At 45.6% G+C, this 72,089-nt stretch overlaps 1 protein-coding gene across 3 annotated transcripts; it reads left to right on the forward strand.

The window, feature by feature from the left end:
• The first annotated feature begins 3,345 nt into the window (after window positions 1-3,345).
• Window positions 3,346-44,388, forward strand: LOC136577702 (regulator of nonsense transcripts 3A-like). 3 transcript variants are annotated; one of them, XM_066577619.1, is made up of 4 exons: window positions 3,346-3,883; window positions 9,578-9,704; window positions 13,731-13,798; window positions 43,802-44,388. In XM_066577619.1, exons 1-4 carry the CDS (start codon window positions 3,508-3,510, stop codon window positions 44,221-44,223), a joined length of 993 nt encoding a protein of 330 aa, XP_066433716.1. In that variant the 5' UTR covers window positions 3,346-3,507; the 3' UTR covers window positions 44,224-44,388. The 3 variants fall into 3 exon arrangements, with proteins under 3 accessions (XP_066433716.1, XP_066433717.1, XP_066433718.1); XM_066577620.1 differs by having other exon boundaries at window positions 3,346-3,568; XM_066577621.1 differs by lacking the exon at window positions 3,346-3,883 and adding an exon at window positions 4,780-5,000.
• Window positions 44,389-72,089: the final 27,701 nt, after the last annotated feature.

Raw genomic sequence — 72,089 nt, forward strand, 5'->3', positions numbered from 1 at the left:
CTAATGTCATAGAAACTTGAAATTTGGCACCAGCATTGAATATGTCGTAAATAGGAAAAACTAATTGGTCCCAACCCGATTATTCAATTCTAAGCGCAAAAGAATTAGCATCCAAATTTTACGTACGGAATCTAATTTTCTCACTTCCCAATGTCATAGAACTTGAAATTTAGCATGAGCATTGATTATGTCATAAATAGGAAAAGCTAATGGGTCCCAACTCGATTATTCAATTCTAAGCGCAAAAGAATTAACGCCCAAATTTTACGTACGGAATCTAATTTTCTCGCTTCCCAATGTCATAGAAACTTGAAATTTGGCACGAGCATTGATTATGTCATAAATAGGAAAAGCTAATGGGTCCCAACTCGATTATTCAATTCTATGCGCAAAAGAATTAGCGTCCAAATTTTACGTACGGAATCTAATTCTCTCTCTTCCGGATGTAATTTGGCACGAGCATTGAGTATGTCATAAATAGGAAAAGTTAATAGGTCCCAACTAGTTTATTCAATTCTAAGCGCAAAAGAATTAGTGTCCAAATTTTACATATGGAATCTAATTCTCTCACTTCCCATCGTCATAGTAACTTGAAATTTGGCACGAGCATTGACTATGTCATAAATAGGAAAGGTTAATGGGTCTCAACTCGATTATTCAATTCTAAGCGCAAAAGAAGTAGCATCCAAATTTTACGTACGGAATCTAATTCTCTCTCTTCCCGATGTAATTTGGCACAAGCATTGAGTATGTCATAAATAGGAAAAGTTAATAGGTCCCAACTAGTTTATTAAATTCTAAGCGCAAAAGAATTAGTGTCCAAATTTTACATACGGATTCTAATTCTCTCACTTCCCATCATCATAGAAACTTGAAATTTGGCACGAGCATTGACTATGTCATAAATAGGAAAAGTTAATGGGTCTCAACTCAATTATTCAATTCTAAGCGCAAAAGAAGTAGCGTCCACATTTTACGTACGGAATCTAATTCTCTCACTTCCTGATGTCATCTATATATTTAAAAACGAATGTATGTCTGTCTGTCTATCCTTTATGCATTACTACACCATTGATCCAATCACAATGAAACTTTGGGAAGTTGTTGAGTACACTCCTGGGAAGATTACTGGCATAGTACAACTATCCTACGATAGGTGGCGCGCGTGCGAGCATCGTCGACAGTTATGCCCCCAGACAAAGATCATTTGATTTCCATCACAAAAGCAAAAGGCATTACGAGCAACGGGATGCGCTTTCAACCAGAAAATGATGCATCCGCCGAACGTTTCGCAAGACAATTGCTGCATATTGAGAATGCTGAGGTAAAATGAAAGCTGTGCTGTAATTGGTTGCTATTTCTTATACTGCTGAGGCAACATGAAAGCTGTGCTGTGATTGGATGCTACTTCTTATATTACTGAGGTTACATGAAAGCTGTGCTGTGATTGGTTGCTATATATTGTACTGCTGAGGTAAAATGAATGTTGCGCTGTGATTGGTTGCTATTTTTTATATTGCTCAGGCAGAATAAAAGTTACGCTGTGATTGGTTGTTATTTCTCTTACTGCTGAGGTAAAATGAAAGCTGCGCTGTGATTGGTTGTTATATTTTAAACTGCTGAGGTAACATGAAAGCTGCGCTGTGATTGGGTGTTATCTATTATAAAGCTGAGGTAACATGTAAGCTACGCTGCGATTGGTTGTTATATATTATACCACTGAGGTAACATGAAAGCTGCACTGTGATTGGTTGTTATCTAGATACATAAAAATGAATGAATGTCTGTCTTCGCAGCAATGCGCGACGGGTAAGCTAGTAACATATATTTTTTTCTCCTTCTCCTCCCCTCCCTCCCACATTTAGGTATTAACTTTAAACATATATTGTACCATTTCACTATTTTTTTTCTCTCCGCCCCACCCTCCACTCCTACATTTAGGTATTTACTTTTAACACAGATTGTACCATACCAGTCTAAGAGATGGCATAAGTATGCAGATTGAATATGTCTTTTAATGTATGATATTCCAGTAATTAATGTCAATAACGATAAGTGCTTTTAAGCCCCTTTTCAAAATTTCTCTTTTTTTTCCTTTCTCCCACCATCTTTTTAGTTTTAGTACATATTTCAAATCCTACATGTATATTTTTAATGAAATATTTGCAGCTATTTTTTAATTTTCAATGGTTACACAGCTATAAAGTTTCATTTTTCAAGATGTGGTGAGAGAGAGTCATGTGATGCCAATTGGAACACATGCTTGCATTCCAAGCCTCCCTTTAGTAACTGGCAGCAGGCACGTTATCACGTGTACCGCAGACGGTCATGTGATTCTCCCCCTCCCTCCTACATCAGCTCAATGGCAGTGGCCATCGGAGGGTGTTCCACACCTCCTTGAGGATTCAGCAGTGGTCACACTGTCACGTGCACCATGGATGATCATGTGACCCCTTCCCCCTCCTCCTTTCATGTCAGCACAATGGCGCCCACCACTGGAGGGCTATTGATGGGAGTGTACAATATGGTATGTGTATTTGTTTTTTTTAATTTAAATTCTGCTTGTATGTGTAAAAACTTGTACTTGAAAAAGGCTCTATTTGCCGAAACGCGTTGTATATATGTCTTGCTGACTCTCCAGTGGGAGAGTCCCTTTGTTTGTGCAATAAATCTGTTTCTATACCAATTGGATCTTCTACGGACCTGATTTGATCCTGGAGGAAGTTGGATTTACAGCACCATTATTTAAGGTTATCCTAGATTTCGAGGGGGGAGTTTTGTTGCTCAGTTTCCATGGGTACCAGCTCCCCTCTCAGAAGTGAGTACATTTCTATTCTATATGTTTGGGGCGCAGCTTGTTCTATATTTTCTGGTCACTTAATCTTCCTTTAATTTTATTTCTTGTATTAGCAAACTCCTCCCATTAGGGTATATGAGGGATTATTGGGTCAAATCAGCAACTTCTTGCAGTTTCGATTTCTTTCAGTGAAAATGAATTTTAAAAAAAGCTGATTTCATCCATTCTATCCCCAACTGCTTAATCACCATTACCTCGGTCTTCCCCATTCTTTAACTCTCCGGTTCAGCACCAATGCCTTGGTCATCCCCAATCTATCCCCCACTGGTTCAGCACCATTGCCTTGGTAACTCCGACTGGTCTTTGCTTACATGACAGCTGTGGTTATTTGCCTGTATACACCCAAATCCTTCAGCCAATGAATGGCCATATGAACACAGCCAAAAAGGGAGGACTTCAAAGGGATCAAACCGGTGAGTAAAGCTTTTTTTATACATTTGCTTTCTTTAGCAAAAACCTCAGTGGTAGGTGTAGCATTGACATTCAGGTTCAAAGTAATTTCTTAGAAACCAAAGCTCAGCTTCCAGGAAGTTATCTGATGCCCAAAATTAAACTGATAATATCCATCAATGTAAGACTAAAAAAGAGGATCAAACGGTGGTATCTCATACAGATAGAAGACACAGAGAAGAAGGAACAGTCTATGAGAGATGGAGCCCAACCAGATCAGAAAGAAGATCCTCAGATTTAGCCTGGATGATGGGCCTCGTGGTAATCACTGTTTCTTCCATATTATTCAGCAGCATTCAAGTTTCACAGGTCGTGTTAATCAAGGATACTCCAGGGTTCTCTTACAGCTCTTTGGTTATACCGGTCATGGGAAATCTGCCTTCATAAACTCCTGTAAGTACGTGCTGGAAGACAGTGATATACTTATACCATATGCTGAAGCTGAAGAAAGAGCAAGCGGAGGCAGGACCTTGGTGAGGGAAGCCTACAACCTCACTGAGAACATCACTATTGTGGACAACAGAGGGTATAACACCATGAACAGCTTTCAGAGAGCGGAAATTTATGCCCAATTGGGTAAGTGAGAGCAACAAACATTAGATTTATAAGGTAGAACAGTTCATCTATTCCCATGTAACATCCTGTTGTATGCTGTCTTGTATGACCAATCTGCACAGTAGGGAGGGTTTACATGGAACAACAATCGTTCAGATAGTCGTTCAGAAAAGTAATTGAAGTGTGCAAATGCAAGTCGTTTATTTGCTTTTACACTGAATGTTTGTTTTGCTTGTTTTTTTGTCAACATATTGTTTTTAGAGGGGATCTCCAAGCAAAATTATTTACAAGTCACTCAAATACGAATGACTGTGACTTTACACCAGATGACTTTTGATCAACCAATAACTATTTTTTAGTTGAGCTAAAGTGAAATGGCTAGTGACTAGTCAGCAAGTTATCTCTCGTCAACCTGTTGACGGCCAAGTTAACATAAAACAACTATCGTTTGCATTTCCTGCTTTGAGGGATTATTTATTTTATGGTCATCCTGTATAAAGGTATCTTTAGTTGTTTATCTACAAAGATTGCCAGGGGACACAAGGTAAATGTAGCAAACAATGAGATATGTGTATGCATTGTGGTAATGCAGTAGCAGGAGTGGAGTGTGCGGGGCCTCTGAGCGCAGTCTGGTTTAGTTACCCTGCACCTGTAAGGGTACGACTACTCAGGTTAAATTTCAACTCCCTCACAAGCTCAGTGTCCTTTGAAGCCTGTGGAACTTTGGTCCATTGAGGATTGTAGGGCGTGAGGCTCTGAGTTCTATGTAGACCTGGCTCAGGTCTGTGAGGGACCTGGAAGCACAGAACGGACTGTTGGGGTGAAGTCACCTTCCTAGAAGATACGCTGAGAGAAGCGGTAGGCGTTGCTGTGTGCACTGTGACAGACAACAGTGGGAAGTTGTCTGTGATATGCTGGACTGTATTTGTATGCTGAATACCTTTGCTGTGCTGATGTGAAATAAACGCTGGACGAACCAGCATTGGGACTTTACTTTGGTGTTTCTGGACATCATTGCGGTGCTGCCATCCCTGGTCAGGGGGAAGTAAGCAGGAGATCCCAGGCAAGTAATCCCCAATTGCCATAGCATCTAGAGAAATACTGCAGATGTGGGTGATGCAGGACTCTGACCTAGAAGGTGGGTGAGAAGTGAGCTGTAAATAACTAATAGGCACTTTGCTGAATATCACTTCTGTGGTTCATGTGCTACTTCAATGTTTTTCCTCTGTGAAACTAAAAGGCAAACAGTTTCATAAATTACAGTTAGCCATTTTGTGGAAAGAAAAATATCAGCCGGCTGGCCCTTTGTTATTGTGTTAGGCTTCACAAATGTGATTCTCAGGGGAGTAGGGTCAGACATATTTTTTTTTCTATTATGCATGATGCTTACAGTGTCTGTATGCTATGATTTTGTAGATCTGAATGATCCTGTTTTGTAACTTGAGGCCAGTGGCAGATTATGTAGACCACAGGACCCGAGCTGTTCGCACAAAGTGCCCCTACCGCTGCACACACAGTAACTATACTCAGTGGCATACCTTTCCTGCACCTACACCGCTGTTTTGGTCTTCTCTACTTGTATCTGCACTCTCCCATCTCACTTCTATGCCAATACTCCACTTGTGCCTTCCCATAGTAATAGTGCCCACCAAACATGAATAATTCCCTTAAAGTACAAATGACAGGCAATAATATCTCCTTTGTGCTTCACAGTAATAGTGTCTTACTTTGTGACCTCGCACAGTAATAATTCCCCTAACCTGAGTATATCAGAATCATTCCCAGCTGTAGCCTTGTGAGCTCATTCCACACTCCACACCCACAATGTCCTGAATAATGACAAACAGGTATTACTTTTGGATAATTTGGCCACAGCAGCCATTTTATTTCAAACAAATTTACATAAATTAACTTAATTTAACCATTAATATTCACCATTCACCGAAAGAGGGGAGGTCCTTGAAGCCCCAAAATCTGTCACCTTACTATTTACAGGGCAATATCCCAATTGCCTCCAGCTGCACTGCAACTGATTTGGAGACACCGCTAGCCTTTATAAGGTTAGACGGTTCACCATCTCTGCAAGGACTCCCCCCTGTCAGAGCCAAGAGGTGACAGACCCAACCCAAATCATCAATAGGGGGAAAGGTGGCTATCCACACCCTGAATCCCCCCCAAACCAATTTTATAACTGAGTCCAAGGACCCCCCTACCCACCGCTGCCATGACAATGCTAATAACTCTTCCACCAACTATTCTTCACTTATTATTATTAACCATTCTATCCCCTAGAAATAAAACATCCATAGGGCAGAAGGGTGGGATTTCTTAGTTTTCTCTTCCCCTGCCCTTTTATAGCTTCTCCCATACCCCTGTTAATTACCCTCTCTTGTTTGCTGTTAACTGTTTTTCTTCCCACTTCCCTATTTATTTGTTGTGTGGGCGGCTATAAACTTTAACAAAATCACAAAAGACTCAGGGTGCCTAGACTTACAGCGAACCAATTCTTTCATTCATAATTTAATAATTTGAGTAAACAGAAAATACTTTGTAACACCCACCCAACACTGGAGTTTCAGAAAAAAGGATAACTCTGCTAACCGACACTGAACCACCAACCCGGAAACACCCTGCACCTGTAAGCTATTCTAGTAGTCCAATGTCATGGCATGTCAAATAGAGCAATCATTAGACAATGTCAGTGAACCAACCACTTAAAACTATTTCCTCAACACCTGTCCATGAGCACTCCAAGTCAATGTTGCCAAGGAAGACTGGACTAGGGGAGCAGCTGGCTCACATCATAAGCTGCAAGATGTCGAGACAAGGTGTCCTTTCCTGGTCTGGCTGGGGGCAGAGGCTGCCAAAAACATGCCATTAAAAAAGGGACAGCACATCAGCAAACCCCAGGTACATTACACACCTTGCACTGGATGTTGTTCTGTAGACAGAGCAGGATCAGCCTCCTCAGGAAAGTAATGACAGGCACAGAGTAAGAAGTCAAATTATTGATGGTTTGCACTGCTCCCATATTATTGGATAAGAAAAGCACTGACTGATTGGACAGAAGATGACCCCATAACTGGGTGAACAACTCAAGGACAAGGTTCACACACTAACCCTTAGCATGCCAAGAATCAGGCTAGGAATCCACGCCTCAAGCTGATCCAATAAGTACACTGAAACCCACTGAACTGAAAGCATTTGTGAAAAGGCAAAGCTGCGGGCTCTGGACTCTCCAGATCGCCAGTATGTCCTGCCGTTGTAGTCCCACAGAAAAATCTGCCAAGCTCATAAGTCCACCTTAATGTTCTTAGAAACCTGCATGTAATGGGAGGGAACAGAAACACCTATCATCACCAACAATAAACGCCTACGAAAAACCCTGCCCATTAGCTTAACCATGAATGCAAATACCAATAGTCCACGTAAAGACTGTACCTGAAGGAGTTGCACTTTCTTGGTGGCAAAAAAGTTGTTGAGTTTGTCCTGAAGCTTAGCCACTTTCGCGATAGGAAGACGAAAAAACATTTTGACAGAGTCGATTTCAATACCCAAAAAGGAAAACGCCATCGGTGGGCCTTCTGTTTTACTCACTGACAAAAGAACAGTGAATTTATCTGTAACAAAATGAACCCATCCAACTGACAACCAAGGAGGTCGAAACAGTCAGATAAATGTCGAAATGCTGACTCAATATCTGACTTTACCATTAATGCATCTACGTTCCAGACCATCCTGAATCACTCAATCAAATGATATATAGTCGACTGATACTAAGTCCTTGCTGATATCATCATTCACCGATCCACTGTGCGGGTGAGACAAATGATGGATGAGCAGGAACTGGGTCCATCGGGTGCAGGTGCATCAAGGTGGAGGAGCCACCATGGCAATGAGACTTCCATCTCCAGAAAGGAGGGCTGGCGAAGTTGGAAAAATCATCCATACAGCTGTGTGAGGAAATGTCCGAAGAAATTAATGAAGAGGACTACTGTCCCGATGGGATCGCTGCTTCCTAGCTTCATTGATGGTTTCTCGGACCTGTGATGATGAGATGAACTCCTAGGAGTGCTGAGAAGTTTTTGAAATCAATTTTGCTGAGTCTGGAGCCCTATCTAACAAAAAAAGGCAGCGCTTAACTCACCTCAAACCGTCCCCAGGACTAGGGGTGTGAGCAAGATTACTTGCTCACGTAGAGGCAAATCCTAGGGGTCCTCAACTAAATACTCACCCTGGGGGCCAAACATTGCATTGTAAGCAGGCCTAGACCCATGGGTAGCACATGGGACGCAAAGGACGCCATCGCACACTATGCTGAATCCCTTGGAGGGCAATGGCATCCCATTCACAAATACCTGCTGCAGTGAGGGGGCGCACACCATGGTAGAGGTGCTTGTTGCAGCCAGAGGTATAGGAAGCCATTACTGCAGCCACACATGGCCTAGCACATCGTAAACCGGAGGTACCCAATATACCAGGGGAAAGGGGTACCAAGGGACTGCATGCTGTATGCACTGCTAGCTCAGACTCTCGCCAAAATGCTTGCTGGAGTGATCGCAGTCTCAGAGCGGGCATGATGGGTAGTGGAGGGAGAGGGTCGTGATGGACGAGAGTGGGATTATCAGGAAGAGTGGCGCTGAGTGCCATTTAGCTTCGCTGACAGTGCCAGCTGCATCCAAAGAAGAAGTTGCAGCTAAGCAGTCCCCTCCTGTTACAATCTATGCCACACAACTGCCAGCAAGGCCTGATGAGAGAGATCCATGCTGTGCATGTGGTGAAACAATCACAGCAGAAAACGGGCCTTCCTTTATCAGCACAGAGTTTATATAGAACGCCCACCACAACAGACTACCCAGGAAGCACTGCTAGAACCCCCTCAACTCTCCTTAGAGAGAACATGTACCAAGTAACCCCCGTAATAGACAGAATAGGGAATAACAGAGGAAAAAGGTGGGGGAGACTAGGACCCATAATTGTAAGAGGAAACAAGACCCATTCCACAGTGAAAGGCCAAGCAGGTATAAATCTGGTCACTCACACAGATGAAGCTGTATCCCAGATATTGCAGCCTCATTACAGCGTGCTCTGTGCATAGCTCGCTGCTCCCTCTCCTGCTCTCAGCACAGTATGTGCAGGAGATGGGGGAAGAGCAGACTATGCACGAGACATAATGATTTTACATCAGTTTGGAAAGCCATGGCCCCCTGGGAACATTGAAACCCATAAGGTCACCCAAACTACCCTAGTATAACGTGCCACTGCTTAAGTCAGGTCCTTGACAATAGTTGATTGGGTCAGGGTCTGATATTAACACATAGAAACTGAGAAATTAAATGTTAGAGTTGATTTACACTAATTTTCTTAAGCTTCTTCAAGGGGTGGACCCTCAGAGGTGTGGTATACTAATATGTATATGTGGGTTCTGTGAAGATAAAGAACCCATGACCATCCAGCTTCCAGTTAAAGAATGTATTTAGTGCTCTTATTTATTAGCTGGCTGGTCGGTTCTCACCTGGTTTGCCAGAAATCATGTAATTTGTTATGTTTTGCATTCTTCATTACTGTACTGTCATGGCAGCTGGTTACAGAGGCCACAACAGTGAAACCAAAGGTCACCGGGCTACTCATGGGTAACCCCAATGTGTCTAGACTTCCCCTTTAATAGACTGCTGATTATTAATATACAGTGTGAATATATCTGGCTTTTTCCAGGAAACTTCATCCCCATCGGTGAGAAGGTGGAGTGGATGGATGACTATACAGCTATGATGCACAGACTGGAAGATGCGGAGCTGAACCCAAACTACTCCGACTTCATTGTCCCCATCCTAATATACAGGTGAGGGGTGATGGGTAATGAGGTTTGTCCAATTACAAGTTAGTTTTTTTTGTAACATGAGCCAACTATCGGCCAAGGAACTGCTCAAACAAGCAATTTTGACCAATAATTGTCCTGTGTAAAAGCAGGACCTCAGAGGATACTAAGCAAGAAACTGCTAATTAGTCACTAATTGCTTTGTTTCAGCTCATCTTTGAATGGCTGCCTGTTCAAAGTGAATGGATTTAAGCAGCCAAAAGAGATCTCTGGCGTGCTACGCCTCCATTCACTGATCGACTGCCACTCCAACGTGAAAGCACATTAAAGACAGTTGTCCTGTGTAAAAGTACCTTTAGGGCTCCTGCAGATGAGCGTATGCATAGATGTGCTTGTGATAGCGTGACGTAATTGCGCTATAAAGGGAGAGCTCTCTGCACATTCTACTGTACTTTCCTACACTGTCAGGCCCTTTCACATTGGCGCGGGACACATATAGATGATTGAACAGGCTCAGTAGCTTAATTAGTCCCCAGTGTTATCAATTAACACCACAAAATTAAGTATTTCAGTGCGCAATTGTGTACGGATGGGGTGCACATTTGCGCACCCGTATACACTCCTATGGTGCCTTGGGTGCACAATTGTTCACAACAGTAAAGCACGGAAATATAGCACCAAAACTAAATGTGAGGGAACCCATTGAAATCAATGGTTTCTGCTCTCTATGGTTTGAGCAAGCGATTTGGCACACAGTAATGTGCTCAAAACCACCTGTCCACAGAAGCCCTCGTCCCAGTGTTACCTCAATAGCAGAAAAAGCTGCTAAGATCTGAGGGGTCATTCCCATCCCAGCGGTGCCCTACATGCACACAATGCAGCCAGTCCAGGTTCATACTGAGACCATAGTGAGAGAGCAGAAAGCCAGAGACCCGTGGACAAAGGGGCATGAAGGTAAATTCTGTGGCTACCTGCAACACATGTTAGAAGTGACCAACAGTTAGAAGCAGCATGGTGACTTCTACTAGAACGATTAACTAGGCAACGTGATTTTTGTGTCTAAGAAAAGTTTATTTGTTCCTGTTAGATTATTGTAAAATCTAATGAAAAATAACTTTCATCTCGAAAAAACTTTGCTTTTGTTGGCGGACATCAAAATAAAAATATATGATTTTAAATTTCCAATGTTTCAAGGGCATACACAGTGAGAAAAGAAAATTGCTTACAATAATGTGCCACAGTCATTATACAATGCAGAGTATGATCATACAGTTCAAAATTAATCAAAATGACAGTTTTTTAAATTGATAATTTTGTACTTGGTCACTTTCACGTACGAGCCCCAGATGTAGTCGCCCTTCATATTCTCGTTGCATTGTCCTTTATAGCAACGCTCAAACTGTTGCATGTCTTGGTTGAGCCTTTCTCCTTGTTCCTCGGCGTATGCTCCCATGTTCTGCTTGAATTTATGTAAATGAGAATCCAGGATATGAGCCTTGAGCGACATCCTGCAGCCCATAGTGGGGCATTTCTTCACCATCATTTCCATCAACTCACATAGTTGTCTACTTTGTGATTTCCCAAGAACCCTTGAACCAAAATTGTTCCAAGCTGCTATCTGTACTTCTGTGAGCTTGTCAGGAAATTCCGGACATTGTATCTCCCAACCATACTGATCATACTTTTGAACTTGCAACAGGAATTTGACACAACTGTACTCCTCCTGTAGATGTGCAGAGTCACCCACTGGAAAGGATTAATGAACCAGACATTTTGATTAATTTTGACCTGTATGGACATACTCTGCATTGTATAATGACTTTGGCTCATGATTGTAAATCAGTTCTCTTCTCACAATGTATGTCCTTGAACCATTCGAAATTCAAAATCATAAATTTTTAATTATCGATGTCTGGATCACAAAAGCAAACTTTTTTCAAAATGAAAGTTATTTTCCATTATATTTTACAATACGCTAACAGGAACAAATAAACTTTACTTAGACACAAAAATCACTTTTGTTTTGTTTTGCCTAGTTGTCGGCCTTCAGAGCCCAGGAATGTGTTATTAGGGTGGCCCAAAGAACTTAGCTTTTAACTGCAAAGCAAGATACCCTCTAATTTTTCCCTTTTAACAAACCTTTATTTGGGGCAGTTTCAGGTTCTTATGTCTACGACAAGTTTGTGCTCAAAGAACATGAATTTTTAGACTTTTTACTAATAATGAAGAAGAACAACTGTTGCTTAAAGTCATTGAAGCAAATCACAAGGCTGTTCTGACACAGATTACCAAGAAATCTACTGCCCAGTCCTTAACCCCTTCCAGCTCCAGGGCGTAAGTTTATCTGCTGGCAGTGGGTTACTTCCTGCAACAGGGCGTAAACTTACGTCATGGAGATAGCGCGAGATCATAAGTGATATCGCGCTATCCCGCAGCGGGAGCCGGCTGTCAGTCATAGCCAGCTTCCCGCTACAACAACGGAGATGCATCAGAGATGCAACCCCCGCTGTTAACCCCTTCCCTGCCACGATCTATGTAGATCGCGGCATGGGACGGATTCACAGAGCTCGCTCCCTCTGTGAAGTTGCCGGGCTCTCGCGATATAATTGCAGAAAGCCCGTCTGGTTGCTATGGCAACAGGACGCCAGATACCGACATCTTGTATTGCCATAGCCTGTGATCGCTGTATAAGTGATAAGCCCTGGCAGGACAGAAGTCCTGTCATGCCTTATCACAGCGATCATCATTGCTGTGCCTTAAGTCCCCCAGAGGGACACAAACAGTGTAAAAAGAAATGTACAAAAAAGAAAAATGTAAAAAAAAAAAATGTTAAAAAACCCCTTTTTTGTGCTTTTTGTCATATTAGCATGAAAAACGGTAAAACAAAATTAAAATCCCACATATTTGGTATTGTCGCGTCCGGAACGATGCATACAATATGTTGCACATGCATTTGACTCTACACAAAAAAAAAAACGTTTAAAAAAAACGCTAAAAAAACTGAGGCAAAATGCTAATTTTTAGCGTTTTGCCTCCCTAAAAACGCAATAAAAGGGATCAAAAAAGCTGTATGTACCCCAAACTGGTACCAGTAAAAACTACAGCTTGTCTCGCAAAAATAAGCCCTTACAAAGCTCTATGCATAGAAAAATAAAAACGTTACAGGACTTGAATGCAAAAAACGGGTTTTATTGCAGAAAAGTGGAAAAACCTAACAAAATGTAAGAATTTTGGTATCGTTGTAATCGCATCGGCCCGCAGAAAAAAAGGATTGTGTCATGTATGCTGCATGATTAACGCTGTAAAAAAAAAAAAAAACTCAAAAATCTATGGCAGAATTGATGCGTTTTCTCTCCCTGCGATCATAAAAAAAATAATAAAAGTTTTACAATATAGTCTATGTACCCAAAAATGGCACCATCAAAAACTACAGTTCGCCATGCAAAAAAGAAGCCCTTGTACGGCCGCGTCGATGGAGAAATAAAAAAAGTTATGACTTTTGAAAAATGGAGATGAAAATTCACCAAATATCGTTGTGTTCTAAAGCCCAAAATAGGCCATGTGCTTAAGGGGTTAAGCACTGACTGACAAGGATTTGTGTCATAATTTTGACTATTTTCATATATTTGTAGGTATTTTTGTAGGAACAGCACAAATGTGTAGATTGTCCGGACAAATACCGTGGTCAATACTTAAAGCATTGTGGTTCTTTTGCAAAAGCACATTGTTACTATTAATGCTGTAGCTCGTGTAATCAGAAATCTTTAGCGCAATATACATCAGTTTTGAGCACCGTCTCGCAGTTGGAATTTAAAGCTAATACTTTACCCTAACACTACTATTAGCAGATGGAACACATTGGGAAGGTGTCTTGCTGTCTAGCTGCCACTTTATTTGTTGCCATTTCTCTATTGGCCACCCTAATGTTATTATAGGGAGAGTAGAGCAAATCAATCAGAAACTTAGAGGACAAGGAAAGCATTATCATATTATGTGTTCTTCATCATCATGGCCATCATCACCATCATCATGTATTTTTTTTTTCTCCAGCGCCGAATGTCCTTTATTTGACAGGAAAGAAGTACAGACATTTATGGACAACTGTATGAAGATGACAGGTAATACATGTGTCGCGTATTGTGGCTCTGCCCCTTGGACTTGTGTCTCTGTTGCTCTGTGGCTGCCATCTTTTGATCATCACTATGAAGAACTCTCTCTAATAAATGTTTCACTGTATTTGAACCAAAAAGTGGTACACATGTATTGCACCACATTTATTACATGTTTAAGACACTTAATGCACCTCATTTGACAAGAGGGCGTGGCTTAGTGGAAAAATGGCACTGTCTAGCTAGAAATAATGTGTTTGAAAAATTTGACATAATTTTGGTGCTAAAATTTGGTGTAAACTGAGCCAACTAAGGGGGGCGTGGCTAACCAGCGGCGGGAACGGGCGCCATCTCGGGGGCTCCAGGCTGGAGGAGACTTTCAGAGGTGATCTCGCCATCCTGAGAGCACCCCTGGAGCTGCAAACCGCACCGCTGACACCACCGGAGCAGGAGCTGCAGAACGACACCTTCCGCGGGCCTCTAGCTGGAGTAACAGAATCGGGGCCTACCTCGTCGGGCGCATCCCCGGGCTAGAGTTGGGAGCACGGCCGACCGGAAGTGGAGGCCGGCCGCGGACGACTGCAGGGAGCTCCTACCGGGAGGCAGCTGAGGGGGAGGCACGGCTGCTGGAGAGAGAAGGCCAGCTGAGAAGGTGGTGGAGGCGCCGGAGGGGAGGTGAGAAAGCCCTGGATCTGCCTGCAGGCACTGGGAGGGCCGAGACTGCCACAGACTGAGAGGAGGGGGGGTGGCTGAAGAGGTGGGGAGCTCCATCTACACTGAGGGCCTCTGTCGGGAGTGCTGTCCGGGAGGCTCCTGAGGCCAGAGAGGGGGTCATCCTCTACTCCCAGGGACTGCCATTTATTGTGAGCAGCAAGCCATACACATACAGCCTGCACAGTAGAGATGCAGCAGAGCTGGGACTGTTGAAAGCCTGTGCAGCTCATCAGACACTACAGTACAACACTGGGGCTATATTCTGTGGGCCAGAGAGAGAAGCACAGGCCTATAGGGACAGGGACAAAGTCTTGGCGCTCAACCGCATGAAAGATCCGCTGAAGGTCAGAGGGCAAACAGTCCGTATCTTCCCTGACTTCTCTTTGGAGGTGCAGCAGAGGCGGCAAAAGTTCACAGAGGCAAAGAAAGCTCTGCGCGCTAAACAGCTTGTCTACGCCATGTTGTACCCTGCTAGGCTAAAAGTGATCAAGGACAATCGCTCCCATTTCTTCGAGAGTCCTGGAGATGTCCTAAATTGGCTCGAGCAAAATTGAATCCTGTTTGTGAGACATTACAAAATTGATGCCGTGGCTGGCCTACTCTGTGGCAACAACTGAAGGAAATTCCCCTCCTCTTCCGTACAGCTCCCTGCCCTCTCTGGTTTCCTTTCCCCTTCGCTTCCTTTCCCCCTATTTGCCTCCTCTCCCCTACCCACCTCCTTAGCCCTTTGGGCCAGCCACTTATGACAAAATCGTCTTTGGTATGTGATGTGGATTCTGTTAACTATGCTATTTTTTTCCTCTGACTTTCCCGGCGGCCTGATAATGTTACTCTCTGTGGCCCTCCCTGGTGGACCCCAACTCATGGCCAATGGCCTGGTGGGGGCTCCCCCTCCTTGGGCCACCAGCCCACATATCAGTATCCCAGGTTATAGCCGGGTATATGCAAGCTGTGGAGATACAGCCCACATGACGCAATTGTGTCTCATGCTCTTTCGCAGGGGGACCATGTGACTATATTTGTTCTCTCAGTCCTCTCTGTTTTAAGTTTCTCTGTTAGTTCGCTGGGGCAGGCCTAATGCCCCTCACAAAGTTTGGTATTCGGGGATCCAAACCTGTCCTAAGTTTGGGGGGATGGGTAGGGTGGGAAGGGGTTTTTGTTATGGTTCATATATCTAAGATAACCAGTCTACTTTATTGCACTTTTTTTTGGCGCGACTCTTCTTTCGGTGTTATGCGGGTGTCCTGCGCAAACAATGTCCAATTCTATAGCAATGGCTAGCACGCATCTTAAGCTGATCTCCTGGAATGTTAGGGGTTTGAATTCCAAATTTAAGAGAGCTCTAACTTTCAATTTTCTAAAAATCCATTCTCCCCACATCATACTACTTCAGGAGACACATCTACAGGGCTCAAAGATACTGGCTCTTAAGAGAGCCAATATAGGCCCTGCGTACCACGCTACTTATTCCAACTATGCCAGAGGAGTCAGCGTCCTGGTAACTAAAGCAGCCCAATTTGTATTCCGACAAATCCACATTGATCCTGGGGGTCGGTTTTTGATCCTTCAGGGAACCTTCCATGGCCGGCTCCTCACAATAATCAATATCTATCTGCCGCCCCCCGCTGATGTTAAAATCCTCTCTGATGTGATGGCCCAGGTGGTTTTGCTCGAACGTGCTCCAATAATATTTATGGGGGACTTCAATCTGATTTTGGACCCGGTGCGGGACCGTTTCACTCCAGCTGCCTCGGCATCAACCAGATTGCTGACATGGGCTGACTCCTACTTGCTGCAAGAAATATGGCGCCTGCGACACCCGCATGACACTGCCTATTCATGTCATTCCCTAACACATAATGCTTTTTCCCGCATCGACCTGTGTTTTGGCTCCCCGGACTGTCTTCCTATGGTGCGGGATGTTTCCTATCTGCCCAGGGGCATATCGGACCATTCCCCACTCCAGCTGGTCCTTGACCTTGGTGTGGAGAGCTCTCGTCCCTTGTCGAGACTCAGCCCTCTGTGGCTGGCGCAGGGAGAGGTACAGGAGTACACTGAGCAGGAAGCAGGGATATACTGGGAGGTCAATGAGGGGACTGCTTCGGAGCTAACTGTGTGGGATGCCTTTAAGGCTTTTACTAGGGGGTCTTTCACATCCGCCATCGCTGAGTATAGAAGATCTCTGCAGGCCGCCCGATTGGACCTGGAACGCCGCCTTGTTGCGGCGGAGGCCAGACACATAGCAGATCCTTCCCCAGAGGCCTACCTGGACTTAAATAACCTACGGCGGAAATACAAGTTACTACTCACTGAATATACCAAAAAGAAGTTTCTTTACACTCGTCACCAGGTCTTTGACCAGGGAGATAAGAACGGTCATCTGTTGGCCTATTTGGCTAGGGAGGATCAGACATTGCCGCCAATCACGGGGGTGCGCGATGCTTCGGGGACCCTGGTGGATGACCCCAAACTGATCAATCTAACGTTTGCCCACTTCTATAGTAATCTTTATACCTCCAAACTTAGCTGCTCGGATGAACAGCTAATAGCTTACCTTGATGATATCCCCTTCCCAGCGCTGAGCCCAAGTAGTGCCACTTATTTGGATGGGGACTTGAGTATAGAGGAGGTAATGGACGCTATCAAGTCACTTCCCAATAGGAAATCGCCAGGGTTGGATGGACTCCCTGGGGAATGGTATAAAAAGAATGCAGATTTCCTAGCTCCCCGGCTTCTAACGCTATATAATTCTATTCTGAGAGATGGTGCCCTGCCGGACACCATGCGCAAGGCCATAATTGTCATGATTCCTAAAGCTGGAAAAGATCCTGCAGATTGTGGTTCCTATAGGCCGATCTCACTTCTTAACAACGACGTTAAAATTCTGGCAAAAATACTGGCAATGCGCATAAATTCCATTCTTAAAGAGATCATACACCCTGACCAATCTGGCTTCATGCCTGGCAAAAGTACAGACATGAATCTAAGGCGGCTTTTTGACCATCTGACATATGAACACTCTAACTGCGGCAAACGCACCCTGGTATTTATAGACCAGGCAAAGGCCTTCGACTCAGTAGAGTGGAGGTACTTGTGGGCAGTGATGCAACGGTTTGGATTTGGGCCAGTATTTATAAGATGGGTAAAGATCCTATATGACTCCCCAGTGGCCAGTATTAAAACCAATGTCCATATTTCGGCCCAGTTTCCCCTCAGTAGAGGCACACGACAGGGTTGCCCCCTGTCCCCTGCCCTGTTTGCCCTTGCTATAGAGCCACTTGCAATCCGGGTCCAGACCTCGCCGGTAATAAAAGGATTTAAATTTCACAACTATGAAGAGCGCATAGCACTATACGCTGATGACACCCTCCTCTTCCTCCAGGATCCGGAGTCTTCGCTTGACTCTGCACTCACCATTTTTGACATATTTGGCCTGCATTCTGGTGTTCGGGTCAACTGGGACAAAACCCACTTAATTGCGATAGACTCTGCAGCGGCTGAGCTCCCTTTGCCCACTCCACTGAGCTGGACAACTCAGACAACCTACTTGGGTATAAGAGTGTCGGTGAGGGTTTCTGCCTTCTCTGACCTTAACCTAGCTCCCCTCCTGAAATGGGCTGAGGGAATGGCAACACGATGGGCCTCTCTCCCGCTCACTCTGGTGGGCAGAGTCAATTTGATAAAGATGAAGCTGCTACCAAAAGTTTTGTACGTACTCCATAACTCCCCTGTCCTGGTCCCAATCAGATTCTTCGCTACGCTTCGTGGGATTGTACTGCGTACACTGTGGAAAGCCTCTACCCCCAGGATTAAATTGGAGACCCTGTGCCTCCCGGTGAGCTGGGGAGGATTAGCCTTACCCCATTTTTATTATTACTACCTGGCTAGCCAGTTGGTGTATGCTGGGTGGTGGCTGACCTCATCGGATTACAATCAGGCGGTCAGACTGGAGCGCAGGGTGGTGGACCCCACCCTGGGATTGAGGGGTCTGCTGATGCGTGGCTGCTCCTCTTCTATTGCCCCCTTACCTGCCCCCATGCTGGTAACACTTAAAATATGGCACAAGGCATTGCGGCTGACCCCTGTAGTGGAAGTCACATGGTCCCCACATACTCCTTTGTGGGATAATCCACACTTGCCGCACCTGCAGCGCTTTACAGAGTCTGCATTCTGGAGGGCTCAGGGTATTAATGTACTATCTGACATAGTCACGGAGGGCGCCTTCTGCACCTTTCTTCAGCTGCAGATAGTCTACAACCTGCCTGAGCACTCCTATTTCAGATATTACCAGCTACGACATGTGATCAGGGCTCAGTTTCAGGGCCTGTCCATACCGCTGTCCCTGACTCGGCTGGAGGGATTGGCACAGATGTGCAACATGGTGAGACCATTGTCCAGCTTCTATGCCCACTTGGTGCAGTGTCTTGCCCCGTTAAGAGAGAGAGCCACCCAAAAATGGATCATCGACATTCCTGATCTGCTGGAGGGGGAGGGGGAGGACATATTGGCGAGCTCTGGTCCTCCCTTGATTAGTGCTAGAGATAGGCTCATCCAGGTAAAGTTCCTACACCGGATACACTACACCCTATCTAGGCTACATGTAATGGGTCTACTCCCCTCGGCGACCTGCCCCCGATGTTTAATTGCCGACGGGACTATCATGCACATGTTTTGGGACTGCGGTGTCATGCGAGACTAATGGGGGGACGTCCTCATATTTATGGGGTCTCACCTGGGGGCCCCGAGGATCATGCACCCTGGGGTGTGCCTCTTTGGGCTTGTTGGAGACCTGCCAGTGGCAGCGGCAACCCGCACCTTATATAAGCTACTGTTTTTCTATGCTAAAAAGGTGATTTTGTTGAATTGGAAACACCCTGGTAAGCCGACCAGAAACGCATGGATCCAGGTGGTGAACTCTGTGTTTCCAATGTACAAACTGACTTATATGGCGAGAGGATGTCCTGAGAAGTTTGACAAGATTTTGGGGAGCTGGGTGAGCAGTCCTGCAACGGCAGTAGAGATGCCTGTCTAGATACTAGGAAGGGATAAAATAAGGTACACCCGCTTGAACCGATCTACTGTTTAGGCTAATCCTTTTTTTTTTTTTCTTTGAGTCGCGCAGGTTAGTTGTTTAAGGGATTAAGGGGGGAGGGTTAAAATTCTTTCGGGGGGGGGGGGGGGGTTCTCTCTTATCTTTCTTATGTCCCTTTGTTTATTATGTCCTGGGGGGTGGGGGTTCCTCCCGTTCTCTTTTTCTTACCGTTCTCTCTCTCCTGATGTTTTGGGACTCCGAGGCTTGGAGCCCTAACCTGGTTTGGGTTTGTTTTATTATGAGTAGTTGATAAATAAAAGCAAAAATGAACAGCCAAATACTATGTCTTATGAGAAATGCACACGAATATGCGAGACACACAGTGTTCTTACTTTTGTTCCCCTTTTTTCTCAATTCTCATATACTGTGATGTATCAACAAAATGTGCATTCTTTTTGGTGTCCGCTGTTTTTGTATATGTATCTATTTTGGCTAAATAAACGTTCCTTTAAAAAAAAAAAACTGAGCCAACTAAAAGATAGTGCTTTGTTAGACAATAGTGTTTAAATATGTGTGAAATTTATTATACATTGTGAGCCGCTGTGATAAATCTGGTACATTTTTAACTGTCTAGGCTAAGGGTGCCTACCCACTACAGTTTTTTTTCACTGCGAAATTCGCAGCGTTTTTTTTTTTTTCTGCAGGAGTCTATGGGACTTGTAATGTTAAAATTGTGATCACGCAAAATCGCAATTTACCATGAAATCGCGATTTTGAGCGATCGCGATTTTAACATTACAAGTCCCATAGACCCCTGCAGGAAAAAAAAAGCTGTGAATTTCGCAGTGAAAAAAAAACTAGTGGGTAGTCACTAGAGATGAGCGAACGTACTCGTCCAAGCTTGATACTCGTTCAAGTATTAGCGTGTTCGGGATGCTCGTTACTTGTAACGAGTACCACGCGATGTTCGGGTTACTTTCACTTTCATGTCTGAGACGTTAGCGCGCTTTTCTGGCCAATTGAAAGACAGGGAAGGCATTACAACTTCCCCCTGTGACGTTCAAGCCCTATACCATCCCCCTGCAGTGAGTGGCTGGGGAGATCAGGTGTCACCCGAGTATAAAAATCGGCCCCTCCCGCGGCTCGCCTCAGATGCGTTGTGACATAGCTGAGGGACAGTGGTATCGTGTTGGAGCTGCTGTAGGGAGAGTGTTAGGAGTTAGTGTAGGCTTCAAGAACCCCAACGGTCCTTCTTAGGGCCACATCTAACTGTGTGCTGTACTGTGGAGGCTGCTTTTAGCAGTGTTGCACTTTTTTTTTTTTTTGTATATCGGCCGTGCAGAGCATTGCGCCCTGCAGTAATAGTCCAGGGACAGAAGTGTGGAGGCAGGGAGAGCGTTAGGAGTTATTGTAGGCTTCAAGAACCCCAACGGTCCTTCTTAGGGCCACATCTAACCGTGTGCAGTAGTGTGGAGGCTGCTTTTAGCAGTGTTGCACATTTTTTTTTTTGGTATATCGGCCGTGCAGAGCTTTGCGCCCTGCAGTAATACTCCAGGGACAGAAGTGTGTAGGCAGGGACAGAAGACATATATTATTGATTGAATATACGCAGTGGTCCTTTTCAAAAAAATATTGGAAAAAAATCTATTTGGCCTGCCTGTCACTGTGCTCAGTGTTCTGGGTCCGTGTCTGCTGGGGGTAGTAGTTCTCCAAAATCATACACAGGCAGCTAAGTGTTACAGCAGGCTTGCGCCAAATTATTTCCTGGCTCTGAAATCACCGGTCTGTTGCAGTTAATAACAGTGCAACACTGCAGTTCCGTGACACACTGCAGGGACAGAATTGTGTAGGCAGGGCCAGAAGACATATATTATAGATTGACTATACGCAGTGGTCCTTTTCTAAAAAATATTGGAAAAAAATCTATTTGGCCTGCCTGTCACTGTGCTCAGTGTTCTGGGTCCGTGTCTGCTGGGGGTAGTAGTTCTCCAAATAAATACGCAGCCAGCTAAGTGTTACAGCAGGCTTGCGCCAAATTATTTCCTGGCTCTGAAATCACCGCTCTGTTGCAGTTAATAACAGTGCAACACTGCAGTTCCGTGACACACTGCAGGGACAGAATTGTGTAGGCAGGGCGAGAAGACATATTATAGATTGAATATACGCAGTGGTCCTTTTCCAAAAAATATTGGAAAAAAATCTATTTGGCCTGCCTGTCACTGTGCTCAGTGTTCTGGGTCCGTGTCTGCTGGGGGTAGTAGTTCTCCAAAATCATACGCAGCCAGCTAAGTGTTACAGCAGGCGTGCGCCAAATTATTTCCTGGCGTTCCGTAAGCGAACTCAGCCTCCAACCACAGGCCAATAAGCGGCGCATTTAATTACAGCGTTGTGTTTCTGCATTCCTGGTAATACAGCATGCTGAGGTGTAGGGGTAGGCTTAGAGGACGTGGGCGCGGCCGAGGACACGGAGGCCCTAGTCCGGGTGTGGGCACAGGCCGAGCACCTGATCCAGGTGTGTCGCAGCCGACTGCTGCGGGGTTAGGAGAGAGGCACGTTTCTGGCGTCCCCACATTCATAGCACATTTAATGGGTCCACGCGGTAGACCTTTATTAGAAAATGAGCAGTGTGAGCAGGTCCTGTCGTGGATGGCAGAAAGTGCTTCCAGCAACCTATCGTCCACCCACAGTTCTGCGCCGTCCACTGCTGCAACTCAGAATCCTCTGGCTGCTGCTCCTCCTTCCTCCAAGCCTCCTCACTCCATGAAAATGAGACATTCTGAGGAGCGGGCAGACTCCCAGGAACTGTTCTCGGGCCCCTGCTCAGATTGGGCAGCAGTGGTTCCTCTCCCACCAGAGGAGTTTATCGTGACTGATGCCCAACCATTGGAAAGTTCCCGGGGTCCGGGGGATGAGGCTGGGGACTTCCGGCAACTGTCTCAAGACCTTTCAGTGGGTGAGGAGGCCGATGACGATGAGACACAGTTGTCTATCAGTGAGGTAGTAGTAAGGGCATTAAGTCCGAGGGAGGAGCGCACCGAGGATTCTGAGGAAGAGCAGCAGGACAATGAGGTGACTGACCCCACCTGGTTTGCTACGCCTACTGAGGACAGGTCTTCAGAGGGGGAGGCAAGGGCAGCAGCAGGGCAGGTTGCAAGAGGCAGTGCGGTGGCCAGGGGTAGAGGCAGGGCCAGACCGAATAATCCACCAACTGTTTCCCAAAGCACCCCCTCGCGCCATGCCACCCTGCAGAGGCCGAGGTGCTCAAAGGTCTGGCAGTTTTTCACTGAGAGTGCAGACGACCGACGAACAGTGGTGTGCAACCTTTGTCGCGCCAAGATCAGCCAGGGAGCCACCACCACCAGCCTCACCACCACCAGCATGCGCAGGCATATGATGGCCAAGCACCCCACAAGGTGGGACGAAGGCCGTTCACCGCTTCCGGTTTGCACCGCTGCCTCTCCCCCTGTGCCCCAACCTGCCACTGAGATCCAACCCCACTCTGAGGACACAGGCACTACAGTCTCCTGGCCAGCACCCACACCCTCACCTCCGCTGTCCTCCATCCACCAATGTCTCTCAGCGCAACGACCAGCCGTCGCTAGCGCAAGTGTTTGAGCGCAAGCGCAAGTACGCCGCCACGCACCCGCACGCTCAAGCGTTAAACGTGCACGTAGCCAAATTTATCAGCCTGGAGATGCTGCCGTATAGGGTTGTAGAAACGGAGTCCTTCAAAAGTATGATGGCGGCGGCGGCCCCGCGATACTCAGTTCCCAGTCGCCACTATTTTTCCCGTTGTGCCGTCCCAGCCCTGCACGACCACGTCTCCCGCAACATTGTACGTGCCCTCACCAACGCGATTACTGCCAAGGTCCACTTAACAACGGACACGTGGACAAGCACAGGCGGGCAGGGCCACTATATCTCCCTGACGGCACATTGGGTGAATTTAGTGGAGGCTGGGACAGAGTCAAAGCCTGGGACCGCTCACGTCCTTCCCACCCCCAGAATTGCGGGCCCCAGCTCGGTGGTGGTATCTGCGGCGGTGTATGCTTCCTCCACTAAAGCACCCTCCTCCTCCTCCAACGCAACCTCTGTCTCACAATCAAGATGTGTCAGCAGCAGCAGCACGACGCCAGCAGTCGGTGTCGCGCGTCGTGGCAGCACAGCGGTGGGCAAGCGTCAGCAGGCCGTGCTGAAACTACTCAGCTTAGGAGATAAGAGGCACACGGCCCACGAACTGCTGCAGGGTCTGACAGAGCAGACCGACCGCTGGCTTGCACCGCTGAGCCTCCAACCGGGCATGGTCGTGTGTGACAACGGCCATAACCTGGTGGCGGCTCTGCAGCTCGGCAGCCTCACGCACGTGCCATGCCTGGCCCACTTCTTTAATTTGGTGGTTCAGCGCTTTCTGAAAAGCTACCCACGCTTGTCAGACCTGCTCGGAAAGGTGCGCCGGCTCTGTGCACATTTCCGCAAGTCCCACACGGACGCTGCCACCCTGCGCACGCTGCAACATCGGTTTAATCTGCCAGTGCACCGACTGCTGTGCGACGTGCCCACACGGTGGAACTCTACGCTCCACATGTTGGCCAGGCTCTATGAGCAGCGTAGAGCTATAGTGGAATACCAATTCCAACATGGGCGGCGCAGTGGGAGTCAGCCTCCTCAATTATTTTCAGAAGAGTGGGCCTGGTTGGCAGACATCTGCCAGGTCCTGGGAAAGTTTGAGGAGTCTACCCAGGTGGTGAGCGGCGATGCTGCAATCATTAGCGTCACCATTCCTCTGCTATGCCTCTTGAGAAGTTCCCTGCAAAGCATAAAGGCAGACGCTTTGCGCTCGGAAACAGAGCCGGGGGAAGACAGTATGTCGCTGGATAGTCAGAGCACCCTTCTGTCTATATCTCAGCGCGGTGAGGAGGAGGAGGAGGAAGATGAGGAGGAGGGGGAAGAGACAGCTTGGTCCACTGGTGAGGGTACACATGCTGCTAGCCTGTCATCCTTTCAGCGTGTATGGCCTGAGGAGGAGGAGGAGGATCCTGAAAGTGATCTTCCTAGTGAGGACAGTCAGGTGTTGCGTACAGGTACCCTGGCACACATGGCTGACTTCATGTTAGGATGCCTTTCTCGTGACCCTCGCGTTACACGCATTCTGGCCACTACGGATTACTGAGTGTACACACTGCTCGACCCACGGTATAAGGAGAACCTTTCCACTCTCATACCCGAAGAGGAAAGGGGTTCGAGAGTGATGCTATACCACAGGACCCTGGCGGACAAACTGATGGTAAAATTCCCATACGACAGCGCTAGTGGCCGAAGGCGCAGTTCCGAGGGCCAGGTAGCAGGGGAGGCGCGGAGATCAGGCAGCATGTACAGCACAGGCACGGCAACACTCTTTAAGGCCCTTGACTGCTTTATGGCTCCCCAGCAAGACTGTGTCACCGCTCCCCAGTCACGGCTGAGTCGGCGGGAGCACTGTAAAAGGATGGTGAGGGAGTACGTAGCCGATCACACGACTGTCCTCCGTGACGCCTCTGCCCCCTACAACTTCTGGGTGTCGAAGCTGGACACGTGGCCTGAACTTGCGCTGTATGCCCTGGAGGTGCTTGCTTGTCCTGCGGCTAGCGTCTTGTCAGAGAGGGTGTTTAGTGCGGCTGGGGGAATCATCACACATAAGCGTACCCGCCTGTCAACCGACAGTGCCGACAGGCTAACACTCATCAAGATGAACAAAGCCTGGATTTCCCCAGACTTCTCTTCTCCACCAGCGGACAGCAGCGATACCTAAGCAATACGTAGGCTGCACCCGCGGATGGAAGCATCGTTCTGTATCCCCATCAAAAACGGGGACCTTTTCGCTTCATCAATCTGTGTATAATATTCCTCCTCCTCCTGCTCCTCCTCCTGAAACCTCACATAATCACGCCGAACGGGCAATTTTTCTTAGGCCCACAAGGCTCAGTCATATAATTTTTCAAAACAATTTTTATACGTTTCAATGCTCATTAAAGTGTTGAAACTTTCACCTCAACCAATTTTTATTTTAACTGGGCTGCCTCCTGGCCTAGTTACCAATTAAGCCACATTAACCAAAGCAATTAATGGGTTTCACCTGCCCTCTTGGTTGGGCATGGGCAATTTTTCTGATGTACATTAGTACTGTTGATACACCAATTTTTGGGGGCCCTCGCCTACAGTGTAATCAAATTAATTTTTAGCCCACCTGCATTACAGCTGACGTTACATCAGCTGTGTTGGGCACTGCAATGGGATGTATTTATGTACCGCCGGTGGCTTCCTGGCACCCACCCATGCTGTGGGTCCACAGGGAGTTGTAAATGCATCTGTTTCCACTTCTAAAGAACCCCAGTCTGATTGGGGCATGCAGTGTGGGCCGAAGCCCACCTGCATTAAACATGACATTACTACCTCAGCTGTGATGGGCAATGCAATGGGATATTTTTATGTACCGCCGGTGGGTTCCTGGCACCCACCCATGCTGTGGGTCCACAGGGAGTTGTAAATGCATCTGTTTCCACTTCTAAAGAACCCCAGTCTGACTGGGGCATGCAGTGTGGGCCGAAGCCCACCAGCATTAAACATGACATTACTACCTTAGCTGTGATGGGCAATGCAATGGGATATTTTTATGTACCGCCGGTGGGTTCCAGGGAGCCACCCATGCTGTGGGTGCACACGGAATTCCCATTGCGGAGTTGTACCTGCCTGTGACTATATATAAAAAACCGCGGTCTGACTGGGGCATGCAGACACCTTGACAGAATGAATAGTGTGTGGCACATAGGTTCCCCATTGCTATGCCCACGTGTGCAGCTCTAGATGGAGGTGGCACAGGATTGGATTTCTCATTGCTTCTGTACAGCATTGTGGGCTATCGCCCCGCCCCTTTTAAAGAGGGTCGCTGCCTAGCCGTGCCAACCCTCTGCAGTGTGTGCCTGCTTTTCCTGTGGCAGACGCACTTATAAGTAGACATGAGGGTGGCGTGGCATGAGGGCAGCTGAAGGCTGGGCAGGGACACTTTGGTGTGCGCTGTGGACACTGGGTAGTGGGGGGGCGGGATTTGGCAGCATGTAACCCAGGAGAAGTGGCAGCGGAGTGTCTTGCAGGCAGTGATTGTGCTTTGTTGGAGGTACTGTGGTGCTTAGCTAAGGTATGCATTGCTAATGAGGGCTTTTCAGATGTTAAAGTTGTTGGGGGGGCCCACTCTTGCTGCTATTGTGGCTTAATAGTGGGACCTGGGAACTTGAGATGCAGCTCAACATGTAGCCCCTCGCCTGCCCTATCCGTTTCTGTGTCGTTCCCATCACTTTCTTGAATTGCCCCGATTTTCACAAATGAAAACCTTAGCGAGCATCGGCGATATACAAAAATGCTCGAGTCGCCCATTGACTTCAATGGGGTTCGTTACTCGAAACGAACCCTCGAGCATCGCGAAAAATTCGTCTCGAGTAACGAGCACCCGAGCATTTTGGTGCTCGCTCATCTCTAGTAGTCACCCTAAGGCTAACCACACATATTAGATAACTGAACATTTGTTCAATCAATAGCTCTCTCGCCCTCAACCCCCATTTACAGTGTATGCCCGTTTGTCTTGGCTATGTGTATTGAGTGTATAAAGGGGAGTAAATGGCTGCTAGGCCCCTCTAGCCCCCCCCCCCCCTTCTGCCTTGACTCCTCTGTGCAGTGCCTGAGCCAGACGGAGTTCTGAATTAATTTTTGCATCAACAGTCACACATCATAATTTTCAGTACTGTGCAAAGTCCTTATGTATATGAAGATCTGAAAATGAATCATGCAAAGAGGACAGTAGTTTCAGCTTGGCATACCTTGCCACAAGGAGTAGGCATGTGTCCATGTAATGAGCTGAATAAACATAGAGTCCAAAATGCTGTAGTGCTGTGCACTAAATCTAGCGTCTCTGAAAAAGCCACAAAAATAATAACTTGTAGGATCATCAAGTAGTCTCCTGAGGCACATCACTTAAACATTGCAGAACTCATAGAACCCACTAGGAAGTCTCTCAGGGCATAACTTAGTTTCAGAAACTTGAATAAAATAAATAATTTCTGTAGAATCTAGAGATGAGCGAGCATACTCGTCCGAGCTTGATGCTCGTTCGAGTATTAGGGTGTTCAAGATGCTCGTTACTCGAGACGAACACCACGCGGTACTCGTCTCGATTAAACGAGCACTGACCATTGAATTCAATAAGCCCTTCTCTGCAATTCATCCAGAAATGTGTAAAAATAAAAAAATATATATACTCACCTTGTCCCAGCAGAACGATGTTAGCCCATTGAATTCAATGGAGCCGTCAATACAGCCGGCTCCATTGAAAGCAATGGGCTGCCGGCGATCGCGGGATGAATTGTCGGGAAGGGCTTAAATTTATAAGCCCTTCCCTGCAATTCATCCAGAAATGTGTAAAAATAAAAAATATATATATACTCACCTTGTCCCGGCAGACGGAGTTCAGCGCGGCCGGCTGCAGTCTTCTTGAACTGCTCTGAACAGCTGTGAGTAGTATTCCGCTGCCGGGGATTTAAAATCCCCGCCTGCTGAATGAGCTGCCTCTGATTGAGCAGCCATACAGAAGTTATATACTTATGCATGCGGCGCGGGCTCACCGGAGCCGGACAGAAAGCGCAAGCGCGTCTAATCCAGGGAGAAGGCAGCTTTAGTCGGCGCCATGGAGACGGGGACGCCAGCACCGGAGGGGGTAAGTATATAACTTCTGTATGGCTCATATTTAATGCACGATGTATATTACAAAGTGCATTAATATGGCCATACAGAAGTGCATAACCCCACTTGCTATCGCGGGACAACCCCTTTAAACAATTGGATAAGAGGAGCTGCACTCTTTGATACTTTCAGATATCTCAATGCTTCTGCCAGGGACTACTCCTTTTCTTCGCCACGTCACAGGTCTTTTTCTCGCATCGATCTTTGCCTAGTAGACAAATCACTTATCGCCTCGGTAGTCAAAGCTGAAATAGGCACAATAACCTGGTCAGACCACGCCCCAATAATGACATCCTTGGCTTTTGAAGGCAACCAACAAACTAACAAAATTTGGAGAAATAATACCTATTTAATGAAAATACCCAAATTTCACAGGGATATACAAACTGCCCTAAATGACTACTTCTCCTTAAACGACACATCTGATGTTGGCCCTGAGGTGCTCTGGTTAGCTCATAAAGCATACATAAGAGGCATCCTCATAAAAATGGGAGCCAGATATAAAAAAGAAAAATTAAAAAATACTGAAATACTAACGTCAAAAATTCAAACTCTAGAGCGTCAGATACAAGTCTCAGCAACTCACCAACTTTATGATGACTATGTAAAACAAGACTAGAGCTGCGCAGAGTACTACAAGAGGATTTTGATGTGGCTTCCCATCGAGCTAACCTCTACTCGGAGGTGCGGAAGCGTCTAAAGAAAACTAAAATTGATAAATCGCCGGGCCCAGATGGATTACACCCAAGGATACTAAGGGAACTAAGTGACGAGATAGCTAGGCCGCTATACATAATATTTCTAGACACTATCAAGACCGGTATAGTACCATTGGATTGGCGCATTGCCAACGTGGTTCCAATTTACAAAAAAGGGAGCAAAAGTGAGCCTGGAAACTACAGGCCAGTAAGTCTCACTTCAGTAACGGGAAAAATTTTCGAGGGGATTCTGAGAGACGCCATCGATGAGCACCTCAAGGAAAACAAGGGAATAACTCCTCACCAGCATGGATTCATGAAGGGTCGCTCATGTCAGACAAATCTGATCAGTTTCTACGATGAAGTAAGCTCTATGCTGGACCAGGGAGAATCTATTGATCTTGTGTATCTGGACTTCTCTAAAGCCTTTGACACCGTGCCACATAAGAGGCTAATATACAAAATGAGGCAGCTCGGACTGGGCTAAACGTGTGTAAGTGGGTAGAAAATTGGCTTAATGATAGAAAGCAGAGGGTGGTAATAAATGGTGCGTACTCTGATTGGACCATAGTCGCTAGTGGGGTGCCACAGGGTTCAGTTTTGGGCCCCACTCTGTTCAACATATTTATCAATGACCTGGTAGAGGGGCTGCACAGCAAAATATCAATATTTGCAGATGACAGAAAATTATACAATGTAATTAATACAACGGAGGACAATGTGCGGCTGCAAATGGACCTGGACAAGCTGGGGGCTTGGGCAGAAAAATGGCAAATGAAGTTCAATGTTGAAAAATGTAAGACTATGCACATGGGCAGGAGAAACGGATATCACCAATATTCACTTATTGGGGTACCACTAGGGAAAAGTGATATGGAAAAGGATCTGGGGGTATTAGTGGATAATAGACTAAACTGGAGTAACCAATGCCAGTCAGCTGCTGCAAAGGCAAATAAAGTCTTGGGGTGCATTAAAAGAGGTATAGGGGCGAAGGACGAGAACATCATCCTTCCATTATATAAGGCACTTGTCAGGCCTCACATGGAATACTGCGTACAATTCTGGACACCGGTGCTAAGGAGGGATGTTGCGGTACTGGAGGGGGTTCAAAGAAGGGCAACTAAACTAATACATGGAATGACGGGACTGGAATACCCAGAGAGGCTATCCAAATTGGGTCTATTTACTCTAGAAAAAAGAAGGTTAAGAGGGGACCAAATAACTATGTATAAGTACATGAGGGGACAACACATGGATCTCTCCCGCGATCTGTTTACACCCAGGACCACGACGGTAACAAGAGGACATCCGCTACGATTAGAGGAAAGTAGGTTTCATCACCAACATAGAAGGGGATTCTTTACTGTAAGAGCAGTGAGACTATGGAACTCTCTACCGGAGGAAGTGGTGATGGCAAAATCCACAGAGGCGTTTAAAAGGGGACTTGATGTCTTTCTGGAGAAGAAGGATAGTACAGGATATAAATCTTAGGTTAATTGTTAATCCGGGTATACAGGCAGGTAGGAACTATTAGGGGTTGATCCAGGGAACAGTTTGATTGCCATTAGGGAGTCGGGAAGGAATTTTTTCCCCGAAAGGGCTAATTGGTTTCTGGCCTTGGGGTTTTTTGCCTTCCTCTGGATCAACAAAGTAGGATAGATAGGCTGGACTAGATGGACAATGTCTTCATTCAGCCTTACATACTATGTTACTATGTTACTATGTTACTCCTCCCTAAACAAACCTTCAAATGGATGGCTAATTTGATAAAAAGGAAAACAGTTAAAGCTAACATCCCGTATATCTGGAACTCAAAAAACAAGGAATATAAAATATCCCATCCACAGCAAATATTAGAGTCATTTCGCTCCTTCTATAGCAATTTATACAACTTAAAAGAGGAACCCCAACTTGTCCACCCCACAACCGCTGATATAGAAAAATTTTAGAACAAAATTAAACTCCCATCAGTGGACGTATCCCAAGCGGACATATTAGACCGCCCAATAACAATAGCTGAGGTGACGGAAACAATTTCCTCTATTAAGTGCCAAAAAGCCCCAGGGCCCGACGGCTTTTCATCTGAATATTATAAGCTGTTCTCGGGATCTTTATCCCTCCGCCTGGAAAAAAACCTCAACTCAGCTATGATAAAAGGAGCCTTCCCTGAAAAAATGCTCCAAGCCACTGTTGTGGTGCTTCCTAAACCCGGCAAAGAGCCAAACGATCCAGCAAACTTTTGACCGATATCTCTGCTCAACACAGATGTCAAAATATACACAAAAATATTAGCAAACAGAATGCTTGACATCCTTCCAGGTATTGTGCACTCTGGCCAGGTCGGATTTGTAAAGGGGCGGCAGGCCTCGGACGGCGCGAGGAAACTTCTCAACCGTATCCATTCTTCAAAAACATCTGGGTCTCCAACAATTATGCTAGCTTTGGATGCAGAAAAGCTTTTTATAGGGTCCACTGGGGATATGCTTTTCAAACACTAGCCAAATTTGGTTTTGATCAAGTAGCAAAAATTAGGGTAGCGCTCCGGAGTTACGGGTATATCGCTCTTATATTATGCTCTTCAATATATAGGTAATACACTCACCCAGTGTACAATGGAGATCCCTTCCTGGATGATCTCCACTGACACCCCTTATCCGGAAAGTCCTTCAGAAAGTATCGGCCGTTCCCTTGTATCCTGCCGGGCTAGACAGCAGAAGAGGCTGCGTTGTCCTCCGTCTCTCCTATGGAGAGCCGCTTGTAATGTTAGGCAAAGGAAAAAATCCGTACCCGCGCTCAGGAACCACTCCGATGTCCCTGATACAATTTACATTGATTTATTAATAAATAAATCGATGTAAATAGTATCAGCGACATCGGAGTGGTTCCTGAGTGCGGGTCCGTATTTTTTCCTTTGCCTAACAAATTTGGTTTTGGGGAGGGTATGATTTGCGCTGTCCGGGCCCTGTACTCCTACCCTACTGCTAAAGTGTTAATCAATGCCGTTCTCTCTGACAAGTTTTTAATGACAAACGGTACACGCCAGGTATGCCCGCTCTCTCCAATCCTGTATATTCTCATGGTGGAGCCACTAGCCGAATTAATTAGATCCTCCCTCGAAACAAGAGGAATCCCTGAAAACTCCCGTCAGCACAAAATCGGCCTATTTGCCAATGACATCGTTCTTACACTGTCCCACCCTCTCGAATCTTTGAGAGCGGCGTACCTGATTCTAGGGCAGTTCACTAAAATCTCATATTACAAACCTAATGTTGACAAATCAGTAATATTAGGCATAAATGTCCCAAAGGACACACAATCCAATCAGAATTTTCCTTTGAATGGAAGACAGACGGTATCCCATATCTAGGTACAATAATGTCAGCAAATATTAACAAGTTAGAAGAATCAAATTTCACACCACTTTTAGAAACATTTCAAAAAGAACTTGACTACCTATCTATCTTGGCTTGGTAGGATCATGACATACAAAATGAAAATTCTACCAAAGATATTATATCTTTTTAGAGTATTACCAATTCCTATTTCAAAAAATACTTTTAAAAAATTACAAAGACAATTAACTAGTTTTGTCTGGCGCGGTAGTAAACTGCGAATGGCTTTACCAATTCTTGCCCTACACTGCAGAAAAGGAGGCGTGGACATTCCCTATTTAGAGAAATATTTCAAAGCCACCATCCTAAACCAAACTAGAAACTAGGTAAAAAAAGGACAATACAATGGCCTGGGTAGGCATAGAAACATCCATCACTAACTCTCCCAAAGGGGATTTATTACTACTTGCAGGATCACTTGTAGCTACGTCAAAACTCCCAGACCTAAAAATCATCTTAAAAACCCACCACCTATGGTGACAGCTTCCATGGAAACCTGGAAGGAGTTTTCAGGGAAAGTGGCCACATACGACACTTTCAAAAAACCGAATCTACCACTTGAGATACTGAGTTTGTTCATATCTGATCTAAAACTCGAAGCTTGGAAAAAAAAGGGAATAAAAAAAACTTGACGATCTAATGACCGAAGGAGGAATGAAACCCTTTGAGATCATAAGCCCAGAATTTAACTTAATACAAAAAGACTTTTTTAACTACACAAGAATTGCTGCCTTTCTAAAAAATATCACCTATACATAAAATAACAATCCCAACCATGGTCCTTGAAAAAAATCACAACAACTTCCCTGACAGGGAAATCAGATACTAGATACTTCTATAACATCCTAACTGGCAATAATAACCTATCCAAAAAAACACACATGCTTAGCTGGGAAAAAGAAATAGGTGAAGTCATACCAATTGAAATATGGGAAAAAGCGTATAAAACCACATGTGGTTCCACCAAGGGACTGGGCATCCTGGAAACACAACAGAAAATAAACTTAAGATGGTATTACACTCCGTGTTTACTAGCCGCTAGATTCCTGCACAACAACGACAAATGGAGGGATTGCGGCCAAAAAGGGACACTCACCCACATTCACCCACATATTCTGGGCATGTTCCAAGCTAAAGAACTTCTGGGAACCTATCCTAAACCTTCTTGATGAAGTTTTAAAAACCCACATAGAAAGAAAAGCGAAACTAATTTTATTACTGGTTGAAGTAAATTAATACCATCCCAATGCCAGATATTTTCTGGCTCACGCCTTGATGACAGCTAAGTCCCTTATTGCTAGACATTGGAGGACTCCTTCCCCTCCTACATTTGGTGAATTCAAAGACCGTATGGCTGAACAATGTATATTTGAAAAATGGTTGGCGTTGAGAGATAGCTCTTTAGAAAAACACAAAGAGGTCTGGAGACTATAGAAACAACTTAAATTAAGACCCAACTGGTGTGCCAAATGTCCACTTTAATAAATGTTTGTTTTAATAACATCACAGTTATATATATGTTACATGTACCAAAAATATTGAAAAATTGGGAGTTGCCCAATAGATGACATACATTACAAATATGATACTTTATAATTGTTACTTACTGTAAACATTCTGTGTCATATAAAAAATGATGTTTATACTTTGTCTGATATCCCAAATAAAGATTTAATATTCTAAAAAAAAAGTAGCAGCGGCTAAGTAGTCTTTGAATTTTTCAGTCACTGCCTAGACTAGCGCAAGCAATTCTAATTTGAAGGAACTGTAATTTTGGTCATTCCTTTCAGAACCTTTGAGTGAGCGACTAGCATACGCAACTACTCTTTCTTTGCCCTCTTGAACTTGGCTAAACACCGCACCTAATCCCCTAAAGCTAGCGTCAGTATATAGATTGAAAGGTAGAGCATTGTCAGGATAAGCAAGAATAGGAGAAGTTGTTAGCTTTTCTTTAAGAGTTTGGAATGCTTGTTCCTGCCCTATTTCCTAATTGATGGGTAAGGGTATTTTGTGAATCTCTTTAGAGTGTCCTCGTAGGAATTCTTGAAGAGGGACTGCTATTTGACCAAATTTTGGTACAAACCTATGATAGTACTAGAGATAAGCGAACCTACTCGTTTCGAGTAATTACTCGATCGCGCACCGCGATTTTCGAGTACTTCAGTACTCGGGTGCAAAGATTCGGGGGGCGCTGGGGGACGGGGGGAGGCGTGACGGAGCGAGGGTAGCAGCGAGGAACAGGGGGGAGCCCTCTCTTCTCCCCCCCACTCCCCGCTGTAACCCCCCACTCACCCACGGGGCCCCCCGAATCTTTTCGCCCGAGTATGGAAGTACTCGAAAATCACGGTACTCCGGCGAAAAAGGGGCGTGGCCGAGTAGGCTCGCTCATCTCTAGATAGTACCCTACAAAGTTTTTGACATCTTTGAGAGTTTTTGGTGTAGGCTAGTTTTGGACAGCATCAGTTTTGTCAGGGTCTGGATACACTTCTGCAGCACTAACAATGTGCCCAAGATAGCGTACCTTAGTCTGAAGTAAATGGCATTTAGAGGGTTTAATTTTTAGACTATGGTCTACAAGGAATTGGAACACTTCTCTGAGGTGTTGGAGATGATCTTCATAGTTTTTGGAGTTTTAGAGTTTTTGCAGAGACCAAAGGGCATACAATTAAACTCAAACAACCCCATGGGAGTGGTGAAATCAGTTTTCTCTCTATCTTGTGGACTCATAAGCACCTGCCAGTAACTGCTGGTCTGGTCTAGAGTGGAGAAGTAGGCAGCAGTACATAGGGTAGTTAAAGATTCCTCAATACATGGCAGGGGGTAGGCTTCTTTCTGAGTTATTTTGTTTAACTTGCGGTATCTACACAGATACGGATACCTCCATCTTTTTTCTTGCCTAACATGGTAGGAGTGGCAAAGGGACTATAGCTGTGTCTAATGATTTGAATGTCTTTTTTTCCTGAATCATAGTTTTTACTTGCTGGTATGAGGAAGGAGGAATAGGTCTGTACCTTTCCTTAATTGGAGCATGGCCATTAGTTGGAATAGAATGGGAGATGTCTTTCAGTCTACCAAAGTCCATACTGTGCTGGCTGAAAGCAGCCTGTTTCTCAATGACAACCTCTCTAACCCCTTGAATTTGGGTAGCAGAAGTTTGGTTGTCCCCTATATGTAAGTCATTAAGCCAGGATGGTAAATTATTGGACTCTGGCTGCATAGATTGTGCCCCTTGCTGGACACTGTTTGTCTCTTTGTCTAGCACATCATCTGGTAGAAGCAAGGATACCTGCGCTACTGCTGTATACTTTTTAAGCTGAATGGGAACATTACCAATGTTGATTAAGCGGATTGGGACTCTCCCATCTGTTACTGTGGATATACTCTGGGCAGCTATCAGGAATGGGTGACTCCAAATCAAAACAAGAATACAGCGGCACCATGATCAAAATCCCTTCTGGGAGAGCAGTAAATTTGCATACGGCTGCGCGCTCTGTGCAAAGGATCTGGACAGAGGAATCCAAAATTCAACAGTCCATAAAGAGAGTGGAGAGCAGCAGCTAAGGTACTAGGTTTAATCCATACTCACACAAGGATCATCAAATGAAATTGTTTATTCTAAGCGTAAGCTCCCCTGCATAGCAACGTTTCAACCGTGCATCCGGTCTTTATCAAGCATATACAGAAATGGCTACACACGACCATATAAGTAAAACCACCAGCAATTACATACATGTATTCCTCATAAAACACTCCTACAACATACCATAAATGAATCACATGGGGTCATGGGTCCGGCGGCAGCTGAGAATCATCCTGAATCAGAAGAGTATCAAGAAAATATATGGAGCCGCATCCGGCATCCCTGGCGTCCACCTCTCAAGACTACACATGTGTTAGTTGATTACCATGTAACACTAGAGGACTACATTCCCCCAGTTGAGGCTTCAAGAAAATGGCCGCCGACAATGTTCAATGCGTATTCGCCAGCTACACTGTCACTATGCATGCGCAGAATGCCCGTCAGAGCCCAATATGTGGGCCCTAATCATGTGCCCGTAAATCTAACAAAAATATCCATAGCCCCCTGCATCTCACTATTTCAAGTGCATTACTCATGTAAAGCATGTTATGTTGTCAAAAAACCGCTCACCTAACATTGCCCTATATTAGTATTCCAAATGTAAGTGAATGCATATTGAGATGGATCATGCAAAAAGGATTTGTTTATTCTCAAAAATCAAAGCAGAATATGGATATCATTATTCTCATGATTCAGAATAGACAGTGAATATCAAAGAGACGAAAATAGCGAATAAGGGGCAATATGCTAACTTCTCCAACTTGACGATGGATGATGCCCAGGTGCCGCCGGCCGATAATCACCCTATGAAAAATAGAAAAAATCTTAATATTAAAATAGAATACTATGACAACACATTTAAAAACCTACGTATCACAATGTAGTTCGATACAAACCAAAGATTAAAAAAAAGCAAAAATAACAACAGCAGAAAAGGAAAACTACAGAACAGTCACTTGTTAACAAAAGGGCAGGGGATTATATTCTAAATTGAGACCTCGTGGGTGGAGTGTATCGAGCTCAAAAATCCACCTCATCTCTAGTAGCTGTAATCTCATTTCTCTATCCCCCCCCCCCCCCCCCCATTGACTTAAGGGCTGAATGCACAATGCGAAATTTCAATTGGTTCACCCCATGTCTGGCTTCTGCAAAGTGTCTGGCTACTGGAAGGTCCACTTTCCGTGTCCTTATGGTGCTTTTATGTCCCGCAATTCTGCAACAAATTTCAGTGGTAGTTTCACCTATATATGTTAAGCCACAAAGGCATTGATCATATAAATGACAAACCGCGAGTGACGGGAATATCAGTTTTTAATATGATACGTGCACCCTGAACGAGAATGCGTAAATGTATCACCCTTGATAATATTATTGCATGAAGTACAGCTCATGCATGGGAAGTTGCCCCTTCTGATAGAACCTGAGAGCAATGTATCATTGTCCCTACTCTGGTAAGTGGTATGCATTAGTTTATCCCTAAAATTAGGACCTCTAAAGTAAGACATCATTGGTGGAACACCAAATTCCCTAATCTTGGGACAACATGTTGTCAACATAAGCCAGTGTTCTTTTTAATAATCTGTTTAATTTGATTACTTATTGGACCATACGTAGTAATGAACGAAATCCGTCCTTCATTAGTTTTATTTGCCTTAGGGATCAGAAGGGTGTCACGCTCAACCAGTTTGTCTGGTCTGCTCAATTAGTTCCCTAGGATAGCCCCTTTGTGTAAACTTAACACACATCTCATCCAATCTCCTGTCAGTAAATTCATTAGCCACAATTCTCCTAACCCAGAGCATCTGACTCCAGGGTAAGGAGCGTAACATCCAATCAGGATGGCAACTGTCAAATTTTAACAAATTGTTACAGACCATGGGTTTACTGTAAAAATCCGTCACAATCTTGCCACCATTGTTAATAACTAGGACATCGAGGAATTGTATCTGGTGCTTGGAACAGGTCAAAGTGAGCTTCAACTCAAGAAGAATCCCATTTAAATATGAGTGTAACTCATTCAACTCCTATTCAGTACCGTTCCAAACCATAAAGATGTCGTCAATATACCTCCACCACACCTGGACCCGGTTCCAGGTGGGGAGGTATAGGCGAAACGTTCCTCAATAAAGTCCATGAAATGTTTGCATATGTGGGGGCCACGTTCTACCCCATAGCAGTACCTTGCTTCTGGCGTAAGAACGTGCCCCCACATAAGAAAAAGTTACAGGACAGTACCATCTCCAAAAGGGTCATGATAAACTCAATGCTTCGATTGGGTAGTTCAGAGCCAACTAGTTTGGCTTGGTGGCAGTCAACCGCAGATCATGTTGGATTATGGTGTAAAGAGAAGACACATCCAGGGTGCACAAAATGGAGTCAGTGTTGAGTTGTATTCCTCTCAATTTCATTAAAAAATCTGATGTATCGCGAATATAAGATTTTGCCAAGACTGCAAAATGTCTCAGGACCCTGTCCAAAAAGCGTGAAACATTATTAGAGATAGACCCCCTACCAGATACTATGGGGCGCCCAGGTGGCTTTGTAAGTTGTTTATGAATTTTTGGTAATGTGTATAGGACTGGTGTTATAGGGTGTACTGGCAACAGAAATTCAAACAATGGTTTGTCAATGATGTTCAAATATAGAGCCTCATCAAGTGTCTCCCTGAGGCTCTTCAAATATTTCTGGGTTGGATCACTCGTCAACCTTTCATACACAGATGTATCATTCAATTGTGACAATATTTCGCTTTGATAATACTCCGAATCCAGTATGACAATGGCACCCCGCTTGTCTGCTGGTCTTATAGTAATCGTGTCATCTTTGCTCAAAGAAGTAATCATGTTTCTCTCAGCCTTATTCAGGTTTTGTAAATCTCTCTGTTTACAGTGGCACATTCTAAGTTTGCGAACATCATATAAGACCAAATCAGAGAAGGTGTCAATCACATGCATATTGGTAGGAGGTTGAAAATGGCTTTTCTTACAAAGCCCAACCACTCCTGAAGAAAAACTTGACTGTGAAGTAACTGTGACATTGTCAGATTGTTTGTCAGCAAAATATGTTTTAAATTTGAGTCTTCTTAAGAACTCCCAGCAATCAATGTCTATATGAAACCAGTCCACTGGGGGTACCGGGCAAAAAGAAAGGCCCTTGGACAATACCGCAATCTGTGTATGTGACAATACCTTGTTGGAGATGTTGACAACCAATGAACTGTTCACAGTCTCACCTTCTGGCATGCACCTGCCCTAGTCACCACTGAGGGGCCTTTTCTTATGGGATCTATCATGCTTGACTCCACCCCTTCTACATTTCAACGAAGTTGATTGCCGCCATTCCGTCTCCCCGGAACACTTGGAGCGCATTGAGCCAAAAAATGCTGACCTTCTGAATTTCTGATGGAGTTGTCTGTAGAATCGAACCCAATCGACCTGGGGTCATGACCCATGAATCTTCGTGTCATACGTGTTCTACCCCGTCTCCTTGTAATACCACTCCATAATGTCGATGTGCTCCTTCTGGTTCCCTGCCAGCCAAATATCACTCCAGATTTATAATCATCAGTGTCTCGTTGCCACTTATTCTGCCTTGTCATTTCAATGTCCTCTTTATGGCGTTTAAGGGAATGCTGTAGCTTGGAATCATATTCTAGCCACTCCGTTTCAGTCATAAGTGTCCGTAAATTTCTCTCCATCTCCACTAGATCTGCTTGACATTTAATCTGTTCCGTTTGCAGGAATTCAAGATTTAGTAATATAACGTCAAATGAATATTTATTGCATATATTGGCAAATTTTTCGCAAAATTCCACGTTATTGGCCATCAATGTGGGTTGCACGTGGGGCCACAGACCTCTTGGAATCATGTTAGCCATATAGGAATGCGTGACTGTCAATGGGTATGGGCTCTACTAATGCATTATACTCACGACCATAAAGACCAGGCCATGTCTGACCCCACAAAATAAAATCAGATTCCGGAGGGACTATGACTGGTCTGACGTCCTTTACCCGGACTCTAACCGCATTACCCTGAGGGTTAGTGAACCGTTGTGCTGTTAGTGCCTTAATGGCTGTCTTTAGCACAGCCCTCTGAACCTGTGATGTTGCAGGTATATTACTTTGTAGAGCCTCCAACATCTAAGTGTAACAGTTTTCGTCTGGTACGTCCACTACCAGAATACCTTGTTTAGACAGTTCAGCTCTATCAGCTATAATCGTGGGTTCCCAGTATCCCACTATTGGTATAGGTAAACCATTACATCACATTTATGAGCTGTTTTGGGGAGCAGCTTAATACTTCAGTGGATCAGGACTTTTCAAAGTCAATTTTCCTGATAGCAGTCACTTGTGACCCCGTATCAAGTAGTGCAGGCAGCAGCCTACTGTCCACATACAACGTTACTTCAGGACGGGGGCCTACATACTTAGAAATTCCTTTTGGGTTTTTGGACCTATTGTTTTTCTTTCCGGGTATGGTCCTTCTTCCCAGGGGTTGCCCGTTTAAACAAAAGCAAGAGTTAATCTGATGCCAATACTGGCGGCAATGATCACAAAATGGCCGTGGTGTATGCAGATAACTTCCAGGTGGCCGAAGTAGTCTGCGCTTGGTAACTAGTGGTCAGGTCAATGCATGAATACTCTCCATATTCCCAATCTTTTTGCAAAGGGTGGCAACACTGCTGGTAAGTTCTGCCAACTGTCGCTACATTTCTAAGAGGGGCTCGCTAACGGCATTGCTTGACTGCTCAGTCTGTCTGTACACGACATGCTTGCAGGGGCGGGACAATCTATCATCACCCATTAGAGTCATCCCATGCATAGACTCCTCCCCCTCAGCAGCCTGGGGCTCAGTACCCAGAAAAGCAATGGCCAACTCTTTAAATTTAATAAACGTAGTGTCGGGGTGCTGCATGGACAACATTTTAAGTTGGCTCTAGAGGGTTTCTGTTAATGAGCCCTCAATGAACTATTCCCTCAGAGCCTGGTCATCGCCACTGGCCTCATTGGGATCAGCACCTACTACAGCCTTCATGTCTTCTTGTAGAGACAGTGCATACTTTCTTAAGGTCTCACCTACTTTCTGACGCTTATTAAAGAAACATTTTTTAATGTCAGACATAGTATGCATATCAAAGATGGTTTGAAGGTGCTCAAATATGTTCTCTACTGTATTTTTGTTTTCACATGGCCAAGTCTTAATCTCTCTGGTAGCAGCTCCCTCTAAATGTTCCATGAGTATTTCAACTTTTTGCTCAACTACCAACAGGTACACTTGGAATACAGCTCCTATCTTCCCCCTAAACTCACAAAGAGTGTGTCTCTCCTCACTGTATTTGGGTAGCCATGGAGCTCCTAGACAATACGGCATAGCTAGCGGTGCAAAACCAGACATACTAGTGACTACCTGTGTAGTTTCTGCAGGCACTACAGCAACTGGCACGGCAGCAAGCGTGGGATCCGGGGCAACTACTAGAGCACCAGCAAACGCTTGTTGGTTGCTGGAGGAGTTATTTTCCTGGTTAAACATTTTTGCACAGTCTTTTGAATTTTGGTGGTGGTTGTGGTTAAGGTTTGCGGTAACACAACCACGTGTATGTGTCACAGAGGTGTTTTATCCTGTTCGTGACTCCAAAGAAGGGGAGACCACGGGGACTGTAAGATGGATGTCACGGGTGGCTCTCTAATCTCTCCCAAGAATGGGGGCAAGGTGCCTGCATGGTCACGCACAGTGGCACAAATTAACAGATTTATTCTATATAATGAACGGTGGTTTGTCACGTTTGTAATTTGACATGAGTCTTGGTAGCTTTTTGTAGTAAACAGGAAGTGCACGATTTACTGAAGCTTTTAAGTAATGAACAGAGTATAGCAAAGGCAGTCTCGAGCAGAGCAATAAATCCTGCAGTATACAACACAGTGCAAAACAGTTGTAACCTTGAATACTTCAACGCTCTCTCTCTCTATCTCTAAAAGTGACACGGTAATAATTACAACAGGTCTAGTTAACTGTTGGGCTTGCTGGAAAGTTGATGGCGCAGTTTAGGATGAAGATTTGGATGAAGATCTTTTGGCTATGTCTGGCTTTGACTTCACTGGGTTGTTTTTTGTGTAAATCACTGTTTAAGTGGACTGGGTCCCAGATTCTCCTTCACACTGTTGTCAGGCTAGGAAGCCAATGAATCCTAGCTTCCCCGTTAGACAAAACAGGTGTTGAAGCTGCTCACTCTGCTGACCTCCTCCTGCAAATCCGATGACGACGACCTTCTAAGCAGACCCTCCTCTAACCCCTCCTTCACTTCCTGTCTTGTTCCCACACTTTCTCTTCTCTGCACACCATTAGCATAGAGGCTCACTGCCTTGTTTCCCACTCTGAACTCCAACCACACCCCTCGACCAGTGAGCTCATCACATACAGCCAATAAGCAGCCGGCTGATGCCAAGCTTAAGACTTAAAAAGAAGGGGGAAACAAGGTTTTTCCGACGTACGGCACCAGCTATGCCTATTGGAAGCACATAGGCAGGTGTGACAGGACTATGAATCTGTGGCTATTCCGTGGAAACCTCTAGGCCACTACACTCTGTCCTCCTTCTTCAGATTCCTCTCTTCTCTTCTTTAAACCACATTGTCCTACACCAGACATCTCTGTCCTCTCAAATAGTTTTTGTCCACTTCTAAACCCATGTATTATCCTCCAGACTCCTCTGTCCCTTCCTCTAAAAAATGCTGCCCGCTTCTCCAGACTCTTCTGCCTTTTCCAGGTCCCTCTGTCCTTCCCCAGATGTCTCTGTTCTTCTCCAGGTTCCTCTTTTCCCTCCTACAGACTATTCTGTCCCTCTTGAGAACCCTGTTCTCCTCTACAACCAGTGTCCCCTTTCAGTTTGCTCTGGCCTTGTCCAGACTTGTTTTCTTCTAATTGAGACACTGCTGTCCCCTTCTTTAGACTTCTCCCTCTCCTTCTAGACCCCATTGCCCCCTCCAGACCCCTATGTCCTCTCCCTGACACCGCTACCTACTCTTAATCGCTTCTGTCTGCTTCTAGGCCCCTCTGTTCCCCTCTATACACTTGTTCTCTTCCAGATTCCTCTGTTCCTTCTGGAACCGTCTGTCACCTTCCATCAGACACATGCTCCTACCTTCAGACACCCCTTTTCCTCCTTCAATCCCTTGTCCAACTCTGGATCCCTCTATCCCCCTCCAGATTCCTCTGTTGCATCTAGATCCATCTGTTAACCTCCATCAGACAAATGTTCTCTCCTTCAGAAACCTCTTTGCACCTCTAATCCCCTGTCCAACTCTGGACTCCTCTATCCTTTTCCAGTCATTTCTGTTATTGTCCAGACACCCCTGTCTCCTCTTTTAAACTCATGTCTGCTTCTAGACCCCTCTGTCCTCCTATAGTTCCCTCTGTCCCTCTGTCGAACTTCTCTGTTCCCCTCCAGACTCATAGAGTGGGAGTGTTTGAGACTCCCCTCTATGAGCCAGTACATAGATCCATTACAGCTTTGTTACAGATGCCCCCAAAATGTAAAAATGTTAAGGTGTTTGCTATGGCTATCTTCCATTTCTTCTCTCCCTCTTTTAAGGTATTGGGTATTTTCAGCTGTGCATTTCTTATAGCAGATCACAATAAAATCATAGATATGAAATGTGATAATAGAAATATTATACTGTATATTATGGGTCTGGATGTGACAAATGGGCTGAGCTGAACATTAAGCTGAAGGGTCTGTGGTATCAGGTTCTACTCTGGGTGAATATCTGTTAGGTATGGATTAGTGAGGTTGTATCACATCACACATCTGCTCACATCTGTGTCTCTCGCAGGAGTCGCCCCCATCGTTGTCATCACCAAAAAGAAAAGTGGAGACTTCATTGAGATTGAAAAACACTTCAAGCGGATGGGAGCTGAAACTGTTATAGCAATAGAGAACTACACCAATGAAGACCATATCAAGACTCACGGGAGAACCAAAGATATCCTGATGGTTATTCACAAGGCCTTAGAAAATGTCACATTCCGCCTGAGACAGGAAAGAAACCCCCGGAGAGACTGGGTGCGACGAAAGAAGTTCCTGCTGGAGTACATACACAAGGCTGATCAGGAGAAGAGGAACATAGAGGAAGAGAGAAGAAGAGAGGAAGAGAGAAGAAGAGAGGAAGAGAGAAGAAGAGAGGAAGAGAGAAGAAGAGAGGAAGAGAGAAGAAGAGCACAAGAAAATATCAATCCCTGGTATTGGCCATTTTAATGGTAAAATTTGCTTAGGACATCATGTATAAATGAAGGATGCACCAAAAAAAGTCACTTCTTTATCAGAATGTTAATCCTGTCTACACTGTTCTGTGTCTGGAGAGAATTATCTCTGCTCATGTCAGACATCAGTGACGTAAATTGTATTCACTCTGATGACTTATTAAATGATATTGACTATACATATACTATATCTATCTATCTATCCATCTATCTATCTATCTATCTATCTATCTATCTATAGATATATATATATATATATATATATATATATATATATATAAAAGCCCTCACTGACTGACTCGCCACTAATTCTCTACCTTCCCGATGTCGTTCAAACATGGAATTTGGTACAGCCATTCTTTAGGTCCTAAATAGGAAAAGTAAAAGAGTCGCAAATTCATTATGTAATGCTAATTTCAAAAGTATTGGGACCCCTGTGGAATGTACATAATCTAATTCTCTAACTTCTTGGACTCATACAAACATGAAATTTGGCAAAACCATTCTTTAGGTCCTAAACAGGAAAAGCAAAAGGGTCACAACTTGATTATTCAATGCTAATTGCAAAAGTAAGTGCATCCCTATGTAATGTAACTTCCTGCTGTTGTAGAAGCATGACATTTGGCACAAGCATTCTTTAGGTTCTCAATAGGAAAAGTAAAGGGGTCACAACTTGATTATTCAATACTAATTACAAAAGTATTCATCCGGGCTATGGGCCATTTTTTTCATCTTTGATTTATCACTTACTATTTCTTTCGTTGAGCAATTACTAGGCAGGCTGGACATTAGTCTATGGAGATATCAAAAGAAGGAACATTCTCAGTTGTACACCAGTTACTAATGCTACGCAAACAATTGGGGCTAGCAGCAGATGGTAATTAGAATACCACAGACCTGGATATCTATGTTCTCATGGTGGTTATCCATATGATGATCTTTAGCCACAATTTTTGCATAATTATGTGTGGTCTGTGGTAGCAATAGCAGTGGTTCCTTCCCACTTGTCTGCATAAAATATATGCAGGCCACCTGCAATTCCTAATCTAGAGCCTGTTAATGACTAGATATTGGAACACTGTTGTCATCCTAACAGTAGATTTTGACTCTAGCGATAGGACAAATAAGTAACGGCTCCTAAGGAACTACCGCATTGGTAGGGAAATGCGTTGAACCGAATTTACATCTATCTGAACCAAAATTCATTGAAGAGAATCAAATAAAATATTATTAGTTGAAATCAACTCTGATTATCCCATTGGGTGTCAAAAAGATACTAAATTTATGAGGAAACTAGTTCAGTTCGCTCGTAGACATGTGCCTGTGTGGTAACCAAGGATTTACGTATGCAAACCTGAGATTACCAACTTGATAAAAATTGCTCTCTAGCTGCGGACGTCTACAAATGTGGTAGTCCGCAGTATGTTATTGTAGCCCACTATTTTTAACACAAATCAATAAAAGTATTAAGTTTTAATTTACACATCTACTCTGTGAAGGGCTAATTGCAAAAGTAAGAGCTATGTAATGTAACTTTCCAGTGACGTACAAGCGTGATATTTGGCACAACAATCTAACTGACCTCTGTGTACATATACTGAGGAGAATCTACCTCACCTCTTTGTGTATATACTGAGAACAATCTAACTGACTTCTGTGTGCATGAAAGGCTGTAAAGTACATAAGGAAGCGGCAATAGACTGCAGGGATGGAACATGCCTTTAAGGCTAAGAAAGCGCTGCAAACTCCAGTCTGGGGTTAAATTTGAATAAAAAGGGGTGTTATTTTTCAGTGTAAAAAGTGAGTAGAGTGGGAGGGGTGGCACATCCTGCAGAGGGACATCAGTACATGCAGTCTGAATGTGTATACATATTTTTTTCTCTGTTCCGTTGAAGTAACCATGACTTCATGAAAATTTTCCTATCAAACAGAAGCTAAACACCTGGACAAAATAAATTTGGGTGAAGCCGGGTATAACAGCTTGCAGCGCTTTCTTAGCCTTAAAGGCATGCTTCATCCTGAAGTCCATGGCCACTTCCTTATGTATTTTACAGTCTTTCAGTATATGCATGTAGAGGTCAGTTAGATTGAAATCAGTATATACACATAGAGGTGAGGTAGATTCTCCTCAGTATATACACAGAGGTGAGCTAGATTCTCCACAGTATATACACAGAGAGGTGAGGTAGATTCTCCTCAGTATATACACATAGAGGTGAGGTAGATTCTCCTCAGTATATACATACAGAGGTGAGGTAGATTGTCCTCAGTATATACACAGAGGTGAGGTAGATTGTCCTCAGTATATACACAGAGAGGTGAGGTAGATTCTCCTCAGTATAAACACAGAGAGGTGGGGTAGATTGTCCTCAGTATATACACAACAAGGTGAGGTAGATTCTCCTCAGTATATACACATAGAGGTGAGGTAGATTCTCCTCAGTATATACACAGAGGTGAGGTAGATTCTCCTCAGTATATACACATAGAGAGGAGGTAAATTCTCCTCAGTATATACACATAGAGGGGAGGTAGATTCTCCTCAGTATATACACATAGCGATGAGGTAGATTCTCCTCAGTATATACACATAGAGGTTAGGTAGATTCTTCTCAGTATACACACATAGAGGTGAGGTAGATTCTTCTCAGTATATACACACAGAGGTCAGTTATATTGTTGTGCCAAATTTCATGCTTGTACAACACTGGGAAGTTACATTACATGGGGGGGGGGGCAGTTACTTTTGCACCTGGCACTAAATAATCGAGTAGTGACCCTTTTACTTTTCCTATTTAGGACCTAAAGAATGCTCGTGCCAAATATCTCGCTTGTACAACGTCGGTAAGTTACATTACATAGGAATGCACTTACCTCTGCAATTAGCATTGAATAATCAAGTTGTGATCCCTTTATTTTTCCTATTTATGACCTAAAGATTGGCTGTGCCAAATTTCATGTTTGTATGACACCAGGAAGTTAAAAAAGTAGATTAGGTGCATTATATAGAGGTACCAATACTTTTGCACTTCACATTGAATAATCAGGTTGTGACCCCTTTACTTTTCCTATTTAAGATCTAAAGATTGGTCATACCTAGTTTCATTCAATAGCCTGACGAAGGGGGCAATATCCCTGAAAGCTTGCTTGCTGCAACATCATGCATTTTTGTTAACTATTAAAAGGTATCATATCTAATGGCTGCTTAGTCCGGAGCTCCGCGGCAACAGGCTCATAAAGCATCGCCAAATCGACCAGATTGAGCTTTAACTCACCACAACAGCAGCTCGAAAGTCTCGGCGGTCCTTTGATGTCCCGCCACAAGTTCTCCTGTGCCCAGGCAGGCCGCCTGGAGGAATTTTTCACCGCATCCAGCAGACCGCGGGAAACAATAATGGAGAAGCCAATACCATCTTTATCTCTGCTGGGAGGAGAGTGGGATTCCTCGGAGTCGCGCTGCTCTTCACCACAGGACCTAGCACCTCTCCAAGAAGACTCCAGAGAGGTGAGCTTGAAGGGGGGCTCCCAGGTGACTTTTCTTCTGTAAAACTATTTCTCCAAGTAAGGAGACCCCTGGCAGCGCTATACATCAGGCACACAAAATGGCGCCGGTCCAAAAAGCCTGCGCACAGCCACAAACTTCACCATCAATCAGCCCACTTAAACAGCGCCCTAAGCTGTATGAAGACCAACCTGAAAGCACATATATGCCTCCTGCAAATGACCTAATTTCTTATATGCCCACATCTGAACAACCGACAACTGTAGTCTTCATTAAGGAGATGGTTGGTTTGAGAAACTCCCTTCAATCCAGGTTTGATTCGCTATCACACTCCTTAAAGGCAAACTTGGTGGAGCTAGTTGAAAAGGTGACACATATTGAAAACAAAATGGGAAAGATCACCCACTCCCATAATGGACTGATCGATTCCCACTATGCTTTGACAGAAGAAGTAGTGGTGCTCAAGAGTAAAATGGCAGACATGGAGAATAGAAGTCGTCGAAACAATGTTAAGTTCAGGGAGTTCCAGAGAATATTCCGGCAACAGGTATTACCAAATATCTCTAACATCTAATTTTAGCCATACTCCCTGATGCCACCCCTATGAATTTGACAATTGATAGAACTCATAGACTGCCTAAGCCCAAATTTATTCCGGATTCTGCTCCTAGGGATGTACTTGTACAGGTACATTTCTTCCATATAAAGGAAGCGCTCATGCAAACAGCCCGCAAGCTAAACCAGCTCCCAGCACCCTTCTCAGAATTCTGACTATATATAGATCTATCACAAGCTACACTTCAGGCCAAAAAGAAATTTTCTACTAACAACTTACGCCAAGCAAAAATCCCGTATAAATGGGGTTTTCCCCCCAAACTCGTGATCTACAAGGATGGCGTTAACCACGTCTTCTCAACACCAGAGGACGCGACCCCCACTTTGAAGCTTTGGAACATAAACCTTGCAGAGGAGATGCCTTCACTCCCTACCAGAAGACCCAGGGTTCCAGAAAAGAACCAATCAACAAACAACCCGAACCGCTGAGACATGAAAAGCATCTCAACCAAGTTAAATGAGAGCCTGGACGTCGCTCTCATCTAGGTGAACTTTTCACGCCTTTCCCCACCGATGAACAAGCCCACATACTGTAAGGACTTGTTGCTTTACTTCTTTTCTCTACTTTATGCAGCAAATTTTTTGATTAAGTTGATATACTTGTTTTATTCTCCCAATGTTTTAAGAAGACATCTTTCAGATTCCCAAGCATATCTTAGCAAAATATGTGTTCCAAATGACGGTCAAACTTTTATCTATAGATGCTAACGGGCTAAACTCTCCATTTAAGTGCTCGCCCCTATGGAGGGAAGCTTTGTCTAATCACGCTGATATTTTGTGTGTACAGGAGACCCACTTTGCTGCCTCCACGTGTCTGAAAATCTCACATAAAAAATTTCCGAATATTTATTTGGCGTGTGCGCAAAACAAAAAGGCAGGAGTACTGATTGCCTTCAGGGACTCTGTCCACTTGGAAATTAACTCTCAGGAACTCGACCCTAACGGGGGATACATAGTTCTTACAGGTAAACTAAACTCTTCTTCCTTTACAATTTTAAATATTTACGCACCTAATTCTGCGCAAATTCATTTCTTAAACAAAACCATAAAAAAGATGTGGAGGTGTGAAGTGGGTAAACTAATTATCTGTGGGGATTTCAATCGGACACCAGACAGACAAATAGACTCTTCAGCTAATCTAATGAGAAATGCCCCTTCCCTACTTCCCTTGCTCCAAAAGGAGGCATTATATGACACGCTCAGATGCTTGAATGCCTCTTCTAAGGAATACACCTTCTATTCAATACACCATAGATCTTTTTCCCGTATAGATTTGATATTAGTTGATAGAGAGACTTTATCTTCTGTCACAGAAGCAAAAATTAATATGGCAACTTGATCTGACCATGCTCCGATTTCCGCTACATTTCTGTGGGGACACCCAGGAGAGGGATACAAAGTGTGGAGAAACAATCTTTTCCAGATGGGATTGCCTCACAACTTAAAAATAATCTCAGAGGAATATTTTGAGTTTAATGCAAATCCACAGGTGTCTTCACTATCTATATGGAACGCACATAAAGCTTTCAAAAGAGGCATTCTTAATCAAATAAGTGGTAGACACAAAAGGAACAAGACAGCTGAACTCATGGGTACCCTTTTACAAACCGCTACCACTGAACGCTTACTCCAAGATAGACGAACCAACAAAAATCATGAGAACCTCTTTTGTTTGAGACAAAAACTACGCATTCTGCTCATGGAAAATTTTGACAAGGTAATGAAAGACTCTAGAATCAACTATTATAACTCAATTAACAAACCCTCCCGCTTAATGGCAAATCTAGTTAAAAAGAAAATAATTAAAACAAAAATCCCTTTTATAGCTAACCCAGATGGTAACAACGGAAAAATTTCCTACCCAAAACAAATAGCCGAGACCTTTTGTCAGTTCTACGAAAAGCTATATAATCTTAAAGATGATGATACTACCCCTCAACCGTCAACACAAAAAGTTTTGACTTTTTTCTGGGTGTTAAATCTACCTCACCTCTCTAAAGGCCAATCAGAATATTTAAACAAGTCCATCTGAACTATATAAATTGCAGACACAATAAAAACATTAAAACTCCAAAAATCACCAGGGCGAAATAGCTTCGCTAATGAATACTACAAAAGATTTGCTCTCACACTAGAGCCTCATCTGGCTCTTGCCTTTAATCAGGCCCTAGCCCAAAGCAAACTCCCAGAAGAAATGCTTGAAGCAACAATAGTTACAATTCCGAAACCTGGCAAAGATCTCTCCACACCAGCAAATTTCAGACCAATATCTCTTTTAAACTGTGACACAAAAATGTATTCAAAAATTTTGGCCCAAGGACTTCTTAAAATTCTACCTGACTTAATATATTCGGATCAGGTGGGCTTTACAAAAGGAAGGCAGGTGCTGGATGGTACCAGAAGGGTGCTGAATCTTGTGGATAAAATGAATACTTCTAAATCCCCATCAGTTTTACTAGCTTTAGACACTGAAAAAGAGTTTGGTAGACTTCATTGGGGTTTCACATTGATGGTTCTCGAAAAATTTGGTTTCAGAGGAAGTATACTTCAAGCAGTTAAAGCGCTATACACCTCCCCAAAAGCTATGGTATTGGTCGACTGGACCTTATCAGAATGTTTTAACATCACAAATGGCACATGCCAGGGATGCCCACTCTCACCACTAATTTTCACCTTAGTGATGGAACCCCTGGAAGAGCAAATACGACTAAATACACATATTCATGGAATCCACGCAGAAATGTAACAACACAAAATAAGTCTGTTTGCGGATAGCATACTGTTAACACTATCAAAGCCTACGTCTTTCGTTAGAGCAGCCTACATGATTCTTTCTCAGTTCTCAGAAGTCTTCTAATACAAACTAAATATCTCCAAATCACAGATTTTAGAGGCACACTTCAGTGAAAATTTAAGAAAAGAAATACATCTAGTTTCCCTTCCAGTGGCAAACCACGTCTATCCCATACTTAGGTACACTTATGTCTTCCCCTCTCTAACCTAGCCACAATAAACTATACCTCACTACTAAAAGAATTACAAAACAACCTAGACAACTACAAGAAACAACAAGTTTCCTGGCTAGGACGCATTATTTTATATAAAATGATGATCCTTCCCAAAATAATGTATTACTTCCGAACGTTGCCAATACCAACACCTAAATCTATTCTACAAAAATTTGAAAGACAACTATCCACCTACATCTAGGAAGGAAAGCCGCCCACAATCTCTCTATATATCTTAGCGCTTCACAAATCTCAAGGCGGCGTGGCTCCCCCAAATCTTAAAGCATATTGGTGTGTCACCACTCTAAATCAATCTCCATCCTGGTTTAAAGCACCTTCTTCTATTAGCTGGCCGAATTTGGAGGCAGAACAGATAGGATCTAAATCTTTAGTCTCTCTGATCTATGCAAAAATCCTAACAACCATTTCACCCCCATTAAATTCAACACTCAAACTCCCCTTTCTAACCCTACCAATGCAAGAAACCGTAGAGGCATGGGGCAAACTATCCTTGCTATCAGACAAATCAACATCTCTCAAATTAAAAAAATCCCTTTTGATACACTTGAGTGTTTCACTCCAGGGGTTCAGCCGTCCCAATGGCAAGGAAGGGGGCTGAGGTGCATCTCGGACCCATTTACTGATGGAATATTTAAACCATTTGTGTCTTTGATGAGTGAATTCGGGATCCCTCCTACTCATACATTTAACTACCTCCAGATCAAATCCTTTCTTCAAACTTTTCAAATACATAACATACGAGTACCAGAGGCAGTTTACCATGGCCTTACAAGACTTGTGCAAAATGACAACTCAAAAACCAGCTCCTTTATAACTCTATAGCAGGCAATTTAAAGGGTAGTAAGAAATGTCACCTATTGAATTGGGAAAGAGACATGGGTTTGAGTATAACGACCGAAAGTTGGACAGAATTCTTTAACTGGGCAAACGGGCAACTAAATGCGCAAACATGATAGAAACCCACTTAAAAGTACTCACAAGATGGTATCTCACACCATGCCAACTCAAGGCCCGACATTTATCGAGTGATGCGTTCTGCTGGATAGGGCGCACAAAGGTTGGCTCACTTTTACACATATTTTGGTTGTGCCCCTCTATTATACCTTTCTGGAGAGAAGTGTTTTCTCTATTAAAATCTGTAACGGGAATAATGGTTCCTTTCTCTCGAGACACAGTTCTTTTGCTCTTGAATTTAAAAGTACTCCACGCCCCCGACCAAACAGTTAGTAGTATATATACTCCTAGGAGCAAAATTGCTTATTGCAAGAAAGTGGCGCACACCTAATAGTCCTCTGATCGAAGATTTAATCCATATGGTCTCCCAACATAACATATATGAAAAAGTTTTGGCCCATAGACACAACACGTTAGCTAAATACTAACACGTGTGGAATCTGTGGCCCAAAAAATTTCGAACTTGATGTCTTCACTCCCATTTCACCCAGTTTAAATGTTTTGTAACTGTTTAACTTTGCTCCGTTTTCTCATTTCCTGCTTACAGAAAGATTTATCGTAGAAAATTTGTATCACAATGAACAAATGCACAGTCAATATGTTGTATTCAAACTCTATATTCCTTCCCCTCTCTAACCTAGCCACAATAAACTATACCTCGCTACTAAAAGAATTACAAAACGACCTAGACAACTACAAGAAACAACAAATTTAATGAATCTGTCAAAACCTCATCAAAATGATTGTATGAACAAATGATATGATGAATGTACATTCTCAAGACTTTACATCATTGACTATGTACGAACTTTATTTTACTATAACGTGTGTTATTCATGTGATACTAATAAAAAATGATTGATTTTTTTTTAAAAAAGGTATCATATCTACAAGATTACTTTGTTTCTTTCACTGAGAACAATCACACAAATTTTATGTTAGCACGACACTGGAAAGTTAGAGAGTTAGATTAGGTACATTATACAGAAGGGGCCAATACTTTTGCACCTACTATCGAATAATCAAGTTGTGACACCTCTACTTTTCCTATTTAGGACCTAAAGAATGATCTTGCCAAATTTCATGTTTGTACAACAACAGAAAGTTAGAGGATTAAAGTAGGTACATTACATAGGGGTGCCAATACTTTTGCATTTAGTATTGAATAATCAAGTTGTGAAAGGTCGTGCCAAATTTCATGATTGTATGACACAGTCAAGTTAGAGAATTAGTGGTGAGTCAGTCAGTCAGTCAGTTGAGGGCTTCCACCATATATATATATATATATATATATATATATATATATATATCTGAATGCAGAAATCCAAGGAATTCCAAAGGGGATTACTTTTCCTTGCAACTGTTCAAATTAGTCATGACCTCCTTTACAGGTCTCTTCCATCTACAATTAGGCTAGTTTTACATGGGAAACAAGATCGTGCGATTTTCTAGTGATGCAACAGTACTACAAATCGCATGTATGTGCAGCCCATGATGTTCTATGGATTCCTTCACATTAGTGATGTTATTGTAGCCCCTGAGATTTTGAGGAAAAAAATTGTGTTTTGCTAAATATTACCATGATTTGCAATGTTTTGTAGCCCATGTTTCCCTATGGAGTCTTCCTTTCTGTTGCATCCAATCAATGCGGTTTTCATGCGTTGCAACTTTTACAGTAGGAAATCCTACTGCAAAAGCCTTAAAATAAGCCCTAGCTGCGTAGAAAAACAAAAAAAACATTACCTAACAGCCGCTGCTCTCTCCACCACATATTCTCTGCTTGTTCCCGACACTTGCTTGTAGTTTTCTCTCAGCTCTTCCTGATCAGGGGTGCAAATTCCCAGCCTCCAGGAAGCGCTAGCTGTGATTCATTCATTGACCGCTGTCTCTGATTGGCTGAGCCGCAGCGCTCGGGAAAACCAATAACAGCCAATGCTTCCTGTAGCATGGAATTTGAACATCTGACAAGGAAGAGCTGAGAGAAAATGACATGAAAGTGGATATAAACGTGGCGGAGTGAAAAGCGGCTGTTAGGTGATTTTTTTTTTTTTTTTAAAGAGCCAGGGCTTATTTTTGGGGTAGGGCTTATATTTTAAGCCCACCTACTCGCCCTCGCAAATCCAGTTAAAAGAGCGCTACAAAGTTGCTCAACTTTATAGCACCACGCGTGACTTTGTAGCGTCAAAAAAAATTCTGATTTTGCCATGAGAAAATGCAGCGATATTGCACATAACACGGATAAGATATCACTGAGATTTTCAATATCGTGTTGTCCGTGTGACAGAGGCATTACAGTCCTTTTACAAGGTGCCCAATAACCGTACTGCAATGATCAGTCCTGTGTTTTCACACAAGAGGGATGATCGATCAGGAGGAGTGGACTGAAGATTGTCGCGGCTGCTCACCTCCATTCACTGCAGACAGGCTGTAGATAAGCATCTTTTTTAAAAGGGCCTCTACTCATTTTGTAATTAGATTAATCTACCTAGTTGTACAGTACTGTGTAAAAGGTTCAGGCCGGTGTGGAAAAATGTTGCAAAGTAAGAATTTTTATCAAAAACAGAAGGCGTCTGATTGGTTTCACATTTATTCTGCAGCATGACAGCAACCCCCAACATCCAACAAAATTTCATATTTTTGCAAACATGTTATTTTAAAGACAAGTTTTCTTCCACAGTGCAGATGAAAATGAGGATTTACACCCTAAAATGGATACCCCTGTTTGTTCTGTGTTCAAAAAACCATTGTAGTCCTAATCTGCTTACTGGACACATGGCTAGGCCTGTAATGGAGAAACGCCATTGTGCTGCTAAAACGATAGAACGCCGCCTACAAGTGACCCCATATTCCATTTATCTAGATGTGTGCTGAGTAGAGATGAGCGAACGTGTTCGTCCGAACTTGATATCCGTGCGAATATTAGGGTGTTCGTTATTCGTAACGAACACCATGCGGTGTTCGGGTTACTTTCACTTTCTTCCCTGAGACGTTTGCGCGCTTTTCTGGCCAATTGAAAGACAGGGAAGGCATTACAACTTCCCCCTGTGACGTTCAAGCCCTATACCACCCCCCTGCAGTGAGTGGCTGGGGAGATCAGGTGTCCGCCGAATATAAAAGTCGGCCCCTCCCGCGGCTCGCCTCAGATGCCGTGTGAGTTAGCTGAGGGACAGTGCTGTTTGTACCGGAGCTGCTGTAGGGAAAGAATTGGTAGTTAGTGTAGGCTTCAAGACCCCCAAAGGTCCTTATTAGGGCCACTGATAGCTGTGTGTTGGCTGCTGTTAGCAGTGGCAATTTTTTTTCTTCTCAAAATCGTCTCTGCAGAGCGTTGCACCCGGCATTAGGGACAGAAGTGCTGCATAGGCAGGGAGAGTGTTAGGAGTGAGTGTAGCCTTCAAGAACCTCAACGGTCCTTTCTAGGGCCATATTTAACCGTGTTCAGTACTGTCCAGGCTGCTGTTAGCTGTGCTGCATATGTTTTTTCTTCTCAAAATCGCCTCTGCAGACCATTGCACCCTCCATTGATACTGCAGGGAAAGAATTGTGTAGGCAGGGCCACAACACAGTTATTATTCATTGAATATACGCAGTGCGGCCTTTTGGTGCCAAAAAACGGAAAATAATTCTATTTGTCCGGCCTCTGTCCGTCCTAAGGGCGGTGGACACGTGTCGGCTGCGTGTGCAACGTTTAAAAATCAGACGCACTAAGCTACGTTTTACTCCTGGCTTCGCCATTTGCTTTCCTTAATTGGGAAAAAAAATACCTGCTCTGCCAGAGTTAATAACTCTGCTACCCTCACGTTCTGTGACACATTAGCAGGGACACAGCACAGTTATTAAACTTCTCATGTTCCTTGAATATACGCAGTGCTGCCTTTTGGTGGAAAAAAACTGAAAAAAAAACTATTTGTCCTGCCTCTGTCCGTCCTAAGGGCTGTGGACACGTGTCGGCTGCGTGTGCAACGTTTAAAAATCAGACGCACTAAGCTACGTTTTACTCCTGGCTTCGCCATTTGCTTTCCTTAATTGGGAAAAAAAATACCTGCTCTGCCAGAGTTAATAACTCTGCTACCCTCACGTTCTGTGACACATTAGCAGGGACACAGCACAGTTATTAAACTTCTCATGTTCCTTGAATATACGCAGTGCTGCCTTTTGGTGGAAAAAAACTGAAAAAAAAACTATTTGTCCTGCCTCTGTCCGTCCTAAGGGCTGTGGACACGTGTCGGCTGCGTGTGCAACGTTTAAAAATCAGACGCACCCAGCTACGTTTTACTCCTGGCTTCGCCATTTGCTTTCCTTAATTGGGAAAAAAAATACCTGCTCTGCCAGAGTTAATAACTCTGCTACCCTCACGTTCTGTGACACATTAGCAGGGACACAGCACAGTTATTAAACTTCTCATGTTCATTGAATATACGCAGTGCTGCCTTTTGGTGGAAAAAAACTGAAAAAAAAACTATTTGTCCTGCCTCTGTCCGTCCTAAGGGCTGTGGACACGTGTCGGCTGCGTGTGCAACATTTAAAAATCAGACGCACCCAGCTACGTTTTACTCCTGGCTTCGCCATTTGCTTTCCTTAATTGGGAAAAAAAATACCTGCTCTGCCAGAGTTAATAACTCTGCTACCCTCCCGTTCTGTGACACATTAGCAGGGACAAAGCACAGTTATTAAACTTAGATTATTCATTCACTAGAGGCAGTGGGGCCTTTCGTTTTCAAAAAAGGGAAAAAATTATATTTGGCTGCAGTCTTGCGCCAATTTATTTCCTGCCTGTGAAATCAAATCACTGGTAATACAGCATGCTGAGGGGTAGGGGTAGGCCTAGAGGACGTGGACGCGGCCGAGGACGCGGAGGGCCAAGTCAGGGTGTGGGCACAGGCCGAGCTCCTGATCCCGGTGTGTCGCAGCCGACTGCTGCGCGATTAGGAGAGAGGCACATTTCTGGCGTCCCCACATTCATCGCCCAATTAATGGGTCCACGCGGGAGACGGTTATTAGAAAATGAGCAGTGTGAGCAGGTCCTGTCCTGGATGGCAGAAAGTGCTTCGAGCAACCTATCGTCAACACGCAGTTCTGCGCCGTCCACTGCTGCAAATCCGAATCCTCTGTCTGCTGCTCCTCCTTCCTCCCAGCCTCCTCACTCCACTACAATGACACCTGCTCAGGAGCGGGAACACTCCCAGGAACTGTTCTCGGGCCCCTGCTTAGATTGGGCAGCAGCGGTTCCTCTCCCACCAGAGGAGTTTATCATCACTGATGCCCAACCATTCGAAAGTTCCCGGGGTCCGGGGGAAGAGGCTGGGGACTTCCGCCAACTGTCTCAACAACTTTCTGTGGGTGAGGAGGACGATGACGATCAGACACAGTTGTCTTGCAGTGAGGTAGTAGCAAGGGCAGTAAGTCCGAGGGAGCAGCGCACAGAGGATTCGGAGGAAGAGCAGCAGGACGATGAGGTGACTGACCCCACCTGGTGTGCAACGCTTACTCAGGAGGACAGGTCTTCAGAGGGGGAGTCAAGGGCATCAGCAGGGCAGGTTGCAAGAGGCAGTGCGGTGGCCAGGGGTAGAGGCAGGGCCAGACCGAATAATCCACCAAGTGTTTCCCAAAGCGCCCCCTCGCGCCATGCCACCCTGCAGAGGCCGAGGTGCTCTAAGGTCTGGCAGTTTTTCACAGAGACGCCTGACGACCGACGAACAGTGGTGTGCAACCTTTGTTGCGCAAAGCTCAGCCGGGGAGCCAACACCAACAGCCTCACCACCACCACCATGCGCAGACATATGATGGCCAAGCACCCCACAAGGTGGGACGAAGGCCGTTCAGCGCCTCCGGTTTGCACCCCTGCCTCTCCCCCTGTGCCCCAACCTGCCACTGAGATGCAACCCCCCTCTCAGGACACAGGCACTACCGCCTCATGGCCTGCACCCACACCCTCATCTCCGCTGTCCTCGGCCCCATCCAGCAGTGTAGTTCAGCGCACCGTCCAGCCGTCGCTTGCGCAAGTGTTCGAGCGCAAGCGCAAGTACGCCGCCACGCACCCGCACGCTCAAACGTTAACCGTCCGCATAGCAAAATTCATCAGCCTTGAGATGCTGCCGTATAGGGTTGTGGAAACTGAGTCCTTCAAAAGTATCATGGAGGCGGCGGCACTGCGCTACTCAGTTCCCAGTCGCCACTACTTTTCCCGATGTGCCGTCCCAGCCCTGCACGACCACGTCTCCCGCAACATTGTACGCGCCCTCACCAACGCGGTTACTGCCACGGTCCACTTAACAACGGACACGTGGACAAGCACAGGCGGGCAGGGCCACTACATCTCCCTAACGGCACATTGGGTGAATTTAGTGGAGGCTGGGACAGAGTCAGAGCCTGGGACCGCTCACGTCCTACCCACCCCCAGAATTGCGGGCCCCAGCTCGGTGCTGGTATCTGCGGAGGTGTATGCTTCCTCCACTAAAGCACCCTCCTCCTCCTCCTCCTCTGTCTCGCAATCAAGATGTGTTAGCAGCAGCATGTCGCCAGCAGTCGGTGTCGCGCGGTGTGGCAGCACAGCGGTGGGCAAGCGTCAGCAGGCCGTGCTGAAACTACTCAGCTTAGGCGATAAGAGGCACACGGCCCACGAACTGCTGCAGGGTCTGACACAGCAGACCGACCGCTGGCTTGCGCCGCTGAGCCTCCAACCGGGCATGGTCGTGTGTGACAACGGCCGTAACCTGGTGGCGGCTCTGCAGCTCGGCAGCCTCACGCACGTGCCATGCCTGGCCCACGTCTTTAATTTGGTGGTTCAGCGCTTTCTGAAAAGCTATCCACGCTTGTCAGACCTGCTCGTAAAGGCGCGCCGGCTCTGCGCACATTTCCGCAAGTCCCACACGGACGCTGCCACCCTGCGCACCCTGCAACATCACTTTAAGCTGCCAGTGCACCGACTGCTGTGCGACGTGCCCACACGGTGGAACTCTACGCTCCACATGTTGGCCAGGCTCTATGAACAACGTAGAGCTATAGTCGAATACCAACTCCAACATGGGCGGCGCAGTGGGAGTCAGCCTCCTCAATTCCTTTCAGAAGAGTGGGCCTGGTTGGCAGACATCTGCCATGTCCTTGGTAATTTTGAGGAGTCTACCCAGGTGGTGAGCGGCGATGCTACAATCATTAGCGTCACCATTCCTCTGCTATGCATCTTGAGAAATTCCCTGCAAACCATAAAGGCAGCTGCTTTGCGCTCGGAAACGGGGGCGGGGGAAGACAGTATGCCGCTGGATAGTCAGGGCACCCTCCTGTCTATTTCTCAGCGCGTACAGGAGGAGGAGGAGGAGCATGAGGAGGATGAGGAGGAGGGGGAAGAGACAGCTTGGCCCGCTGCTGACGGTACACCAGCTGATTGCCTGTCATCCTTTCAGCGTGTATGGCCTGAGGAGGAGGAGGAGGAGGAGGATCCTGAAAGTGATCTTCCAAGTGAAGACAGCCATGTGTTGCGTACTGGTACCCTGGCACACATGGCTGACTTCATGTTAGGATGCCTTTCTCGTGACCCTCGCGTTGCACGCATTCTGGCCACAACGGATTACTGGGTGTACACACTGCTCGACCCACGCTATAAGGAGAACCTGCCCACTCTCATTCCTGAAGAGGAAAGGGGTTCGAGAGTGTTGCTATACCACAGGACCCTTGCGGACAAGCTGATGGTAAAATTCCCAGCCGACAGCGCTAGTGGCAGAAGGCGCAGTACCGAGGGCAAGGTAGCAGGGGAGGTGCGGAGATCGAGCAGCATGTACATCCCAGGCAGTGCAACAGTCTTTAAGGGCCTGGCCAGCTTTATGGCTCCCCACCAAGACTGTGTCACCGCTCCCCAGTCAAGGCTGAGTCGGCGGGAGCACTGTAAAAGGATGGTGAGGGAGTACGTAGCCGATCGCACGACCATCCTCGATGATGCCTCTGCCCCCTACAACTACTGGGTGTCGAAGCTGGACACATGGCCTGAACTAGCGCTGTATGCCCTGGAGGTGCTTGCTTGTCCTGCGGCTAGCGTCTTGTCGGAGAGGGTGTTTAGTGCGGCTGGGGGAATCATCACAGATAAGCGTAGCCGCTTGTCAACCGACAGTGCCGACAGGCTAACACTCATCAAGATGAACAAAGGCTGGATTTCCCCAGACTTCTGTTCTCCACCAGCGGACAGCAGCGATACATAAGCAATACGTAGGCTGCACCCGCGGATGGAAGCTACGTTCTCTCTCACCATCCAAAGCGGGGACATTTCTGCTTCATCAATCTGTGTCTAATATTCCTCCTCCTCCTCCTGCTCCTCCTCCTGAAACCTCACGTAATCACGCTGAACGGGCAATTTTTCTTAGGGCCACAAGGCTCACTCAAATAATTTTTCTGAACAATTTTTATAAGTTTCAATGCGCTTAAAAGCGTTGGAACTTTAACTTGAACCAATTTTTCGTTACACTGGGCTGCCTCCAGGCCTAGTTACCACTTAAGCCACATTAACCAAAGCGATTCACCTGCCATCTTGGTTGGGCATGGCCAATTTTTACTGAGGTACATTAGTACTGTTGGTACACCAATTTTTTGGGGCCCTCACCTACAGTGTAATCATAGTAATTTCTATGTTCTTCGCCTGCACTCATGGTACAGAAAGGTGTGTGGGGTTGGCCTACACTTTAGCTACATAAATGTAACTTGTGCCTTGGCTATACTAAGGCTACTGAAATAGAACTAAGACTGCGCTTCCACTATACTGCTGCTTCAGAATTGTTACTGGGGCCTGTCTTGAGTGCTACTATTGCTGACATGGAACGAAGACTGCGCTCCCGCTATACTGCTGCTTCGGAATTGTTACTGGGGCCTGTCTTGAGTGCTACTATTGCTGACATGGAACGAAGACTGCGCTCCTCCTATAATGCTGCTACTGATATGTTAGTGGGGCCTGTCCTAATGCTACGGCTGAAATGTTACGAATTCTGGGCTCTGCCTATACCGCTGCTAATGGTATGTCTCTGGGGTGTGGAAACAGAGGCTTCCCAAAGACATGATGGCGGCGAGGCCATTTCCCACCGACGCGGTTACTGTTAAGGTGCATATTACCACGGACACGTGGAGAGGACACGTAGTGCCTCAAAAACATCCCCCTCCTCCTCCAACAGGGAAAACATTCTTGGCAAATGCCTTTGCATTGGTTCGTCTGGTGGCAGTCCAAGAATTTCACCTTTACCGACACTACAAGAGAGCCCCCACACCATCCCCCCGCCACGGCCCACTTAATCCTGGCCGCATTCCGAAAACCAACAAAATACAACCGTGCTACTAGGTCCGCAGTCACCACCACATTACCACCAACGCGGTTACTGTTAAGGTGCATATTACCACGGACACGTGGAGAGGACACGTAGTGCCTCAAAAACATCCCCCTCCTCCTCCAACAGGGAAAACATTCTTGGCAAATGCCTTTGCATTGGTTCGTCTGGTGGCAGTCCAAGAATTTCACCTTTACCGACACTACAAGAGAGCCCCCACACCATCCCCCCGCCACGGCCCACTTAATCCTGGCCGCATTCCGAAAACCAACAAAATACAACCGTGCTACTAGGTCCGCAGTCACCACCACATTACCACCAACGCGGTTACTGTTAAGGTGCATATTACCAGTCTGACTGGGGCATGCAGACACCTTGACAGAATGAATAGTGTGTGGCACATAGGTTCCCCATTGCTATGCCCACGTGTGCAGCTCCTGACGGCGGTGGCACAGGATTATATTTCTCATTGCTTCTGTACAGCATTGTGGGCTATCGCCCCGCCCCTTTTAAAGAGGGTCGCTGCGTAGCCGTGCCAACCCTCTGCAGTGTGTGCCTGCGGTTCCTCCTCATGGCAGACGCACTTCTAAATAGACATGAGTGTGGCGTGGCATGAGGGCAGCTGAAGGCTGCGCAGGGACACTTTGGTGTGCGCTGTGGGGGGGAGGGGGGGCGGTTGGGCAGCATGTAACCCAGGAGAAGTGGCAGCGGAGTGTCATCCAGGCAGTGATTGTGCTTTGTTGTAGCTAGTGTGGTGCTTAGCAAAGGTATGCCATGCTAATGAGGGCTTTTCAGAAGTAAAAGTTGTTGGGAGGGGGGGGGGCCCACTCTTGCCGGTATAGTGGCTTAATAGTGGGACCTGTGAACTTGAGATGCAGCCCAACATGTAGCCCCTCGCCTGCCCTATCCGTTGCTGTGTTGTTCCCATCACTTTCTTGAATTGCCCAGATTTTCACACATGAAAACCTTAGCGAGCATCGGCGAAATACAAAAATGTTCTGGTCGCCCATTGACTTCAATGGGGTTCGTTGTTCGAAACGAACCCTCGAGCATCGCGGGAAGTTCGTTCCGAATAACGAACACCCGAACATTTTGGTGTTCGCTCATCTCTAGTGCTGAGTAGAGATGAGCATGCGCACTCGTCCAAACTTGATACTCGTTCGAGTATAGGGGTGTTCGAGACGCTCGTTGTTCGAGACGCTCGTTACTCGAGACGAGCACCACGCGGCACTCGACTGAATTACATTTCCTTCCCTGAGAAATTTGCGCCCTTTTCTGGCCAATAGAAACACAGGGAAGGCATTACAACTTCCTCCTGTGACGTTCCAGCCCTATCCCACCCCACTGCAGTGAGTGGCTGGCGAGATCAAGTGACCACCTAGTATTTAAATCAGCCCCGCCCGCGGCTCGCCACAGACACACGCTAAGAGAGATCAGGGAAAGTGCTGCTGCTGCTATAGGGACAGTGTTAGCGTCTTCAAGAACCACAACAGTCCTTCTTAGGGCCACAGCTCACCTAGTGCATTACTGTTGTGGCTGCTGTGAGCAGTTTTGCACATTTTTTTTAATGTATATCGGGCGTGCAGGCTATAGCGTTCTCAGGCTGCAGTCTGTACTTGAGTATAGGGGCAGTATTAGTCAGGCAGGGACAGTGGTAGTGTAGAATCCTGTCTACAAGAACGGTTCTTCTTAGGGCAACCTGTGACCGTGTGCATTTAACTCTGTGGTTGCTGGGAGTTGTAGTACCTCAGTATTGCACAGCAGAGCCTGCGTGCAGCCCTCATTTACATATTTTTCTGTCCGCACTTTGCGTTGCGTCAGCTCAGTCTGCCTCTAAGTGTACGCCAAGAAACCACAAATTTTCTACGCCGCTCTCTGTTATACGTGTGCTGTCTGACAATTGCACGGTGTGTCAGACGCCCATAGATTGAAAGTGCAATACACACTGCATAGCCTCAGCCTGCATTGCATAGAAAAAAAAGGAGATTTAATAAAGAAATCCTTTTTACAGCAACCGGTGACCCAGTGCATTTGCCTGCATGGCCTGTGGGACTTCACGTCCATCCAAACTGCATAGTGCACAGCAAGGCCTAAATATTTTTCTATCCGCACTTTGCGTTGCATCAGCTCAGTCTGCCTCTAAGTGTACGCCACAAATTTTCTTAATTCACAAACATTTTTACACCGCTCTGTCTTTGCTCGATTCTTAATCCAGCATGCTGAGGGGTAGGGGTAGGGGTAAAGGATGTGGACACAGTAGCGGCCGAGGACGCGGAGTCCAAAGTGAGGGTGTGGGCATAGGACGAGTTCCTGGTCCAGGTCAATCGCAGCCGGCTGCTGCGGGAGTAGGAGAGAGGACAGTTTCTGGGGTCCCCAGCTTCATATCACAATTTTTGGGTCCACGTCGTAGACCTTTATTAAAAAATGAGCAGTGTGAGCAAGTCCTGTCGTAGATGGCAGAAAGTGCATCCAGCAATTTATCGACCACTCAGTCTTCTACGCCGTCCACTGCTGCAACTCTGAATCCTCTGGCTGCTGCTCCTCCTTCCTCCCAGCCTCCTCACTTCATAAAAATGACACATTCTGAGGAGCAGGCAGACTCCCAGGAACTGTTCTCGGCCCCCTGCCCAGATTGGGCAGCAATGGTTCCTCTCCCACCGGAGGAGTTTGTTGTGACCGATGCCCAACCTTTGGAAAGTTCCCGGGGTCCGGGGGATGAGGCTGGGGACTTCTGGCAACTGTCTCAAGAGCTTTCAGTGGGCGAGGAGGACGATGACGATGAGACACAGTTGTCTATCCGTGAGGTAGTAGTAAGGACAGTAAGTCCGAGGGAGGAGCGCACAGAGGATTCGGAGGAAGAGCAGCTGGACGATGAGGTGACTGACCCCACCTGGTATGATAAGCCAACTGAGGACAGGTCTTCAGAGGGGGAGGCAATTGCAGCCGCAGGACAGATTGGAAGAGGCAGTGGGGTGGCCAGGGGTAGAGGCAGGGCCAGAGCGAATAATCCACCAACTGTTTCCCAAAGCACCCCCTCGCGCCAAGACACCATGCAGAGGCCAAGGTGCTCTAAGGTGTGGCAATTTTTCACTGAGACGGCGGACGACCGACGAACAGTGGTGTGCAACCTTTGTCACACCAAGATCAGCCGGGGAGCCACCACCACCAGCCTCACCACCACCAGCATGCGCAGGCATATGATGGCCAAGCACCCCACAAGGTGGGACGAAGGCCGTTCACCACCTCCAGCTTGCGCCACTGCCTCTCCCCCTGGGCCCCAACCTGCCACTGAGATCCAACCCACCTCTCACGACACAGGCACAACCGTCTCCTGGCCTGGACCCACACCCTCACCTCCATTGTCCTCGGCCCCATCCAGCAATGTCTCTCAACGCAGCGTCCAGCTGTCGCTAAGAGAATCGTTGGAGCAAAAGCACAAATACGCCGCCACACACCCAAATTGATCAGCCTGGAGATGCTCCCCTACAAGCTGGTGGAAACTGAGGCATTCAAAAACATGATGGCGGCGGCAGCCCCGCGCTGCTCTGTCCCCAGTCGCCACTATTTTTCACGGTGTGCCGTCCCAGCCCTGCACGACCACATCTCACGCAACATTGTACACGCCCTCACCAACGCGGTTGCTGGCAAGGTCCACTTAACAACGGACACGTGCATAAGCACAGGCAGGCAGGGCCACTATATCTCCCTGACGGCACACCTGCATTTATTCTGACGTTAGCTCTGCTGTCCAGGGCACTGCGATGGGATATATTTATGTACCGCCGGTGGGTTCCAGGGAGCCACCCATGCTGTCGGTCCACAGGGACTTCACATAGGGGATTTGTACCTGCCTGTGTCTATGTATTAAAAACCCCAGTCAGGTTGGGCATACAGTGTGGGCCGAAGCCCACCTGCATTTAATCTGACGTTACCTCAGCTGTGCTGGGCAATGCAATTGGATTTATTTATGTACCGCCGGTGGCTTCCTGGGACCCTCCCATGCTGTCGGTCCACATGGACTTCACAATAGGGAGTTGTACCTGCCTGTGTCTACTTATAAAAAACCCCAGTCTGACTGGGGCATGCAGTGTGGGCCGAAGCCCACCTGCATTTAATCTGACGTTAGCTCTGCTGTCCAGGGCACTGCAATGGGATATATTAATGTACCGCCGGTGGGTTCCAGGGAGCCACCCATGCTGTGGGTGCACACGGAATTCCCATTGCGGAGTTGTACCTGCCTGTGACTATTCATAAAAAACCCCGGTCTGACTGGGGCATGCAGTGTGGGCCGAAGCCCACCTGTATTTAATCTGACGTTAGCTCTACTATCCGGGGCACTGCATTGAGACAAACTACAGGAGCAATACAGCGCTAATGAGATGTGCACAGCTACGCTAGCATAGGAGTCTGCTGTAGGCCCGCGATTGCTGAGGGTTTGTGCAGAGGCCTATGTCCTTGGTGCAGTGAAAGTCTGCTTCCTGCCTACGATTGCTGAAGCTGTGGGCCAAGGCCTATGTCGTGGGCGCGGTGCAAGTCTGCCATGTTTGGCCGCTCAGATCAATTTTTTTGTTCATGTCTTGGGCTTCCTAGGACCCCCTATGCTGTTGGTGCAAACTTAGTTCCCATCGCAGTGTTTTACCTGTCTGGTACAAAGACACTGACTGACTTGGATAGAGGGAAGAGCGCTGACGGCTACCCCCTTGCAGTGTGGATTGAGCTATGCGACACCTTGACAGAAAGAATACTGTGTGGCACATGGATTCCCCATTGCTATGCCCATGTTTGCAGCTCCTGACGGAGGTGGCACAGGATTGGATGTCTCATTGCTTCTGTACAGCATTGTGGGCTATCGCCCGCCCCTTTTAAAGAGGGTCGCTGCCTGGCCCTGCCAACCCTCTGCAGTGTGTGCCTCCGGTTCCTCCTCATGACAGGCGCACTTATAAATAGACATGAGGGTGGTGTGGCTATGAGGCCAGCATGTGGCACGAGGGCAGCTGAAGGCTGTGCAGGGACACTTTGGTGTGCGCTGTGGATGCAGGGTCGTGCGGGGGGGTTGGGCAGCATGTAACCCAGGAGAAGAGGCAGGGGTGTGTCCCGCAGGTAGTGATTGTGCTTGGTTGGAGGTAGTGTGGTGCTTAGCTAAGGTGTGTCTTACTAATGAGGGTTTGTCCAAAGTAAAAATTGTTAGGGGGGCACTCTTGCCGCTTTTGTGGCTGAATAGTGGGACCTGGGAACCTGAAATGCAGCCCAGCATGTTGCCCATCGCCTGCCCTATCCGTTTCTGTGTCGTTACCAGCACTTTCTTGGGTTTTGCAGATTTTCACCAATGAAAACTTTAGCGGAGCATGGGTCATATACAAAAATGCTTGAGTCGCCCATTGACTTCAATGAGGTTCATTACTCAAAACGAACCCTCGAGCATCACGGAAAGTTCGACTCGAGCAACGAGCACCCGAGCATTTTGGTGTTCGCTCATCTCTAATACTGAATTTGCACCTTGGATTATGCCGAAGCCTTCTTTTCTGCATCATATGTTCGTCGCAGTGACAACGATCCGGTCACTTGCTACTTCGGCTATTGCATATTTTATGCCCTGCCCCTGACTGGGGTTTGCAATTTGTGCTGCTGTCGGACCCTTTTTTCTCTGGTGTCCTATGACCGGTAATGTCTAATGTTATGTTATGTCCTAAGTGTGTTAATGAGCTTATGTTGGTATAAATGAGGGTGGCTAGGGTCAAGTTAAGACTAAGAGAACAGGACTTGAGGTTAAATTGCTAGATTGCCACCCCATTACACCCTATTATGTTTGCCTGAGGTCTTGGTTTTTCACCTTAACGTCATTTACCAGTTGAAGAGAGGGTGGGATTGTCTCTGAGGAGCAGGCGTTAGCAAGTTAACAAAGTATTGAGAGGAATAGCCAGAGGGCTGTGAGAGAACAGAACAGGAAAGGGTAAGTGGTTAGGGTTCCAGTTGGGGAGGCCACAGGAATACTAAAGAGACATGGGCACAAGGCAGTCTAAGCCTCAGGAAGGCATTTTAGCATGTGAACTGGTGGCAACAAGGGAGGAGAATGTTACAAGAAAATTAGTAAGTTAATGAAGGTGTGTGGATTCCTGTACACAGGGAGGAAAAGATCATAGGTAGAGGAATGGCGGAAAACCACAAGGGACAAAAGTTAAAGTAAGATAGTTGCAGTTACAAGATGGTGTTTGGTTTGTGTGCTTTGAGGTAAAGACAAAATAAGGCCAGCCCTTTTTCACCTTCCGAGGGCATCACCCTGGCCGTGTCACGGATCATGTATTTTGATATGTGTTTAGTATGCAGTATTTCTGGACCTGCCCATCACCATCGTCCAGTCAGGCCACGCCTTTAGTGATCATTTCAGTGCCAGCCCTGGCCCAGGCATCATTTTAGCTCCGCAGCAGAAATGATCTGGCTTCTCATCTCCTATCTCATCTTCTTTCATCTGGCATCCCAATTTTTGCACTGCAATAATGGGTGCGTTTTCTGAATTTTGCATAGGAATGAATATTCAAATTCCCTCCATCCCGGCTGCAAACACCTTTCCCCTAATTATCTGACCTGCAGTCTGTGTTTAGCACCCCGCTAAGTAGTTTTGTCTAGTGTTGTGCTTAAAATTGCCCGTATATGTAGTTGTTGCTGGAAAAATCTTTTCCCCTCCACAAGGAGGAAATTTGGGGAGAAAGGGAATGTTTTCATAGTGTGTGTGCCCTTATGACATGAAGCAAGTTCATACAGAATTTGTGGACAACTATGTGACAATTAACCAGCGTACCATTTGTCCTGTACGGTTTGATATCCTAACAGTAATCATTGCTGTACGTGATAGTAGATATATATACAGTGCAAGAGTGTGATTGTGTCACCTATAGATACATAGAAAAAAGATGTATGATACTAGATAGATTTATAGCAATAGATAAATGGTTAATGCAAACCCTTCATTATCCCACCCCTTGGTGGAAGATGCGAGCAGCAGCAGCCCCATTCTCATAGATAAGAAGCAGAAAGCAGTAGTGTGTGATTAAAGGGGTTGTCCCGCGCCGAAACGGGGTTTTTTTTTTTTTTTAAACCCCCCCCCCCCCCCCCCCCCCGTTCAGCGCGAGACAACCCCGATGCAGGGGTTAAAAAAACAACCCGCACAGCGCTTACCTGAATCCCGGCGGTCCGGCGTCTTCATACTTACCTGCTGAAGATGGCCGCCGGGATCCTCTGTCTCCGTGGACCGCAGGGCTTCTGTGCGGTCCATTGCCGATTCCAGCCTCCTGATTGGCTGGAATCGGCACGTGACGGGGCGGAGCTACACGGAGCCGGCATTCTACACGAGCGGCCCCATAGAAGACTGCAGAAGACCCGGACTGCGCAAGCGCGGCTAATTTGGCCATCGTAGGGCGAAAATTAGTCGGCTCCATGGGAACGAGGACGCCAGCAACGGAGCAGGTAAGTATAAAACTTTTTATAACTTCTGTATGGCTCATAATTAATGCACAATGTACATTACAAAGTGCATTATTATGGCCATACAGAAGTGTATAGACCCACTTGCTGCCGCGGGACAACCCCTTTAACCTTGCAATAGTACTTATTAGTTCTATAGCTGTACTCTTTACGTCAATTGAATAGAAACTTGTAATGAATTCAGTGAATTTTACTGTCTTAGAAGGATGGAAAGATAGAAATTTTAAGGTACATTCGTGTTGTACATAACTGTTAGTTCTGTTATTGATTGGATGTGTGTATACTTGCTAAATAGTGTTACTGTTGCGTTTTCAGTAAGGATTATCCTGTAGGAGACATGAGTGTTTCTATTATGGGAAAAGCATTTCCAACAGTTAAAGGTTGAATGTTAGTGGTAATGATTGAATGCAAGATGAGGAGAGTTGTAGAGCTTCTGTGGCTTCTGCAGTGTTTCAGCTGCATCTATATTTGCCAGGTCCCCAGGTTCAATTGCTAACATCTACAGTGTTAAATAGTCACAACTGTCCATAAATTTACAACATAGCATATAACAGCTTTAGTAAATAAGGGAAATGGAATAATATCACTACAGTCACTAAGCAAACTTTTTCCCAGAATTTGCCAAAGTAGCACTCATTCACAATCTCATCTCAGGGCAATAAAATTATGTACTCTATAGCATTATAACACTCACCTCAATTGTCCAGACATCATTCAAGCAGTTCACATTCCAAACTCTACTCAAAGGCATATCAATCTGCCGGGCTCTTTGCATGGATCAAACACGTTTATGTATTGCAAGCAATTCTTTAGTTTTCACATAGACACACTCACCCCCTCCCTTTCTGTAAGACCTTGAGCACATAACATGACTTCTATCTCTTTCTAACATTGTTTTTCCTTTCACATAGCTATTTCAGCACTGCTACATACTTCAAATAGTGCAAAAGATATTAGAAAGCATCGAGAATCTTTAAACTTCTTTAAACAATATTAGTCATTAGTATTTAAAAGATGTATATCCCTCTGGATGTCCAAGTAGAAATATGAATAGAATATGATGAAACACACATTACACAAAATGTTTAGTAGTCTTTCTGCTGTCAGTTCCTTCTGGTCCTGAGTTTCACCCCCTTTAGGGATAGTCAGACCCTAGGTTCCAGCACTGGGCTGCTCTTATGAGGATGATCACTCTTCTTATAGGTAGGGACTGCTCAGAGTAGGATGTCAATTTCAACTGCATTTCTTTTTTTTTCTATGTCTTTGTATATTTTAGTGTCAGTCTTCACTGAAACTGTAATTTTATTCATGCAGAATAAACAGTGCCATCCCTGACTTTCCTGGTCCACAGACTGGATGGCCTGCCAGCAGATTACGCAACACGCCTTAGTCAGACGGGCGTTTTTTCGCGCGATTTGCGGATCGCATGACGGATGCGCATCCGCAAATCGCGTGACCGGTGCGCGCAAGTCGCCCGAAAATCTGCTCCTAGCCGCGTTTCATTAGAAACGGGCCGGAGCTGTCCAGCGCATTGCATTCAATGGAGACGGCAATAGAGCCGGCTCCATTTAAAGCAATGCGCTGTGGGCGAGCCCGGGATGAATTGTCGGGAAGGGCTTAAATATATAAGCCCTTCCCTGCAATTCATCCTAAAATGTGTTAAAATAAAAAAAAATTGTATATTCACCTTCTCCCGGCAGCCGGAGCTCCGCGCGGCCGTCCTGCAGTGGGTGTGAAGGGGGTGTGAGTCAGACCTGCCCCCTGATTGGCTCAGCGCTGAGCCAATCAGAGACATGCCTCACTCACACCCATTCATGAATTCATGAATGGATGTGAGTCAGACCTGCCCCCTGATTGGCTCAGCGCTGAGCCAATCAGAGGCATGCCTCACTCACACCCATTCATGAATGGATGTGAGTCAGACCTGCCCCTGATTGGCTCAGCACTGAGAGGCAGCAGTCACTCACCCATTCATGAATTCATGAATGGGTGTGTGAGTGAAACCTGCCTCTGATTGGTCAGGGCTGTGACCAATCAGAGGCAGATCATTCAGCAGGCGGGGATTTTAAAGCCCCGCCGGCTGAATAGTGCCGAGAAGCAGTTCAGGAGAACTGACAGCGGCCGCGGCTGGACTCCGGCTGCAGCGGAAAGGTGAGTATACAATTTTTTTTTATTTTAACACATTTTAGGATGAATTGCAGGGAAGGGCTTATATATTTAACCCCTTCCCGACAATTCACCCCGCGCACGCCGGCAGCCCATTGCTTTCAATGGAGCGGCTGTATTGCCGCCCCATTGAATTCAATGGGCAAACATCGTTCTTCTCTGCCACAGCTGTTACAGTTGTGGCAGAGAAGAATGATTTGTCTTCTATATGTTCTCAATGGGGTCGGCGCTGCTGCCGCCGACCCCATTGAGCGCATATAGAGAAGAGAACAGGAATCGCAGATAGGTGCGATCTGCGATTTCTGTTCTATAATTTATCGGACGAGTGCATAAAAAGCGCTCATGTGTCCGATACCATTGCAAAGCAATGGTTTTATAAAATCGCCGGACGCATGCGCAAATCGTGGCTAGAAACGCCCGTCTGACTAAGGCCTTACTCTGTTGCTTGTGTTGTGCCCTCTTGTGTTAGAAATGCTAACTGCAGCTGAAGAAGAATAAAAAAAAGTTTTTGAGATAGTTTTCAATTTACATGACAGTATTTAGAACACTGTCAAAGGTTTTCGCTCAGACTTTGCTGCATAGAATGTCACTTTTACCTACAGTGCGCCCTGCTCATGCCACTTAATGTGTCAGTGTTGCAAAACTCTCAATCCAGCAACCTTGCTTCCTCTGGAGAAAGGAGGGAAGTGGGAATAATCAGCTGATATTTTTTTTTCTTCTCATCTTGATACACATGACTATGCACTAGCTAATAGACCAGGAGACAGGGGATTCAGTCATGTTGATCAGTCATTAGATAAGCCTGATTTTGCACTCTTTG

This window comes from Eleutherodactylus coqui, chromosome 8, assembly GCF_035609145.1.
Source record: "Eleutherodactylus coqui strain aEleCoq1 chromosome 8, aEleCoq1.hap1, whole genome shotgun sequence".
NCBI classification, from domain to species: Eukaryota; Metazoa; Chordata; class Amphibia; order Anura; family Eleutherodactylidae; genus Eleutherodactylus; species Eleutherodactylus coqui.

Coding starts and splice junctions, on each gene's coding strand:
- LOC136577702 (XM_066577619.1), top strand. CDS start 3,508: ATGGAGCCCAACCAGATCAGAAAGAAGATCCTCAGATTTAGCCTGGAT. Junction 9,705..13,730: donor GTCCCCATCCTAATATACAG/GTGAGGGGTGAT, acceptor TTTTTTCTCCAG/CGCCGAATGTCCTTTATTTG. Junction 13,799..43,801: donor CAACTGTATGAAGATGACAG/GTAATACATGTG, acceptor TGTCTCTCGCAG/GAGTCGCCCCCATCGTTGTC.